Raw genomic sequence first — 72089 nt, 5'->3', positions numbered from 1 at the left:
TTTTTTGTTCACGAGTGTATTTTTTAAATTTCTTAATTTAAAATGGTTGCCGGTAAATTGCAAAATAATCCATTAAAATTATCTTTTACGGTAAGATCGTTTTTGGCTAGTATTTCAAAAAAGTGTTCTTGAATGTGTGGTAAAAAAATCAAGTGAAAGTTACGAAAAAATGTTGTTTTATTGGATTATCGGATTAATACTCTAACTATATGGATAATTTTCCTCGATCACCAAATTATTCTATCAGCTCTCATTTAAAGTACGAATTATAACTTTTGCGATCGCTAAAATATCATTACCGGAATGAAACTAGTTGTTCTTTAGACCTGGATTAGGTTAGGATGAGCAGCTTATCAACGTGTTTACATCATTGAAGACCCAATATCATCTTATAATTTTCCTCGATCACCAAATTATTCTATCAGCTCTCATTTAAAGTACGAATTATAACTTTTGCGATCGCTAAAATATCATTACCGGAATGAAACTAGTTGTTCTTTAGACCTGGATTAGGTTAGGATGAGCAGCTTATCAACGTGTTTACATCATTGAAGACCCAATATCATCTTATAATTTTCCTCGATCACCAAATTATTCTATCAGCTCTCATTTAAAGTACGAATTATAACTTTTGCGATCGCTAAAATATCATTACCGGAATGAAACTAGTTGTTCTTTAGACCTGGATTAGGTTAGGATGAGCAGCTTATCAACGTGTTTACATCATTGAAGACCCAATATCATGTTGATCCCTTTTTGATACCTGTAAAAAGAGAGAGTTAGTATATTAATACATTTTGACCTAATTCCTATGGATCCCATCCAAACCAGTCAGGCTCGCGAATGAAGGAATTTATATTTCGGTTGTTCATATCAGAAGAATTCGTTAAATCTCGCAAGGAGTGGCATCATAACAGCTTCAGCAGGGATCATTTCTAAGGAGATTCAATCGAGTGGGCCATTCTACGCAAATTGAATGATGATGAATTCGATGAATTCGTTAAATCGTATAGGGAGTGGCTACTTAGAGAGCTAATCCTGTGTTCTGTCAGGTCCGGTCAGTGACAGGGACTATAGATGATGTTCTCTTCTTCCTTTTCATCATGACAGCTTCAGCAGAGATCGTTTCTAAGGAGAATCAATTGAGTGTGATCGAGTGGGCTTTGGTCCGTAAAAAATTGATCAATAACCAAAAGAAATTCAAGCAAAAATGTAATCAGACAGGTCCGTTCTTCATCTCGGATGAATTCGTTAAATCATACAGGGAGTGACTACTTAGAGAGCTAAACCTGTGTATTGTGCCAGAGCCGGTCAGTTACAGGGACTATGGATGATGTTCTCTTCTTTCTTTTCGTCATGACAGTTTCAGCAGAGATCGTTTCAAACGAGTGTGATCGAGTGGGCTTTGGTCCGTAAAAGATTGATCAATTACCAAAAGAAATTCAAGCAAAAATTTAATCAGACATGTCCGTTCTTCACCTCGGATGAAATCGTTAAATCGTACAGGGAGTGGCTACTTAGAGAGCTAAACCTGTATTGTGCCAGAGCCGGTCAGTTACAGGGACTATGGATGATGTTCTCTTCTTTCTTTTCGTCATGACAGTTTCAACAGAGATCGTTTCTAGAGACATTCAAACGAGTGTGATCGAGTGGGCTTTTGTCCGTAAAAGATTGATCAATTACCAAAAGAAATTCAAGCAAAAATGTAATCAGACAGGTCCATTCTTCACCTCAGATGAATTCGTACAGGGAGTGGCTACTTAAAGAGCTAAACCTGTGTTCTGCCAGAGCCGGTCAGTGGCAGGGACTATAGATGATGTTCTCTTCTTCCTTTTCGTAATGAAGCCTTATATCTTCTCTCTTACTAATTAGGTTTCAGGCTATTCTGTGGAATTGGTCAGTTAAGGACTAATGCATTGTTGAAAGGATTATGTATGATACACTATCGGTCCTGTAGTGCTTTTCTTTAGCACAGTCTCTAGTGGGAATCGAACCCACGACCTCCGGACTAATATACTAGAACACTATCAACAAGCTTATGGAGACATCTAACTATTTTCAATAGGATTTGCATTAAAAAAGTGGATACTATCTTTGGTGGAGTTATTTTAAAAAGTGCGATCTTATTTCTTTCTTAAAATGGCACTTGGACTTTGTGAAATCGACAGATTGGTTGGTAGGCCTTAATTTTTGGTTTTGATCTGGTCCATGAGAGATTTGTTTTGATTGCAACAGTTACATTGTTGTTGCAATCTCTTCCCAGAGGAGAAAGTTTGTCTTAAAAATCTTAAGTATTGGTAAAAACATAAGCAGGTTGTTTGAAGGAGGGACTGTGGTTAGACAATTTCAATCAAATCATTTGAAAAACATAATTTAATTGTCAAATTATCTCAAAAATTGCCCTCTTTAGGAAATTTTTATGCAAAATTGTTTATAAAACCACAAACTTTTGCAAAAATTTTTTAAAATTTATAATTTTCACTTTAAAACATTAGATATTTTAAGTAAATTAACATGAAAATGCTTGATTTTAAACAAAATCCATTTAAAATGAAAATAAATCATCCCATGACGGGTGACACAAGATCTGGAAGAAGTTGCTTTCGGGCTCGTCTAGTATTTCGTTGGAAAACATGGGTATAATTTGCAACAAAAATATTCTAACTTTTTCAACTTATGTCAATAACTATATTAAACATATATCCCTTTTTTCAATCTTCTCTTAAACCAGGCCGAGCTTGCTGATGTCTTACGTAAACGGCGAAATCGTCCAGATGCCTCAGATGAAGATTTGGGTTTACCACGCAGTCCAGCTTCACCACAAAGACGTGCGGTCAACTCACAGCAACACGCCAATGCCGGAGCTTCAGCTTCAGCCAGCAACAAATCGATTATGGGTGAAAAACATAGTGAAGTATCCTCCCTGAGTTTATTGAGCATGAATAGTAATGAGGGTGAGGATTTGTTGCTTAATAGCACAACAATAACAAATAACACTTCGTCAACAACAACAACAGAGGTTGTTCAAGAACGTAGCACAGCAAGCAGATACTCACGATCATCGACTATGTCGAGCATATCAATGTCATCGGATATTTTAAGGCATCGTGATTCGTCATTTAACGATACTAAAGATGAGGTAGATTTGTTTTCATCCGATTGGCAACGACTATCACATTCAGCGGCCAAACATAAAATGGCCATAAGGCCGACCAAGAAAAAGGGTGGACCTAGTCGGCAACATAGAAGGACATTGGAGGTAGGGTTCTATCTTAATAAAAATACTAATAAAATGCTAATTATATAAATTTTTGAAACATTATTTAACAGACTTCCATACCCGAGGCCAATGAAGATTTGAATAAGTTTGTTAATAAACAAATATTGGATGTTAAAGGTAAAGTAGACTTGGACAGTTACCAGGAGAAATATATTAACGTTTCTCCTTATTTTACAACAGATTTGGATACCAAAGCTAAAACTCGTTCTCTCCCACCGGGCGTCAATGCTGCTAAACTTATGGAAGAAACAACAACAACACCACACACTGCCAACAAGGAGTCCATAATGAAAACCACGAAAATCACCAACTCGAGTAGCACTCAATCAACGAACTCTACGAATAATTCGACAACAACAACTACTAGCACTACTAATATATTTGGCTTGCGTAATTTAACCGCCAAAGCCAGCGCCATGTTTGAATCCAAAGATTCTCTACAAACCGAGGAGATCATTAAGAAAACCGAAGTCTCTAAGAAAACTGAAGTCGTGGATAAAACTTCCCAACCCATGGAGACCACCGAAACTGGTTTTCTACGGCGTTTAATGCATCGCAATTCAAAACGTTCTATAGCCAAGGCTAATGCAGAAGAGGGCGATCAAGATGAACTTGATAAGAAACAAAATGAACCAAAGAAAATACAAATGTCTGTAACGAATAATACGGTCACTAGCTCTAATTTTGTGGAGAAGAGCACAAGTGAATTTGTAACTTACGAAAGTACAGTAGAAGAGAAACGCAAAGAGATTAAAAGAGAAATTTATCAAGAAGGTAAAATCATGGGTCTATCAGCAGTTACAAATAACTTTGCTTTACCAGCTAAGGATGAACGCAGAGTAGAGGATAAGTCACCCTCTAAACCCAAATCAGGACCAGCTGCTCGTCAACGTTATTTGCCGCAGAATATCAGCAATGAGGATTTGGTAAAGATAAGCGAAGAAAAATCGGTTGCTAAGGAATCTATACTCTCTAAATCCTTAAACAATGAAACTTTCCAATCCACCTCTTTAATACGAGAGATTACCAAGCAGCAATCCAGCATGAATACTTCTCCGACTAAGAATGATCATCATTACGAAAAGAAACCCAAAATTGTGGGTCTCTCAGCTTTCCAGCAAAAAGTTTCACGCTCTAATGATTCATTTGCCCGTTCTTCTTCCAACACTTCTATGGTATCCTTGGATAAGTCAGATGATGAAATAACCTCCAACAAACGCTTGCAGACTTACGAACAGAAACAACGCAAATCGGTGGAAAAGTCCCGGAGTTTTAGGGCCTATGGTGAGCAAAAGGAGGATATCTGCTCTAGCACGGTACACAATAATATGCCCAGTTTACCCGACTTAAGTCTAAACTTAAGAGTTCCCTATTATAAGGATTTTATAGTAAACGAAAAGGAATATTCCTCTCCCTCACCACCAGAGTTATTGGATGAAAAACACACTTCTTTGGGTTTTGAAATTAACGATAATAAATTAGTGAAACCGGAAAGAGAAAGCCGAAAGTCTTTCAGTAACTATGATAAAAATATAATCATGACTACCAGTTCTACTGGTTTAGGAGCCAGCAAAACTACACCCACCAAGCTATTGACCCCAGCGGCTGTAGTAGCACCCTTTAACAACTCCACAACAAACTCATGCAATAAAAATATTTCGGAAATAGAGAATAATATTGATTTGATTGTCAAGTCTCCCTTTGTAAGTGTTATAAGAAAATCCATTAATTTAACCGAGGAACAGGCGGATGAGGTGACAAAAGTAACAGCTCCAGCAACTTTCAGCACTGAAAAGGTTAGACCTACGGTGTTGTCTTTGAAAAAAGAAAAATCCCTGAGCGAGGACAATGTTTTAAGTTCTCCCAGCACAGCTTCGGTAACACTGAGAGATAAAGCAGCAGTGAAAACAAATACTCAATACTCCAGCAGCAGTATAGAAACTTCAACAAGAGAAATTGAACGTAAATCAGCACCAGCTGTTAATAATAAAACCACCAATGGTTTTAGATGTAACTCCACCCGAAGATCTTCTAGTGTAATGGAATCGTCAGAGATTAAGCAGCGTTCTACAGTACCCGAATTTATGAAAATACAATTGAATCGTGTAGATCCTACTAGAACTTCCAAGACACATGTAGTTTTAGCTAAAAATATTAAGGAAACCCCCATGGCTGTCTCACGGGAAACATCACCCGAAAAGAATGTTAACAGTAGCAGTATGGATGATTTAAGCTTTAGACGTTTAAGCAGTGAGAGTGTAGATATTAATGAAAGATCTTCTCCGGAAACGGAGAAAAGATTTTCGGGTCTTTATCATGAAGCTATTAATAAACAAGCTAAAATATGTACAGGACTACCGCCTAAAAGTCCCATTAAGAAATTACCCACCACACCAACAACACCACCCACTCCCACCATCAATGAGAGAGAACATTTTAAGATGCCGGCAGAAACATTGGAAAATAACAATAACACAACAGGCTCTAACACTAACTCTTTATCTTTGCAAGAGCGTAGACGTCTCTTTATGAGTGAAGAGAGGAATAAAGTGGAAAAGAAAATGGAGGAAATTAGATTTGAACGCAAAAAATCTCTTAGTGAAGAGGTAAGCAAAAAAGCTGCTTCCTTGAAAAGTGATAGTGAACAAAAGGAAGTGATTAATAAGGATCTGTCGCCGGTAGATAGTTCAGTTATTTTACGCAAAAAATCCTTTGCTTCCTCACAACATTCTCTCAATGGCAATTCGTTAAATGGTGGTGGTAGCAGCAGTACTAGTAGCAATTGCTCTAACAAAGATGATGCTACACCCGAACTAATGAAAGTATTTGCCCGCAGATCTTTGAAAATAAAAGATGAAGATCTAGACAAAATGCTTAATACGAATAATGTTAATAGTAATTTATCGGCACCTCAAACTTTAAAGAAATTCAATACACCCTGCTCGAATCCTAGTGTAGACAGTGATAAAGAAAATCAATCGGCCAGTGATGAGAAATTAGATAAATTACCCAAACTGGAGGCGAAAACACACAGTACACAAACTAACTTAAATGGCACGGTGGTCAGCAATAATAACAACAATAATCGCAATTCTTTGGCAGATTTTCGTTTAGGAGGCGTTAAGTTAACACACTCGGCCTTGTCCATGAATAACAATAATAGCAGTAATAATAATGCCAACAGCAATGGCGATTCAGCAACTTTAGCTAATAACAAAAGCTTTTTGCCACCCATTAAAATAGTGGGCGGCTTTAGAGCCATATCCATAGAGCGTAATAACAATCATAATAATGTTTTATCACCTACCAAAGCGGCCTCCACCTTGGAAAGAGCCACCATTAAGCTGGGTGATCTAAGTTCGTCCTCTAGCACAGATGGCCCTTTAAATATAAATAAAACCATTGAAAGATCAGCCACCATGGGCGAATTTAAAGGCATACACCAGAGAAGAGCCGAATGGGAGCAAAGAGCCAAGGAAGCTTTGAAATAAGAAACAAAGCTTTAAAGCTTTTAAAACCGCTTTGCAAAATAGAGGCTTTAAAATTGATCTTGCTAATAAAAAAGAGAGAAAAACACAAAAGAGAGATAGTTTTTAGTAAAAAAAAGCTTAAACAAAAACTTTTATATGCCTTCCTTAAAACCTACAAAGAGCTTCTCTTCTCTTGACAAGAAAAAGAGCATTTATTTAAAAAATTTTCTTCTAAGCGAAAATGTTTATTATAATTCTGAGACTATTTTAAATAGATTTAAAATATTTTTGAGATTTTTGTTTAACATTTTTCGTGAATCTTTTGTAATTTTTTATTCTTTTTTTGCGAAAAACAAAACAAAAAACCTTTACCTTAAGCTATAAGACTTTAATGTTAAATTATAAAAATGTTTATTAAAACAACAATAACAAAAATATTTAAAAAAGATACTAAAACTTGTGTAAATATTAAAACCACAAAAACAAATCAATCAATAATAAATTTAAGAGTGTAAGATCAGTAAACTAAGAGATTCAAAAGAGAAATAATAGCTAAGAGTATGTATGGCAATATAAAAAGCTTTTTTTAGAAAAGCTTTTAGAATGTTTAACAAAAAAGTTTCTTTTAAAAGCTTCTTTAAGGGGAACATTTTTGGCAAGAGTTTTGTTTAAGAAAACATTTAAGAGAATTTAAAAGAGTAAAAGCTTTTAGAACTTTTAAGTTTTAAATAAAAACAATTAGAAATTTTTTAAATATTAATTTTTAATTAATTTTATTTAAATTTCCTTTAAAGAAAAAAACTAAAAACGAATTTTATTTAAACAAATTAAACATTTTCGAAAATATTTTATTTAGATTTCTTTAAAATTAAACAAAATTAATTTAAATGAAATTTTATTCATTCATTTCATGACAAAACAGAAAAAAAATTAAAACTTTAAAAAGTTTTCTTTAAAGCTCTCAGTTAAAGTTTAATTTCAAAATTTTGCCTCTAGTTACAGCATAAACGCCTATTTTTTTCCAAAAAGAAGTTTGAAATTAATATTTTCAAATCCATAACATTAAAAAAAAAAAAACAGTGACTAACTTTAGAAAAAAATCCCTTAAATTTTTAAAATTTATATTTTTCACTCAATTACAAAACGATAAATCCCAAAAATCCCTTAACATTTAAAAAAAATAAATTAAATAATTTTAACATTAAGTAAAACTATTAAAAAAAGCTTTAAGCATGTTCTAAATAAATAATTAAAATTAAAAAAAAAATTTAATAAAATTTATTCTTTGATAATAAAATTATTGTAATTTTTATATTTTAATTTAAAAATATAAATATTTTAATAAAAATTCATATAAAAATTCAAATAAAATTTATAAATTTTTAACCACTCGAAAACAAAGTGTGTTTAATTATTGTTTTAAATTGTTTTTAATTAAATATTTTTTTTTTATTAGTTTTATATTAACTTAATTTAACAAATAATTAATAAATATTATTAATGAAAACCATGATATTTTTTTTGTGTATGTTTAATTGTTAAGTTATAATTGTTTAAAAATTATACATATATAATAAAGTGAAATTAATTATATACAAAAATTATATATATTAAAGTTATATGTATTATTCTATATCATAATTCTATATAAAAAGTGAAAAAAAAAACTAATTCAAAGATTATATTATTAGACGAGAAGTGAAAGAAAATTTATTAAAATATATATATAAAATGTGTATTCTATATGTACAACAAAAATTATTTGAAAAATTCAGTAATAAAAAAAACAACTAAAAAATATCAACTATTCGATTTTTTATTTTGGGTCTAACTATTTGGAAACGATTTAAAATAGCTCACATGGCCGGAGAAGACCCATTTTGTTAAACAAAAATTATATGCGCGAGTTGTTGAACGTTATATCCGCCCATTAGGACAAATCATTAGATTACCTATATTTACAACCCTGTAACCGATATCAACTTTCAAAGTTCAGAAGTCCATTTTAAACTATTTGAGTGTATACATCTGCTGTAAGAACTTTATTTATGTTCGAGTTCATTTAGGTTCTGTTAATCCCTGCATGGATATCACAAATTGATATACGTAATTGATCGAAGTGTGCTCCTAGTGATGGCATCTGCTAACGTAACCTTATCCCTGGATAAAAGGAGAGAAGACGACAGAATCTCTCTCCCTATTTTTTTCTCTCTACGGGGTCTATTAAAAAGACTTCATCTTTGATATAAATTTATTGTATCAACTACGGACTGAACTCTACAAAGTCTGTATGATTACAAGATTTACATGGGCAGACTGATGATTCTAAGCAGATTGACACACAACTTATTATAAGTTATAAACTTCAGCACAAACGAATAGGTTAGATTACATTGGTAGGAGGATGTAAATTATATCAAATCCGAAGAAATACCCCTAGTTTCTTCCATTTCCTTTACATAAAAATATGATTAGATTAACCTTATAAAGTATATGTAATCTATATTGGTAATTCCTATGAATTTCCCAATCAGTGACCGTGAAATATCTTATATCCCGAAAGAAAATGTTCCTCAGAAATTTGAATTTTATTTCGTAGAAAGAGCTCAAGAGTTTCACCAATTTTAAATTGGAATATGTATAAGAATAATACCCTCGGGCTGGCTCATTATCGTCCTGCTCTAATTAGGCGGTTGTATCCAGTGCTTCCTTATTCCTGTGGCCTTATGGGCCACAAATTTTAATTCAGCCCTCGTTGCATCGAAAGGGTTTGCATTCGCCAGTTTAACTTCCTAAAGTTCATTCTTTAGTTTGTGATACTCGAGTGGCCTGGTACTATCGCGGGCTATAGTATAGTCTATAGTCTTGTTTACAGTTTAGTCCAGTCTATAATCTAGTCTATAGTCTAGTCTATAATCCAGTCTATATTCTAGTCTATAATATAGTCTAAAGTCTATCGTCTAGTTAAAGTATAGTCTATAGTCTAGTTTATAGTTTATTGCATAGTCTAGTCTATAGTCTGGTCTATAGTATAGGCTATAGTATAGGCTATAATATAGGCTATAATCTGGTCGGTCTAGTCTAGTCTCGTCTAGTCTCGTCTAGTCTCGTCTAGTCTCGTCTAGTCTCGTCTAGTCTAGTCTCGTCTAGTCTCGTCTAGTCTAGTCTAGTCTAGTCTAGTCTAGTCTAGTCTAGTCTAGTCTAGTCTAGTCTCGTCTCGTCTATTCTAGTCTAGTCTAGTCTAGTCTAGTCTACTCTACTCTAGTCTAGTCTAGTCTAGTCTAGTCTAGTCTAGTCTAGTCTAGTCTAGTCTAGTCTAGTCTAGTCTAGTCTAGTCTAGTCTAGTCTCGTCTAGTCTAGTCTAGTCTAGTCTAGTCTCGTCTAGTCTAGTCTAGTCTCGTCTCGTCTAGTCTAGTCTATAGTCTAGTCTATAGTCTAGTCCATAGTCTAGTCTATAGTCTAGTCCATAGTCTAGTCTATAGTCTAGTCTATGGTCTAGTCTATAGTCTAGTCTATGGTCTAGTCTATAGTCTAGTCTATAGTCTAGTCTATAGTCTAGTCTATAGTCTAGTCTATAGTCTAGTCTATAGTCTAGTCTATAGTCTAGTCTATAGTCTAGTCTATAGTCTAGTCTATAGTCTAGTCTATAGTCTAGTCTATAGTCTAGTCTATAGTCTAGTCTATTCTAGTCTAGTCTAGTCTAGTCTAGTCTAGTCTAGTCTAGTCTCGTCTATAGTCTAGTCTATAGTCTAGTCCATAGTCTAGTCTATAGTCTAGTCCATAGTCTAGTCTATAGTCTAGTCTATGGTCTAGTCTATTAGTCTATAGTCTAGTCTATAGTCTAGTCTATAGTCTAGTCTATAGTCTAGTCTATAGTCTAGTCTATAGTTTAGTCTATAGACTAGTCTATAGTCTAGTCTATAGTCTAGTCTATAGTCTAGTCTATAGTCTAGTCTATAGTCTAGTCTATAGTCTAGTCTATAGTCTAGTCTATAGTCTAGTCTATAGTCTAGTCTATAGTCTAGTCTATAGTCTAGTCTATAGTCTAGTCTATAGTCTAGTCTATAGTCTAGTCTATAGTCTAGTCTATAGTCTAGTCTATAGTCTAGTCTATAGTCTAGTCTATAGTCTAGTCTATAGTCTAGTCTATAGTCTAGTCTATAGTCTAGTCTATAGTCTAGTCTATAGTCTAGTCTATAGTCTAGTCTATAGTCTAGTCTATAGTCTAGTCTATAGTCTAGTCTATAGTCTAGTCTAGTCTATAGTCTAGTCTATAGTCTAGTCTATAGTCTAGTCTATAGTCTAGTCTATAGTCTAGTCTACAGTCTAGTCTATAGTATAGTCTAAAGTTGCAGACAACATTCTAAATATACAAACCAAATATGTATATATGTATGTATGTAAATTAAATTCATTTCAAATAAGAAGTAAAAAATTATCCTTCCGACCCTATTTTGATTTGTTTAATACTGCAGCCGTAGTCTTTGTGACAGATGTTATTTAAATGAGATTTTAATTTATAAAGAAAATATTTTGTTGGTCAAAATAAATATTTACTTTAAAAAGACATACAACATTATTGCTTTAGTCTGTCTATACAAATATTTAAATGCATTTAAAATGTCTTTGTTTGACGAAAACCACCTGTTAGGAAGATTTTCTTTTTAAACATATTCGGTGGTCGAAAATAAATATGACTTTGGGGGTAAATATTAGCAAAGTATGTAAATATAAGTGGAAAGCAAAATTTGTTTTAACAAAAGATTTTAAAAGACTTTCTGAAACCTGACTTTAAAAATCGGTACCCTGATTGTATTTCTATGTATAAAGGTCCTTAAGAAAATTATTTAAACTCCTCTCCATATAACCTGTTTCAATAATTGCTTAAACATTTAGAGTTTCGCCAATGAGTAAAACTCGAACTAATATGGATATTGTGAAAAATTCGATGTAAATAAGTTTTAAATCTACAAAGAGAATTCCGTTATAGGACTCAGTCATATCATTGAGAAATTTAATGTTTGAAACGCTTTTAAACATTAAAAAATATAAATATTTGATTTTAATTTTTCGCTATCACATTGGTATTATTCCACGAGATTTTCTTAATTAATGACCGTCTAATTATTTACTCAAAATACCTACCACAATCATGAGATCGGTTTTGATATATGGATATTTAATTTACCTGCATAATAAATTACTGTAATATTATTTTGATAATGTTTCTCAAATACTTATCCTCAATTATTTATTTTGGTAATTTTAATGGTATTTTTTCAACAAACATCAAAATGGTAGGATTAATTTTTCATTTTATTTGAATATATTTACTCATTCACTTTAACCTGGATATGTGTATGTATTTTGATTGCTAATTAATTTCTTGAAATCATGCGTAATACAATAAAATCTTTAAATTATTTGTTGTCTTTTTCCAAGATAATTTGATGAAAAATTCTCTTTATTCGCAATGATTTTTAAATTTTAATACACTGAGGATTTTATTTTTAATGTCTGATTTAAAATTTTAATTAAACATTTTATTAAACAGATTTAAAACACTAGACCGTAGACTAGACCATAGAACATACTATAGGCTAGATTATAAACTGAAATATATACTAGACTATAAACCAGATTATAGAATAGACTATAGACTAGACTATAGACTAAACTATAGACTAGACATTGGACTAGACTATAGACTAGACTATAGACTAGATTATAGACTAGACTATAGGCTAGACTATAGACCAGACCATGGACTAAATTATAGACTAGACTCTAGACTAGACTATAGACTAGACTATAGACTAGACTATAGACTAGACTATAGACTAGACCAGGGGTCTAGTCTGAAGAAGCCAAAATTTACAGTTTACAAAACATGGGTTTTAAAAGAGCCACAAAATGTGTGTTTATTAAAACATTACAAATACTTTATGAATTCACTTCATATTTTTTGTTTAATTATCTACAAGACGATTCTGCAAGGAATCTTTCTTATAAATTTTTAACTACAAATACATTATGGGTCATTCGAATGCGTTTTTTAACACGTTTAAATATATAACAGTTTATTAGAGTGGGGCGACAGTGATATAATTTAAAAGGCATTTGCCATAATTCAGTATAAAGAGTCACAGTTATGTATATTAATTAATCAGCAATCGAGATAAAATTTTGCACAAGTTTTTTTATACAAACAGAAATTATACTGTGATGTATTGCGGACATTGAACAATAATTGACCAACCCCAATATAAGGTTCCATTCAGAAAATTACTCTAACGATCATAATTGACTTAACAGTAGCAGTATAGAGACAAAATTCGACATAAACAAGTTGTATAAGAACAAAAATCTATCTTCCAAATTTTATTTTAACACTCATAACTGGCTTAATAATGGCAATTTTATGACGAAATTCAACACAAATAGGAACAAAAATCTCTTTACCAAATTTGGTGACGATCGGCTCATAATTGATCCTACCCCCCATATTAGATCCCCATTAGAAAATGGTCATGTCGCTCTTAAGTGACTTAATAATAGCAGTAAGCGACGAAATTCGACGCAAACAAGTTTTTTAGGGACAAAATCTCTCGACCAAATTTGAAGACGATCGAAACATAATTGACCAGTCCCCTTATATAAGGTCTACTTCAGAAGATGACTCCAACGCTCATAACTGATTTAATAATATCATTGTTGACCATACACCCATATAAATTCCTCTTCAGGAAATGACTTTAACGCTCAAAACAGGCTTAATAATAACAGCATAGTGGTGAAATTCGTCATATATCTGTACCAAATTTAATAAGGATGGATTCAAAATTGACCCTTCTCCCCATATAGAGTCCACTTTCGAAAGTTCCGACATACAACAGGCTAAAATAAAAGTATAGTGATGAAAATCAACACAAACAAGTTTTATAGGATTCAAAACTTCATTACCAAATTTTGTAAGGATGGGTCCTTAATACGCTTTCTGGTCCCTTATTTATAGCCAAAAATTTTATGTCAAAAATATATCAATCTTTCATAGATCACTGTCATTAAAACGTGCAATATATAAAAATTTATAGAAAGCGTGCAAAAAATATAAAATTCTTTAAAAAAAGATTAAAGTTTTGAAATAGACCAAGTTTTTAGTATTTAACTGTATCCAAATTCTCCACATTATTAATTAATTACTGTATTTTAAATTTCCAAAAAATATGTTTTAATTCGAAAAACACGAAAATTTCGGAATGTATGATCATGATTTACAACTTATCTAATGGCACCTCGTAGGATCACTGATATGATACACCATTCGGGAACTTTTCAATTAACACTTTAAAGAATTAAAAATTTTCTTACAATATTAACTTGTATATGGAACAAATTCAATGGGAGTGATAGGTTTGTATGGCTTTAGAAAGCTTGAATCATAACTTGTTGTTTAAAGTTTCAAAAATGACTCTAAATTTTCATTTGTTAGTTGACTTTTTACCTAAATCTTCAAACTTGCTTTTAAAGTTTGACAATTTTCCATAACACAAAGCTTTATTTTTTAAATTGATCAACTGCATTTCTAGAGATCCAACCAATACCAATTTCAAATGGCTCAGTGATGATTTATTCTCAAATGTACAATTGTAGGGGCAAATAAAAGCAAGGAAATCAGCGAAAAGCTAATTGTGTTGTTTTCTTTATTCCCTGCCAGCAACTCAACTAACTTTAAATGCATTAAAAGCCGACTTTTTCATCAACTAGTTATGGTTGATTCTTGGATTATTCTTAATGGAGCCAACTGACTATTTTAACATGGCGATGTCCTACGCAGTATTCATTGGTCCGACTCTGCATGACTTTTCAACTAGCTTAAAGTTAGTTACTAAAAAATTAGCTTAAAGGTAACTCTTTATTAACTAACTTAAAGTTAGTTTCAGAAAAGTCAAGTAATAATTTTCTTTTGTATTCCCTACTGTATTAATTAATAACATTTTATTTAATATATTTAAAATTTAACTACTAGTTATCTAAATTATATTTCGCTTTAATACAAGTTATGATATTAGTTCGTTAAAATTAATATACATCAGTTTTCTGCAGGGGAACTAATAATAACAATATCCATAAAATTATGAATGATTTGTTCATTATTTCCATGATTCCCATTGACCCAAATCTAAAATAAATTTTAAAATGTTATGTGTAATGTTAACTGTTGATGTATTATATTTACAGTATTAATCAGCAGAATTTAAGGACCGAGTTTTGAAATATTTAACCTTTTATAATTAATTTTTCCAATTTACTGACTCTAATTTCACAACGTATACAAGAAAATGACAAAAATGTAAAACAAAATTCCAAATAATAAAGAAACATGAGAAAACATGTCGAAACAAAATGCTCTCCAGATAATTTTGAGGTACTCCCGCATTATATGATAGTTAGCTTGTAGCTTGTCTTTAAAAGTCGGTTGTTTACGTTAATAAATACCAAATTTTGGAACATTTCTGCATTACATTGTTGTTCGTTTATAGTCAGTCTACTAAAGTTAACAAATAAAATCATAATAATAGAGAAACAAGAGAAAACATGTTAAAATACAATTAATTCTCTCCAGATAATTTTGAGGCACTTCTGCATTACATTATAGTTAGCTTGTAGTCAGTCTGTATCTGTTTTTGTTTTGTTCATGTACATGTACGATTAAGCAAAGTTAAAAAGTTTTGTATATTGTAGAAACGTTTGCGAAGTGTTTTGTTAGTCTTAATACATTGCTCGTTAATCGATTCGGAAAGATTTTTAAATATGCATACAAATATTTTTTTATAAAATATATAAAATGTGTGTATGTAACTAAAGAGCCACAGCTTCACATCCAAAGAGCCGCATTTGGCTCGCGAGCCATAGTTTCATTTAGTTTTTCATCTCTTCTCTAATAAAATATTTAAAACCAACATTCATAATTATTTTTGCTTAAAAAAGTGAATAAGTTGAACGAAAGAAAAGTAAAAGTTTAAAAATAAATGATTACAATTTAAATTTAAAAATATTTATTAAATATAAAATGTTGAAATATTATTTTAGTGCGAATTTGTATGAAAAATCGATTTTGTTTAAAAAAAGTGCTAGTAAATCATGCCAATTTAGTCTAGACTATAGACTAGACTATAGACTAGACTATAGACTAGACTATAGACTAGACTATAGATTAGACTATAGACTAGACTATAGACTAGACTATAGACTAGACTATAGACTAGACTATAGACTAGACTATAGACTAGACTATAGACTACACTATAGACTAGACTCTAGACTAGACTCTAGACTAGACTCTAGACTAGACTACTAGAGACTAGACTATAGACTAGACTACTATAGACTAGACTATAGACTAGACTATAGACTAGACTATAGACTAGACTATAGACTAGACTATAGACTAGACTATAGACTAGACTATAGACTAGACTATAGACTAGACTATAGACTAGACTATAGACTAGACTATAGACTAGACTATAGACTAGACTCTAGAGACTATAGTCTAGTCTATAGTCTAGTCTATAGTCTAGTCTATAGTCTAGTCTAGACTATAGACTATAGACTAGACTATAGACTAGACTATAGACTAGACTATAGACTAGACTATAGACTAGACTATAGACTAGACTATAGACTAGACTATAGACTAGACTATAGACTAGACTATAGACTAGACTATAGACTAGACTATAGACTAGACTATAGACTAGACTATAGACTAGACTATAGACTAGACTATAGACTAGACTATAGACTAGACTATAGACTAGACTATAGACTAGACTATAGACTAGACTATAGACTAGACTAGACTAGACTAGAATAGACTAGACTAGACTAGACTAGACTATAGACTAGACTATAGACTACTAGACTAGACTATAGACTAGACTATAGACTAGACTATAGACTAGACTATAGACTAGCTATAGACTAGACATAGACTAGACATAGACTAGACTATAGACTAGACTATAGACTAGACTATAGACTAGACTATAGAGACTAGACTACTATAGACTAGACTATAGACTAGACTATAGACTAGACTATAGACTAGACTATAGACTAGACTATAGACTAGACTATAGACCTAGACTATAGACTAGACTATAGACTAGACTATAGACTAGATTATAGACTAGACTATAGACTAGACTATAGACTAGACTAGAAAACCTGAAATTTGTCATTTAGGACTAAAATCTATGCTGAATCCGTAAATGGTTCAGAATTGAGCTAGGTTCAAGATTTCATAAAAATTTCGGAACAAAAATTGTAAAATTAAATATTCCACGAATTTCAGTTCATATCATAATTTTCTAAATTTAGATCTTCTGTCCGTCTGTCTGTCTGTCTGTATGTCTATCTATATGTCTGTTAACAACATTTCGCTCAGTGCATACCTGAACATTTTTATTCGAATGATAAACATTAATTTAAGAGGAAAATCTCATACTAATTCTTTTAACGAACTCGGCGAATAAAATAAAAATCTCAGGAAAATTAAAGATAAATACAAATATACAAATATATGTCTGTATGAATATACGCAAAGTCTGTATGTATGAAATCATATATGTATATGTATATTTTACTTGACACATGAATTACGTTCGAATAAAAAAAAAACACGAACTTGTTTTCACACTTTTTCAAGTTTTCCTCATTGTATTTTGGATGTTTTTTTTTTTCTTTCGTTAAATAAACAACCATACACTAGAAGAAACAAATAAAAATAGGGAAAACACAAATAAAATTTTATAGAAATTCAAATCAAAACACACTCATACGCACATAAGCAAATAATTTATGAGTTTTTTCTATTGTTTCATAAATAATCATAATTTAGTATTAATAAATATATTCATTTAGTTTTTCATCTCTTCTCTAATAAAATATTTAAAACCAACATTCATAATTATTTTTGCTTAAAAAAGTGAATAAGTTGAACGAAAGAAAAGTAAAAGTTTAAAAATAAATGATTACAATTTAAATTTAAAAATATTTATTAAATATAAAATGTTGAAATATTATTTTAGTGCGAATTTGTATGAAAAATCGATTTTGTTTAAAAAAAGTGCTAGTAAATCATGCCAATTTAAGTGGAACAATATTTGTTAGATTTCGATTATTTGCACAATTTAAACGCACTCTTATGGGTAATTGAGTTGTATGCAAAAATTAGACTGCAACATACACATTCATACAATGAAAATTTTTAAGAATTACTTACTCCGATTTTTGTACATTTTGATTTTCGTATATTGATTTGTTTAAACATTTATTTTATGACCAATTAAAATACAAAACATAAATGGATTTATTTAAACAATTAGGGCGATTTTAGCTGATATGGTTAAAACAAAGACCGTATTGGACAGTAAGAGAGCCATAACCGAATACAAATACCGAATATCAGCACCAAACCTCTCGTGGACAATCGGTAACGAAAAAATGAATGTACTTGATATAAAGGGAAAGAAGCCTGAGGAAGTTGAATTGGCAAATGAAAAACCCGTTTCGACGCAATGAGGGATGAATTAAAAACTTTGACTAAATAATTCCATATCAACTGGTTGGTAGAACTATCAAGATCCTATGAGTTGATATTTTGAGTAGATATAACCGGATTATAAGCACAAGTATACGAAGAGCATTGGCTATAAAGATCTTAGGAGCAATGTTATTCCAGATATTACATCTCTTAGGAAACCTAATTGGAATCTGAGTTTCTGATTATAGAATCATAGTCTATAGTCTAGTCTATAGTCTAGTCTATAGTCTAGTCTATAGTCTAGTCTATAGTCTAGTCTATAGTCTAGTCTATAGTCTAGTCTATAGTCTAGTCTATTCTAGTCTATAGTCTAGTCTATAGTCTAGTCTATAGTCTAGTCTATAGTCTAGTCTATAGTCTAGTCTATAGTCTAGTCTATAGTCTAGTCTATAGTCTAGTCTATAGTCTAGTCTATAGTCTAGTCTATAGTCTAGTCTATAGTCTAGTCTATAGTCTAGTCTAAAGTCTAGTCTAAAGTCTAGTCTAAAGTCTAGTCTATAGTCTAGTCTATAGTCTAGTCTATAGTCTAGTCTATAGTCTAGTCTATAGTCTAGTCTATAGTCTAGTCTATAGTCTAGTCTATAGTCTAGTCTATAGTCTAGTCTATAGTCTAGTCTATAGTCTAGTCTATAGTCTAGTCTATAGTCTAGTCTATAGTCTAGTCTATAGTCTAGTCTATAGTCTAGTCTATAGTCTAGTCTATAGTCTAGTCTATAGTCTAGTCTATAGTCTAGTCGATAGTCTAGTCTATAGTCTAGTCTAAAGTCTAGTCTAAAGTCTAGTCTATAGTCTAGTCTATAGTCTAGTCTATAGTCTAGTCTAAAGTCTAGTCTATAGTCAAGTCTATAGTCTAGTCTATAGTCTAGTCTATAGTCTAGTCTATAGTCTAGTCTATAGTCTAGTCTATAGTCTAGTCTATAGTCTAGTCTATAGTCTAGTCTATAGTCTAGTCTATAGTCTAGTCTATAGTCTAGTCTATAGTCTAGTCTATAGTCTAGTCTATAGTCTAGTCTATAGTCTAGTCTATAGTCTAGTCTATAGTCTAGTCTATAGTCTAGTCTATAGTCTAGTCTATAGTCTAGTCTATAGTCTAGTCTATAGTCTAGTCTATAGTCTAGTCTATAGTCTAGTCTATAGTCTAGTCTATAGTCTAGTCTATAGTCTAGTCTATAGTCTAGTCTATAGTCTAGTCTATAGTCTAGTCTATAGTCAAGTCTATAGTCTAGTCTATAGTCTAGTCTATAGTCTAGTCTATAGTCTAGTCTATAGTCTAGTCTATAGTCTAGTCTATAGTCTAGTCTATAGTCTAGTCTATAGTCTAGTCTATAGTCTAGTCTATAGTCTAGTCTATAGTCTAGTCTATAGTCTAGTCTATAGTCTAGTCTATAGTCTAGTCTATAGTCTAGTCTATAGTCTAGTCTATAGTCTAGTCTATAGTCTAGTCTATAGTCTAGTCTATAGTCTAGTCTATAGTCTAGTCTATAGTCTAGTCTATAGTCTAGTCTATAGTCTAGTCTATAGTCTAGTCTATAGTCTAGTCTATAGTCTAGTCTATAGTCTAGTCTATAGTCTAGTCTATAGTCTAGTCTATAGTCTAGTCTATAGTCTAGTCTATAGTCTAGTCTATAGTCTAGTCTATAGTCTAGTCTATAGTCTAGTCTATAGTCTAGTCTATAGTCTAGTCTATAGTCTAGTCTATAGTCTAGTCTATAGTCTAGTCTATAGTCTAGTCTATAGTCTAGTCTATAGTCTAGTCTATAGTCTAGTCTATAGTCTAGTCTATAGTCTAGTCTATAGTCTAGTCTATAGTCTAGTCTATAGTCTAGTCTATAGTCTAGTCTATAGTCTAGTCTATAGTCTAGTCTATAGTCTAGTCTATAGTCTAGTCTATAGTCTAGTCTATAGTCTAGTCTATAGTCTAGTCTATAGTCTAGTCTATAGTCTAGTCTATAGTCTAGTCTATAGTCTAGTCTATAGTCTAGTCTATAGTCTAGTCTATAGTCTAGTCTATAGTCTAGTCTATAGTCTAGTCTATAGTCTAGTCTATAGTCTAGTCTATAGTCTAGTCTATAGTCTAGTCTATAGTCTAGTCTATAGTCTAGTCTATAGTCTAGTCTATAGTCTAGTCTATAGTCTAGTCATAGTCTAGTCTATAGTCTAGTCTATAGTCTAGTCTATAGTCTAGTCTATAGTCTAGTCTATAGTCTAGTCTATAGTCTAGTCTATAGTCTAGTCTATAGTCTAGTCTATAGTCTAGTCTATAGTCTAGTCTATAGTCTAGTCTATAGTCTAGTCTATAGTCTAGTCTATAGTCTAGTCTATAGTCTAGTCTATAGTCTAGTCTATAGTCTAGTCTATAGTCTAGTCTATAGTCTAGTCTATAGTCTAGTCTATAGTCTAGTCTATAGTCTAGTCTATAGTCTAGTCTATAGTCTAGTCTATAGTCTAGTCTATAGTCTAGTCTATAGTCTAGTCTATAGTCTAGTCTATAGTCTAGTCTATAGTCTAGTCTATAGTCTAGTCTATAGTCTAGTCTATAGTCTAGTCTATAGTCTAGTCTATAGTCTAGTCTATAGTCTAGTCTATAGTCTAGTCTATAGTCTAGTCTATAGTCTAGTCTATAGTCTAGTCTATAGTCTAGTCTATAGTCTAGTCTATAGTCTAGTCTATAGTCTAGTCTATAGTCTAGTCTATAGTCTAGTCTATAGTCTAGTCTATAGTCTAGTCTATAGTCTAGTCTATAGTCTAGTCTATAGTCTATAGTCTAGTCTATAGTCTAGTCTAGTCTATAGTAGTCTATAGTCTAGTCTATAGTCTAGTCTATAGTCTAGTCTATAGTCTAGTCTATAGTCTAGTCTATAGTCTAGTCTATAGTCTAGTCTATAGTCTAGTCTATAGTCTAGTCTATAGTCTAGTCTATAGTCTAGTCTATAGTCTAGTCTATAGTCTAGTCTATAGTCTAGTCTATAGTCTAGTCTATAGTCTAGTCTATAGTCTAGTCTATAGTCTAGTCTATAGTCTAGTCTATAGTCTAGTCATAGTCTAGTCTATAGTCTAGTCTATAGTCTAGTCTATAGTCTAGTCTATAGTCTAGTCTATAGTCTAGTCTATAGTCTAGTCTATAGTCTAGTCTATAGTCTAGTCTATAGTCTAGTCTATAGTCTAGTCTATAGTCTAGTCTATAGTCTAGTCTATAGTCTAGTCTATAGTCTAGTCTATAGTCTAGTCTATAGTCTAGTCTATAGTCTAGTCTATAGTCTAGTCTATAGTCTAGTCTATAGTCTAGTCTATAGTCTAGTCTATAGTCTAGTCTATAGTCTAGTCTATAGTCTAGTCTATAGTCTAGTCTAGTCTATAGTCTAGTCTATAGTCTAGTCTATAGTCTAGTCTATAGTCTAGTCTATAGTCTAGTCTATAGTCTAGTCTATAGTCTAGTCTATAGTCTAGTCTATAGTCTAGTCTATAGTCTAGTCTATAGTCTAGTCTATAGTCTAGTCTATAGTCTAGTCTATAGTCTAGTCTATAGTCTAGTCTATCTAGTCTATAGTCTAGTCTATAGTCTAGTCTAGTCTAGTCTATAGTCTAGTCTATAGTCTAGTCTATAGTCTAGTCTATAGTCTAGTCTATAGTCTAGTCTATAGTCTAGTCTATAGTCTAGTCTATAGTCTAGTCTATAGTCTAGTCTATAGTCTAGTCTATAGTCTAGTCTATAGTCTAGTCTATAGTCTAGTCTATAGTCTAGTCTATAGTCTAGTCTATAGTCTAGTCTATAGTCTAGTCTATAGTCTAGTCTATAGTCTAGTCTATAGTCTAGTCTATAGTCTAGTCTATAGTCTAGTCTATAGTCTAGTCTATAGTCTAGTCTATAGTCTAGTCTATAGTCTAGTCTATAGTCTAGTCTATAGTCTAGTCTATAGTCTAGTCTATAGTCTAGTCTATAGTCTAGTCTATATCTAGTCTATAGTCTATCTAGTCTAGTCTATAGTCTAGTCTATAGTTAGGTCTATAGTCTAGTCTATAGTCTAGTCTATAGTCTAGTCTATAGTCTAGTCTATAGTCTAGTCTATAGTCTAGTCTATAGTCTAGTCTATAGTCTAGTCTATAGTCTAGTCTATAGTCTAGTTTATAGTCTAGTCTATAGTCTAGTATAGTCTAGTCTATAGTCTAGTCTATAGTCTAGTATAGTCTAGTCTATAGTCTAGTCTATAGTCTAGTCTATAGTCTAGTCTATCTATAGTCTATAGTCTAGTCTATAGTCTAGTCTATAGTCTAGTCTATAGTCTAGTCTATAGTGTAGTCTATAGTATAGTCTATAATCTAGTCTATAGTCTAGTCTATAGTCTAGTCTATAGTCTAGTCTATAGTGTAGTCTATAGTCTAGTTATAGTCTAGTCTATAGTCTAGTCTATAGTCTAGTCTATAGTCTAGTCTATAGTTTAGTTTATAGTCTAGTCTATAGTCTAGTCTATAGTCTAGTCTATAGTCTAGTCTATAGTCTAGTCTATAGTCTAGTCTATAGTCTAGTCTATAGTCTAGTCCATAGTCTAGTCTATAGTATAGTCTATAGTCTAGTCTTAGTCTAGTCTATAGTCTAGTCTATAGTCTAGTCTATAGTCTAGTCTATAGTCTAGTCTATAGTCTAGTCTATAGTCTAGTCTATAGTCTTAGTCTATAGTATATAGCCTAGTCTATAGTAGTCTATAGTATATAGCCTAGTCTATAGTCTAGTCTATAGTCTAGTCTATAGTCTAGTCTATAGTCTAGTCTATAGTCTAGTCTATAGTCTAGTCTATAGTCTAGTCTATAGTCTAGTCTATAGTCTAGTCTATGTCTAGTCTATAGTCTAGTCTATAGTCTAGTCTATAGCCTAGTCTGGTCTATAGTCTAGTCTATAGTCTAGTCTATAGCCTAGTCTAGTCTATAGTCTAGTCGATAGTCTAGTCTATAGTCTAGTCTATAGTCTAGTCTATAGTCTAGTCTATAGTCTAGTATATAGTCTAGTCTATAGTCTAGTCTATAGTCTAGTCTATAGTCTAGTCTATAGTCTAGTCTATAGTCTGGTCTATAGTCTAGTCTATAGTCTAGTCTATAGTCTAGTCTATAGTCTAGTCTATAGTCTAGTCTATAGTCTAGTCTATAGTCTAGTCTATAATCTAGTCTATAGTCTAGTCTATAGTCTAGTCTATAGTCTAGTCTATAGTCTAGTCTATAGTCTAGTCTATAGTCTAGTCTATAATCTAGTCTATAGTCTAGTCTATAGTCTAGTCTATAGTCTAGTCTATAATTTAGTCTATAGTCTAGTCTATAGTCTATTCTATAGTCTAGTCTATAGTCTAGTCTATAGTATAGTCTATAATCTAGTCTATATCTAGTTAGTCTATAGACTATCCAATGTTTTATAGTGCATTCTATAGCATAGTCTATAGTCTAGTTTATAGTCTAGTCTATAGTCTAGTCTATAGTCTATAGTCTAGTCTATAGTCTAGTCTATAGTCTAGTCTATAGTCTAGTCTATAGTCTAGTCTATAGTCTAGTCTATAGGCTAGTCTATAGTCTAGTCTATAGCCTAGTCTAGTCTATAGTCTAGTCGTTATAGTCTAGTCTATGTCTAGTCCTATAGTCTAGTCTATAGTCTAGTCTATAGTCTAGTCTATAGTCTAGTCTATAGTCGAGTCTATAGTCTAGTCTATAGTCTAGTCTATAGTCTAGTCTATAGTCTAGTCTATAGTCTAGTCTATAGTCTAGTCTATAGTCTGTCTATAGTCTAGTCTATAGTCTAGTCTATAGTCTAGTCTATAGTCTAGTCTATAGTCTAGTCTATAGTCTAGGTCTATAGTCTAGTCTATAGTCTAGTCTATAGTCTAGTCTATAGTCTAGTCTATAGTCTAGTCTATAGTCTAGTCTATAGTCTAGTCTATTAGTCTAGTCCTATAGTCTAGTCTACAGTCTAGTCTATAATCTAGTCCTATAGTCTAGCTAGTCTAGTCTATAGGTCTAGTCTATATCTAGTCATAGTCTAGTTAGTCTATAGTTAGTCTTAGCTAGTCTAATAGTCTATAGTCCTATTCTATAGTCTAGTCTATAGTCTAGTCTATAGTATAGTCTATAATCTAGTCTATAGTTTAGTTTATTATCTAGTTAGTCTATAGACTATCCAATGGTTTATAGTGCATTCTATAGCATAGTATATAGTCTAGTCTATAGTCTAGTCTATAGTTTAGTTTATAGTCTAGTCTATAGTCTAGTCTATAGTCTAGTCTATAGTCTAGTCTATAGTCTAGTCTATAGTCTAGTCTATAGTCTAGTTCTCTAGTCTAGTATAGTCTAGTCTATAGTCTAGTCTATAGTCTAGTCTATAGTCTAGTCTATAGTCTAGTCTATAATCTAGTCTATAGTCTAGTCTATAGTCTAGTCTATAGTCTAGTCTATAGTCTAGTCTATAGTCTAGTCTATAGTCTAGTCTATAGTCTAGTCTATAATCTAGTCTATATTCTAGTCTATAGTCTAGTCTATAGTCTAGTCTATAGTCTAGTCTATAATCTAGTCTATATTCTAGTCTATAGTCTAGTCTATAGTCTAGTCTATAGTCTAGTCTATAGTCTAGTCTATAGTCTAGTCTATAGTCTAGTCTATAGTCTATTCTATAGTCTAGTCTATAGTCTAGTCTATAGTCTAGTCTATAGTCTAGTCTATAGTCTAGTCTATAGTCTAGTCTATAGTCTAGTCTATAGTCTAGTCTATAGTCTAGTCTATAGTCTAGTCTATAGTCTAGTCTATAGTCTAGTCTATAGTCTAGTCTATAGTCTAGTCTATAGTCTAGTCTATAGTCTAGTCTATAGTCTAGTCTATAGTCTAGTCTATAGTCTAGTCTATAGTCTAGTCTATAGTAGTCTATAGTCTAGCTATAGTCTAGTCTATAGTCTAGTCTATAGTCTAGTCTATAGTCTAGTCTATAGTCTAGTCTATAGTCTAGTCTATAGTCTAGTCTATAGTCTAGTCTACAGTCTATTCATAGTCTATTCTATAGTTCTAGTCTATTAGTCTAGGTCTATATGTCTGTCTATAGTCTAGTCTATAGTCTAGTCTATAGTCTAGTCAATAGTCTAGTCTATAGTCTAGTCAATGGTCTAGTCTATAGTCTAGTCTAGTCTATAGTCTAGTCTATAGTCTAGTCTATAGTGTAGTCTATAGTGTAGTCTATAGTCTAGGTCTATAGTGTAGTCTATAGTGTAGTCTATAGTGTAGTCCAGAGTGTAGTCTATAGTCTAGTCTATAGTCTAGTCTATAGTCTAGTCTATAGTCTAGTCTATAGTCTAGTCTATAGTCTAGTCTATAGTCTAGTCTATAGTCTAGTCTATAGTCTAGTCTATAGTCTAGTCTATAGTCTAGTCTATAGTCTAGTCTATAGTCTAGTCTATAGTCTAGTCTATAGTCTAGTCTATAGTCTAGTCTATAGTCTAGTCTATAGTCTAGTCTATAGTCTAGTCTATAGTCTAGTCTATAGTCTAGTCTATAGTCTAGTCTATAGTCTAGTCTATAGTCTAGTCTATAGTCTAGTCTATAGTCTAGTCTATAGTCTAGTCTATAGTCTAGTTTATAGTCTAGTCTATAGTCTAGTCTATAGTCTAGTCTATAGTCTAGTCTATAGTCTAGTCTATAGTCTAGTCTATAGTCTAGTCTATAGTCTAGTCTATAGTCTAGTCTAGTCTATAGTCTAGTCTATCTAGTCTAGTCTATAGTCTAGTCTATAGTCTAGTCTATAGTCTAGTCTATAGTCTAGTCTATAGTCTAGTCTATAGTCTAGTCTATAGTCTAGTCTATAGTCTAGTCTATAGTCTAGTCTATAGTCTAGTCTATAGTCTAGTCTATAGTCTAGTCTATAGTCTAGTCTATAGTCTAGTCTATAGTCTAGTCTATAGTCTAGTCTATAGTCTAGTCTATAGTCTAGTCTATAGTCTAGTCTATAGTCTAGTCTATAGTCTAGTCTATAGTCTAGTCTATAGTCTAGTCTATAGTCTAGTCTATAGTCTAGTCTATAGTCTAGTATATAGTCTAGTCTATAGTCTAGTCTATAGTCTAGTCTAGTCTATAGTCTAGTCTAGTCTATAGTCTAGTCTAGTCTATAGTCTAGTCTAGTCTAGTCTAGTCTGTAGTCTAGTCTATAGTCTAGTCTATTATCTAGTTAGTCTATAGACTATCCAGTGGTTGTTGTAGTCTCTATGTGCCGACGACCCATTCTTACATTGTCGTACCAATAGGGATGTGGCAGGGTAGGAATTATCCCATAATAACTCCTATAGAAGTTGTAATGGTGAATTTAAGCATCTTCTCTGTAATTATCCGGTATTACGGAACATTCGTTCTAAGTTCTTAGAACGACGATTCATTGATGCCTTGTGGCAGCATATGGCCACCTCCTCATTTAGCACTGAAATTAGTTGAAAATATTATATTTGTCTGTGGTTCTTTTTATTTTCTAAAAACAAACTACTTACTTAACTGCCTCTTTGTAAATGATCGCGGTATGTACTTGCCTCCAATGTCATAGCCTTGTTAAAATGCCAATGAGCAGTAGTTTTTAAACTCATTACTTTTCACTGTAAAAATTTTCTGAATATCGTTGTGCTTATATAGCTATATAGTACTAAAAACAATACTAGAATTTCGCGACATTATAAGTTTTTTCAATTCAAAACAGTTAACGATTGAGTTTAATATAAACTTCTATAATGCTTGGGTAAACTATTTCTGGATTTATTTTCTTTGTAGATTGATTAAATTAAATATTTTAAATGATTAAAAATTTCTTATAATTATTTAAATGACAGTCTTATTTTATTTCCACTTAATAAAATAATTAAGAATTAAATAATTAAAATTTCACAATTCTGATCTCCCTAATATGTTCCACTTAAATGGCATTTAAACTCAACTGGCAATGGACGAGTCAGTATAAAATAAATCATAAAAAATCATATTTAATCCAAAAATTGCTATAAAAGTGTTAAATGAAATATAGCTGTCGTCGTATTTGTACATATGTATGTTTGTATGTATATCTAAAATTCCGAATAAATGACAATATTTTTGTTTACACATTTATACATTTTTAAATTATTATTTTTTCCAATTCAAGATCAAATTTTACTAAAAAGAAAAAAAAACAAAATCAACGGTAATTAAAATATTTTTACAAAAATGTCTAGAGGTTGTTGATGTCGTCAAACTAATGCAAAAATGATAAAATTAAGAAAATCCAAATTTCGGAAAAATTTGTACACAATTTAAATTATTATTCAATAGTATAATGTAAGCAATTGAAAAAATAAATAAAAATATTTTGAAAAAATTGTGAATGTTTCTCTAAATTGGTCCATATGTGTATACAGTTGTTGTTTATCTATTTTCTATTTATATTCACATAATATTTTTGAACAAATCTGTCAAAATATTTCGATAATTTTTCACTTAAGCAAAAAAGTAACGAAAAAAGTTTTTATTAGAAAAACTACAAAATGATTTAGTTAAGTTTGACTAGACATTCAATTCTTAAGAAAATGACTCAAATTCAAATCTTTTGTAAAAGATTTAGTCACTATGGTTTCAGTAGAATATATATTTATAATGACGACAGCAGTATTTTTTTAAACTGATTTTTATTAGGCTTTATTATCTCGTCCAGTTGTCACTTAATTATTTAAAATTATAATTTTAAACAAAAATCTTAAGTTTATTAGAAAAAAAAATCGGCTTTTTCTATGATTTATAGTATTTGTTATGAGATCTATTAATGTCATTTTTAAATCCTGTTTATGGACAAGAAAAGTCGTCAACAGTTGAAGACATAAATCATAGTATTTAAAACTTATCACATTAATTTCCGATATACTAAGACCATATTTAACTATAAACGAATACTCTCTAAGTTTTGCATCATACGGGTATCAGGGAATAATCGGCAACGAAACCGGGCAGCTTACTCGATTTGAATGTAGACTAGACTATAGACTAGACTATAGACTAGACCATAGACTAGACTATAGACTAGACTATAGACTAGACTATAGACTAGACTATAGACTAGACCATATACTAGACTATAGACTAGACTATAGACTAGACTATAGACTAGACTATAGACTAGACTATAGACTAGACTATAGACTAGACTATAGGCTAGACTATAGACTAGACTATAGACTAGACTATAGACTAGACTATAGACTAGACTATAGACTAGACTATAGACTAGACTATAGACTAGACTATAGGCTAGACTATAGACTAGACTATAGACTAGACTATAGACTAGACTATAGACTAGACTATAGACTAGACTATAGACTAGACTATAGACTAGACTATAGACTAGACTATAGACTAGACTATAGACTAGACTATAGACTAGACTATAGACTAGACTATAGACTAGACTATAGACTAGACTATAGACTAGACTATAGACTAGACTATAGACTAGACTATAGACTAGACTATAGACTAGACTATAGACTAGACTATAGACTAGACTATAGACTAGACTATAGACTAGACTATAGACTAGACTATAGACTAGACTATAGACTAGACTATAGACTAGACTATAGACTAGACTATAGACTAGACTATAGACTAGACTATAGACTAGACTATAGACTAGACTATAGACTAGACTATAGACTAGATTATAGACTAGACTATAGACTAGACTATAGACTAGACTATAGACTAGACTATAGACTAGACTATAGACTAGACTATAGACTAGACTATAGACTAGACTATAGACTAGACTATAGACTAGACTATAGACTAGACAATAGACTAGACATAGACTAGACTATAGACTAGACTATAGACTAGACTATAGACTAGACTATAGACTACACTATAGACTAGACTATAGACTAGACTATAGACTAGACTATAGACTAGACTGTAGCTAGACTATAGACTAGGACTATAGACTAGACTATAGACTAGACTACAGACTTGACTATATACTAGACTATAGACTAGACTATAGACTAGACTATAGAACTAGACTATAGACTAGACCATGACTAGACTATAGACTAGACCATAGGACTAGACTATAGACTAGACTATAGACTAGACTATGGACTAGACTATAGACTAGACTATGACTAGACATAGACTAGACTATAGACTAGATATGACTAGACTATATACTAGACTATAGACTAGACTATAGACTAGACATAGACTAGACTATAGACTAGGACATTATAGACTAGACTAGACTAGACTATAGACTAGACTATAGACTAGACTATAGACTAGACTATAGACTAGACTACTAGACTAGACTAAGATAGACTATAGACTAGACTACTAGACTAGACTATAGACTAGACTAGACTATAGACTAGACTATAGACTAGACTATAGACTAGACTATAGACTAGACTATAGACTAGACTATAGACTAGACTATAGACTAGACTATAGACTAGACTATAGACTAGACTATAGACTAGACTATAGACTAGACTATAGATTTTTGAACAAATCTGTCAAAATATTTCGATAATTTTTCTATATAGACTAGACTATAGACTAGACTATAGAATAGACTATAGACTAGACTATAGACTAGACTATAGACTAGACTATAGACTAGACTATAGAATAGACTATAGACTAGACTATAGACTAGACTATAGACTAGACTATAGACTAGACTTAGACTAGACTATAGACTAGACTATAGACTAGACTATAGACTAGACTATAGACTAGACTATAGACTAGACTATAGACTAGACTATAGACTAGACTATAGACTAGATTATAGACTAGACTATAGACTAGACTATAGACTAGACTATAGACTAGACTATAGACTAGACTATAGACTAGACTATAGACTAGACTATAGAACTATAGACTAGATTATAGACTAGACTATAGACTAGACTATAGACTAGACTATAGACTAGACTATAGACTAGACTATAGACTAGACTATAGACTAGACTATAGACTAGACTATAGACTAGACTATAGACTAGACTATAGACTAGACTATAGACTAGACTATAGACTAGACTAGACTAGACTATAGACTAGACTATAGACTAGACTATAGACTAGACTATAGACTAGACTATAGACTAACTATAGACTAGACTATAGACTAGACTATAGACTAGACTATAGACTAGACTATAGACTAGACTATAGACTAGACTATAGACTAGACTATGACTGACTATAGACTAGACTATAGACTAGACTATAGACTAGACTATAGACTAGACTATAGACTAGACTATAGACTAGACTATAGACTAGACTATAGACTAGACTATAGACTAGACTATAGACTAGACTATAGACTAGACTATAGACTAGACCTATAGACTAGACTGTAGACTAGACTATAGACTAGACTATAGACTAGACTATAGACTAGACTATAGACTAGACTATAGACTAGACTGTAGACTAGACTATATACTAGACTATAGACTAGACTATAGACTAGACTATAGACTAGACTATAGACTAGACTATAGACTAGACTATAGACTAGACTATAGACTAGACTATAGACTAGACTATAGACTAGACTATAGACTAGACTATAGACTAGACTATAGACTAGACTATAGACTAGACTATAGACTAGACTATAGACTAGACTATAGACTAGACTATTGACTAGACTATAGACTATAGACTATACTAGACTATAGACTAGACTATAGACTAGACTAGAGACTAGACTATAGACTAGACTATAGACTAGACTATAGACTAGACTATAGACTAGACTATAGACTAGACTATAGACTAGACTATAGACTAGACTATAGACTAGACTATAGACTAGACTATAGACTAGACTAAGACTAGACTATAGACTAGACTACAGACTAGACTATAGACTAGACTATAGACTAGACTATAGACTAGACTATAGACTAGACTATAGACTAGACTATAGACTAGACTATAGACTAGACTATAGACTAGACTATAGACTAGACTATAGACTAGACTATAGACTAGACTATAGACTAGACTATAGACTAGACTATAGACTAGACTAGACTAGACTAGACTAGACTATAGACTAGACTATAGACTAGACTATAGACTAGACTATAGACTAGACTATAGACTAGACTAATAGACTAGACTATAGACTAGACTATAGACTAGACTATAGACTAGACTATAGACTAGACTATAGACTAGACTATAGACTAGACTATAGACTAGACTATAGACTAGACTATAGACTAGACTATAGACTAGACTATAGACTAGACTATAGACTAGACTATAGACTAGACTATAGACTAGACTATAGACTAGACTATAGACTAGACTATAGACTAGACTATAGACTAGACTGCAGACTATAGACTAGACTATAGAATAGACTATAGACTAGACTATAGAATAGACTATAGAATAGACTATAGACTAGACTATAGACTAGACTATAGACTTGACTATAGACTTGACTATAGACTAGTCTACAGTCTAGTCTATAGTCTAGTCTGCTTGCTTCAGTAATGTCTTTTTAAACTGTATTCCGGGAGTCCACTTATAAGTACTCATTTTAAAAACCAAACAAACCTTATCTTGCTCTAAAGTGCGAATATATTAGCTTTAAAGGGAAGAGAGCTCGAGGAAGTTAACCTAACAAATGTAGATCCATTCTACGTTTATTAAAGGTCTCTTGGAATAATGAAACTGTAGGCAGAACCACTAAGATCCTCTGGGGTGACCCTGATGAGAGTAAGACGAGAAATCTCCTCGAAAAGAGCAAGTCCGAGGTTGGTATGATGGTACGTATTCTGAGTGGACACACATGATTACGAGCACATCTTTACAAAATTGGACATGCGGATTCAGACTAATCTAGAGCATGTGGAGAGGGTAGTGAAACCCTGGAGCGCTTTCTTTGCCACTATCAGGCATTCGTCGAAGTTAGATCCAGGTGTCTTGAATGTTATGAAACTGACATGAACTAACATTCCTGACTAACACTAATTGGAAAATTCGTAGGAATTACGCCCAGGAAACATAGTCTCTAAACATTGAAAAATAATACATTCAGTGAAAAAATGTTTTTTTTTTTTCATGAGCGCACAATAGGCCCTACAGTGGGTTAGGTGTATTTCATCGTATTTGATGTACGTAGTATACATCCTCCTATCAACCTAACCTAACCTTATCAATAGAGGATAACTGTAGCTAACTTTAGCTCCTCCGTGTGGCCTCTATCGTGCTTACAACAGACAGACGCACAGACGGACGGACATGACTAGATCGTCTTAGAATATATATACTTTTGTGGGTCACCGACTTATATTTTGATGTGTTGCAAACGGAATGACAAAATCAATACACCCCATCTTTTTTGATGGTGGGTATAAAAAGTACAGGACTGTACTGAATTTTCCATGCCTGACTACAACGTCTTACAGAGCTGATCATATGCATGTTATGCTATGGAGTGAAGTGAGTCTGTGTACATACTTGAATACCTTATAGTATTTATCTTCTTACAATTATATCTGTATTATAACTTAGGTTCTTGATCTTTCAAAGTTAAACAGTCAATATATATAGGTTTATACATATACATATGTATGTATGTATTTATTTTAAATATATATGGCAAAATTCTTAACTATCTATGTTTTATATTTATCGGTGCTAAATTTTTCCCAATAGTTTTGTTCCTAAGCTCTCAAAAAAAAAACATAATTTTAACATTCGCCTAAACGGTTCATAAAAATTATGATTTATTTCACTGATAACAACAAATGTTTTCTGTTTTGTTTCATTTTACCTATAGAACAAAAATTTAAATTAGAAAAAAACACATTTCTTGGAAACTTTTTGACACTAATTAATGGCCGGTAACTAAGAAGAAATCCCATACACGCAGAGAAAAAACATGGTTCAAAATGGTTACTGCAACTATCCCATGTTTACTGTAACAATATATTGTTTTCAAAAACATATAATTGTTATTTTAATTAGATTTTAACAATATTTAAGTTACTGTAAACATTTTCATGTTCCAGGCAATTATAAATTTGAGTATAATTCACTGAATCATAATTATTTTTACAACAACTAAATACTGATAACAAGGAAAACATATTCTGTTATTAACAACCATTTAAACTTGCAAATAACCATAATATGTTATGTTATATAACCATTGTATGTTATGTTGTTATAAAAAACCATTATATGTTATGTTGTTATATGTCTGCTGATACATCAACAAATTAATACAACAACAAAACAACTTTTGCTCACAGAGATTACTTTTTCGTGTGTGTTTTTTACGCGACAATAAAATGAACAATTCTCATTTGGTTTATAGCATTAAATGTATAAGTATTTCAGTTTGCATAGAATAATGTAGTTATGTTTTTGTGAATCAAATTGAAATTTGCGAAGTGTGCTAAGTATTGTAAGTATGTATCTTTATTTATATATCTTTATTTATATATATATTTTTTTTTTACTTTTTTTAGAAACTGTAATTTTACTGCTTCAGTAAAATTTATTTTGATTTCGATACATAGTTTTGAACGAATTTTTGAACACATTGGATCATAATATGATCATGTATAACAATATTATTATGATAAATAGAAACATATTATGATGAAATAATTTTAACGGTATTTAATCATAATATGATATTTTAAATTTGTTACAATAACGATATTATGTTAAGACTACAATCATAATTTTAACCATAATATGTTGCTCTTGGAACATGGTTACCACAACCATGTTTTTTCTCTGCGTGTAGGGGGTCCATTTCACATGTATTTGTATTCAAAAACGTAATCGCTAAATTGAATCATTTCAAATATTTCAAACAAAAATTTTGCGAATTGATTCAAAAGTTAACGTACGTTAACGTATAAACATTTTAAATTTTAAACAAAATAAAACCGATTTTAAAGATTGTTTTATTTTTTTATACTTTTAAAAATATTTGGTTTTGTTTAAGTTTAAATAAATAAAAAAAACAAATGTAAATATTTATATTTAAAGAGGAAAATGCATTTTAAATGGTTAAAATATATGTTATGGAACAGAATAATAGCGTTATGAACAGGTGGACTTGAATAGACAGAAATTCAGGGAGTGACTTTAGATTCTTTTTGTTGATTTTATATGTATTTTTATTTTTTATGTCATTTTCCCTACAAATCAATTTTTATTTAAGAATTATTTATATTTGTTTGATCATTGTCCACTTTTTCCCCATTTACTTCTTCAAACAGCTGTGCCATTCGTTTAAACATCTGTTGAGTATAAAAAACTGATCTTTTTCCAAAATAAAATATTATCGAAAAACACAAAATTTAAATTATTGCTTTTATTTAATAAAATTCATAAAGAATGCTCTTGAACAGCTGAATTAAAAAGTGAAAAGAACTTTATAAAAAAATTGTGACGAATATCTAATAATTTGTCTGCTTCTTGTGCTATAAATATAAAAAAGTAATTTGTGATCATTAATATTTTCTTTTAAAGTCGATATTTTGGCAAAAATATATTATCATCTCTATATTGATATTAGTTTTTGTTTCAAAATTAGAGAGAAAACATAAATTACGTTATAAGAACTTAGGTTGTTTGTGTATGTGTCTTTTACTGTTATCATTAATCCGGATTAACAAGGCACATCGGTGCTGGTCGCTATGAAGAAGAACCTTAGGCATGAAAAGGGGCCTTAGTCCTACTATGACACACCGGCAGTTCAAAAGTGTTGTTGTTGTTGTTGTTGTAGCAGCGACAGGTGTAAAGTCGGTGTGACTGGGTTGACAATCCTTGGTCGTTGTTCTCGTTGAACTCCGAGTCGTTCTATTGCGAAGAACCGATGGTCGTGTGAACGTTTGGTTTAAAAGTGTAATCAGATCTAGTGGACTTCTTTGAATTAAAAACCAAATCGTCTAAGCTTTATCAAGATAGCTTTGGTTTCAACCATCATGTGTTCTGCTTTACTGAGACTTGGCTAAATAATACCTTTCTAAACTCAGAAATAATACGTGACAATTTTCAAGTTTATCGACGAGATAGATTTACAGTAACAACTGGCGGTGGAGTATTAATAGCTATCTCTAATAAATTTTCAGCCGAAGAAATAAAAATTAATTTACCCTCTAATATTGAGTTTATTGCAGTGATAATAAAACTTAACTCCATAAAAGTCTTCATTACATGTTCATACATACCTCCTCAATCAGACTTATCAATCTATCAACAACACATTGATGCAATAAAAATGGTGTCTCTTAAAACTAATACTAATGATTTAATGTTTGTTCTTGGTGATTTTAACTTACTACAAATAGCATGGCAATTTTCCACTGAATATAATAATTATGTACCCATAAGATCGGATGATATCAGTGATGATATTTTTAATAATTTCTCAAAATTATGTCTTTATCAAATTAACGGAATTTACAATATTTTTGGTAAACTGTTAGATCTGGTATTTGTAAATGAACCCAATGAATGTACAATAAATCGTGTTGAACCACTTACACTACCCGAAGATCGTTACCATCCCACAATTGAAATAAGCTGCAACATCCAGAATACTTATACTCACAATGATAAAAACACTGTCAAAAAAGATACACTATTTTGTTTTAAACGAGCTAACTACGTTGAATTTAACAACCTTCTAAAAAATACAAATTGGCTTAAATTGTTATCTACTCCAAACGGTCTGCCAAATTCTATTGATAAAATTATTGGAAAGTTTTATGAAACCTTGTATCAATATATGAGTGAGTGTATCCCGAAAAGTATACCTAATCCAAAATCTGGCCCACCCTGGTCTTCTAAAGAATTATCTTCCTTAAAAAATATGAAAAACAAACTCTATAAGAAATACAAAAAATCTGGCACGGCTCTTGATTATACTAAATACTCTCTCCTCAGGGCGAAATATAACTTGCTGAATGTTAAATTATACAATAATTATTTATATAAGATGAAACGAAATTTTGAACAGGATCCTCGATCATTTTTCACTTTTGTTAATTCAAAAAGGAAAACATGCGGGACCCCGAAAGTTATGAAGTATTTAAATAATGAGTCTAGTAATGAGTCGGAAATCAGCAATTTATTCGCGGATTATTTTGCCACTACTTACTCTAATTCCCAATACGATGATAGCACTATGCATCCACTTAATATTCAGTCAAATCAACAAATTTTATCATGTTTAATTGATACTACCCACATCGTTAAATGTTTAAAAAGTTTTAAATCATCATTCGCATATGGTCCGGATGGTATACCAAGCTGCATATTAATAAATTGCGCACATTCTCTGGCATTTCCTTTATCCATTTTGTTTAATAAATCGTTAAAATATGGTTATTTTCCTAGAATTTGGAAAAAATCTTTTATAATCCCTCTATTTAAGTCTGGAAACAAATCAAATGTAATGAACTACAGAGGCATAGCTAAACTTAGCGCAATCCCAAAGCTGTTCGAAAAATGTATAACCGATTCACTGGTTCACCAAGTTTCTCCCCTATTGACACCCCTTCAACATGGTTTTCGCAAAGGATTCTCTGCTATGACAAATATTCTACAGCTAACAACTTTAGTTAATGAAGGATTTGTTAATGGTCAACATACCGATGTTATTTACACCGATTTTAGCAAAGCTTTTGACAAAGTAAATCACCTACTCTTGCTAAAAAAAATGGATGCTTTAGGATTTAACGATAGTTATCTAAGCTGGTTTAAATCGTATCTATTATTTAGAAAACAATCCGTAAAATTTAAAACGTCAACCTCCAAAACTTTTTTGGTTACATCTGGTGTTCTTCAAGGAAGTCATCTTGGCCCAATTTTGTTCTTAATCTTCATCAACGATATGCCAAAAGCTATCAAATATTCTAAAATATTAATGTTTGCGGATGATGTAAAAATATTTTCAAGCTTTAAACATCCATCAGATCGTATTTACCTTCAGAACGACTTCGATAATTTCTACGTCTGGTGTAAGCAAAATTTAATGGATTTAAACTTAACAAAGTGCAAACACATACATTTTTCAAGAAAATTTGATACTAGCATTTTTTACACCATTAATGGCTCCAAATTGGATTCTGTTGACATCATTCTGGATCTCGGAATTTTGCTGGATGCAAAATTGACTTTTGTTCAACATATAACAATGATTGTTAATAAAGCCCGTAGCATTTTAGCCTTCATTAAACGATGGTCAAAAGAATTTAATGATCCATTTATAACTAAACGACTATTTGCTTCTCTTGTATGGCCGATATTGGAATATGGATCAGTCGTATGGGACCCGTATTACAATGTGCATATTGATCATATTGAATCTGTGCAAAAACAATTTTTATTATTTTGCTTAAAGAGCATATATGGGAACTATTCTGAACTGCCACCGTATGCAGCAAGACTTGCTTTGATAAATCTACCAACACTGAAAAGTCGCAGGACAATGCTTAATGTGTCATTTATGATAAATCTTCTAAATGGAACTGTATGTTCTGAATTTCTATTAAGTAAAATTTCTTTAAATGTTCCTCAACGTCAATTACGATTTAATAATCCATTATACGTCAAAACGTTTCGAACAAATTTCGCTATGGCAGATCCGTTTAGAAAGTTATGTTGCTGTTTTAACGAAATGTTTAACTTTGTTGATTTTTCTTTAAATGTTGATGTTATAAAAAGAAATATATTATATAATCTAAATAATTAACGTTATTCTATGTTTAAATTTAAATAATTTTATAAATTGTTAAATAGTCTGTAAGGAATATTTCCATAGACTAAAATAAATAAATAAATAAATAAATAAAAAAAAAAAGTGAAGTTCAGTGTAAATGCTGCAACCAAGGCTGAGGAAATAATGCTAGATATTCCACCCATTGAAACATAAATATATAAGATATGAGGCGGCACTTACAGCCGAACGGCTCATAACTTTAGGCGAACTGGCCAAAAAGCGGTTATGGGACACGTCATTAATGTATAGTGAATACATTGTATACCGACAACCAGGTTAGGTTTACATCATATAGATACCAGGCGATTTGGGAGTTGTCGGCTGTGAAAGAGCAAATGTAATATCTTTAAAGGGAAGGAAGCTCGAGGTAGTTAACAGAACGAACGCAAAACTATTTAACGCAACAAGGACAGAATTAAAATTATGGATGAAACCCATAAGTTCTTTTGGAATAATGAAACCACAAAGATCCTATTGGGTGACCCTAAAGAACAAACAAGTCTGAGGTTAGTATGATGGTACGTATTCTGAGTGGAAACATGGGATTACGGGCACGGTTATACAAAACTAGACGTGAGGATTCAGACGAGGAATTAGGTCCAGGAAACTGAGTTTCTGGACATCGGATGATAATACATTTAGTGAATACTATATACGGTTTTTGTTTTTACCAAAAAACATCTTGCCCGAAAAGGAGCGCACAACAGGCCCGATAGTGGCCCAGGTATATTTCTCAGGATGTATATACATTATCCTATAACCTAACCTAATCAAATTGTAATTTACTTCGTAGTAGATACATCTCCCAATAGGTTTTCAGTTTTTTCGAGCATCCTTAATGTCATCTAACTGTTATGTTTCAAATATCAGAAAAGGTCCATTGTAAAGGCCCATTGAAAAGACTACTACCGCTAGCGCTGATAAAAATACCAACAATTTATTGATTAGCCATGATTGAGGCTATCCGAAACATCCACCCGGGCGAAGCGGCAATCAAAGATAAGATACATATAACTTTAATACAGGAACCTTGGAAACAAGCTTTCTTTTCTACTGTGACTCCTCCAAATAACTAAAGTTTTCTTCTCTCATCAGGATTGTCAACGTCGGATGAAACAGTGTTGAAAAAAGCATGGAAATATATGGACAATCCGAAATTTGCAACAAGGTTAGTACTATTGGATAGTAGGCCAGACAGAAATTTTCAGCTCTATCGATCAAGAACTGCCGAACTTTGAGGGGGTAAAATTTGGACATTTTGGTCATACAGGGCAAAAATTGTCTAAAGGATTTCAGATAGATATTTCTTTAATGTGTCCAAACAAATTTTTCTCAAATTTTTTTTTTGCCCATATATCTGTCTATTTCCAATGAAACTGGTTGATGAGGTACAAAAAAAGGTAAAACAAGTAAGAGTTTTATAATCGATCACGCCGAATCTTATATATCCACCATCAAAAATTGTTGACCGATCCTCAGAAAAGTTGGTTCTTACAAAACTTGTGTATGTTGAATTTCATCGTTATACTCGTATGTATTTTTAAGGTAGTAATGAGCGGTAAAGTAATTTTGTGAAGGGCAATTTGTACGGGGGATAGGGCCAAATATAGACCGATCCCCACAAATTGGATTTTGGCCTATGTAAAACTTGTTTATATCGAATTTCATAGCTGTATTTTTATTTCTGAGTCAGTAATAAGCGTTAAAGTAATTTTCTGAATTGGACCTAATATGGGGAGTAGGGTCAATTAGAGAGAATATGGTTCATTCAAAACTTGTTTTTTGCTGAATTTCAACGCTGTACTCTCATTTCTGAGCCAGTAATAATAAGTGTTAAAGTACATTTCTGAAGGGGACATTATATGGGGGGTAGGGTCAATAACGGATCGATTCTCACAAAAGTTGGTAGAGAGATTCTAACTAATACAAAACTTGCTTCTATTGAATTTTATCGTATGTACTCGAATTTCTGAGCCAATTTCCCACAGGACTTGTCCTGGCTTGTCAGTTGGTTGAGGTTTCTTCGGGATCCACGTAGTGGCTGTGGTTTATACCCAAATTCGCGGGGAGTGCATGTTGGTTTAAGGATTGATATATCCAAATGCCAATATGTCTGGATTCTCTCGTAGTAGGGTAGCGTATACTGGCGCCCTAAGTATAGGTTGGGGAATTTTCTGGTTGACACTTGGTAGTTGCCTGTCATCCCGTAGATAGTTCTTTATGGTCTGATAATGGAACTGATGGTGTCTAGCTCCTCCCGTCTAGCTCCTCCCGTGTGATCCCTATCGGAAATCACGATAGGGACAGACAGACAGTAGGAAATGGCTAGATCGTCTAGAGAATCTAATAAGGACCCAGAATATATGTATATACTTTTATGGGTCTTAGGCGAATATTTCGATGTGTTTTTTGATGCTGGGTATAAAAAAAGTAATGTTAATCCTGACACAAAGCACAGCGAACAGACCCTTATGTATTTGATTTTAATGAATTTAGATACAAAAGTCACTTTTGTTTTTGTGAATATATCTCAAAGAAGATCAGTTGACAGAATGGCATACAACATTTTATAAATAAAGTTGTCTGGGCGCTGTTATATCAAAATGAGCCAAAAATCGAGTTTTTCAAACTTCAGAACACGATATCTTAAATCCCTGATAACTTGGTCTCTAGGTTTAGATCATAATTATGTTACATTTTATAAAAAATATTACAAAATTTCCGTAATCTTTTCCCCAAAAGTTAAACCCCTTTCCGTACTTTGACGTTTTTGTTGTTGTAGGGCATCCAATAGCCTTCACTGCCTGTTAAAAAAACAAACAAATTTTATGTTCCTGATTTTTTTATTTGAAAAACAAACAACACAGTGGTCATTTTTATATAAATAAACATAAAAATTCTAAATAAATGTGGTCGTTTTTGTGTTAAGAACACTTTAAGTTCATACGTACTCGCAACCATTAGAATTTTTATTTTATGGATATCAGCTGATGAAGAGGCAGCATCCACAAAATGTTTAACACAAGCAACTAAATCTACCACGACGACTAAACGAAATTGGGGATAAAGCAAGAACAAGATGAACAAAATCAGCAAACAAAAGAAAATCGAAACAAAAACAAAAATCAACTAAAACGTCATTTATATGAGAATTAGGGAAAAAAACTCTTTCTTTCTTTCAAACCTCAAAACATTGTCGTCATCATCATCGGCATCAGCATCATCATCATGTTCCTCATCGTTTCCATCATACAATCAGCATGGATGTCGAGTTAAAGACGCCGCCAGCCAGCATTTTCATTTGGCGAGTGGCGACTTGTTTCAGTATGATTTTTATTTAAGAACGAAACGGTCGGTTTCTATAGTTTATCTCGCCGCCAATAGTAAAATAATTCTTCTAGTCAAAAACGAAAACAAAAAAATACTTAAAATTATAAAATCATTAAAACGGCAAAAAGCGTGAAATATTTTTTTATATATATTTTTTTAAATAAAATTTAGTTTTTTTATCTTAAAAAAAGAAACAAAAAAGTTATGAAATTTTTTTTAACGCTGGCGTTAACAAATTGTGAATGCAAATTAATAAAATAATATTAAAAAAAAAAAATATTTTTTAAAATAAAAATAATCACAAAAAGAATTTAATTAAGTGCAAAAAATTTCTCTCAATCAACCATCCATAAAGTGCAAATTATATATTTTATATTAAAACAGATTAAGGCATTTATATTTAAAACTAATTTAAATTTAGTTCCTTTTTTTATAACAAAAATACTTATAACAACTAAGAGGTAAAAGACCACAAACAACTGCAACAAAATTCATTCAAGTGAAAGTAAAATTGCTAACACGGCAACATGTCACAGTCTACGCCCACACCACCTCCATCGAGATTTACCAATCGACCACCACGCATCAATATAAAAAATCTTTACAATAATAATGGCTCAGCCATGGGCTCAATGCCACCCTCAGCTCAACCACCCATTACCGCTCAGACATCCAATACCTTGGGTCCGGGTTCTGTTGCCGGTCAACCGTATTGGCCACAGTATTCAAATCCCTTTGCTGCCGGCAATTTTATGGCCAGAGGTTTTGATGGCATTGTTGATTTCACCAAGTCTGGCATGAGTTTTGGTGAAAAGTTCACTTATGGTTTATACGATAAGATCAGTAAATGGTCTAAGAAATGGTTTACTCATTTTTTTCTGCTGACGGTAGTGTCACTTTATACTGTCGGTGGTGCTCTTGTATTTCAAGCAATAGAAGGTAGGTGTGCAATAATTATAGAAAGGTTATACCCCGAGTTCCTGCTTTAAAGAAATGATCGTACATTCTATATATTTCGGACGGACAAACAATTTGTAGCAAAATTTATTTCAGTCTCTTAGATTTTGAATATCAACAAGTAATAGTGTTATATTCAGTTATAGCGCATCTTATATACCCTGCAAACATTAAGGTAATCCAAAAACTACTCCCGTATAAACATTATTGGAGTATGTAATAAGTTTAGTAGTCCTATGAATGCAGACATGGACAAGGTCCTTAGCCTGCATTACATGGGACCACGTTAAGGATCCTGAGTTCCTATAATTAAAGCAAGAGAGTAGTAGTTGGGATAACCTACTCCGATGTAAAGCATGGATGGATTAATTGGTCCTCACCTAGGACAACACAAGGATATTGGAATAGTCTCAATTGTTGCAAGGTACCCACCATCAATTAGTATGTCGTAAAAGAAATGTAACCCGAATAAACATCAGGGTGATATTTGTAATAGGGCTTAAGTAAATTATGGATTAGCTTATGGATTATGGATGTAGCTCCTTTCAACTAGTAAAATATTAATCTTTATGAACATAGTATTGTGGACGGTAGGGTTAATTATAGACCGATTGACGTAAAATTTAATGAATACATAGATATTCGAATTTCTTCACTGTACTAGAATTTTTAATAAAGTCTTGAGCGTTTATTTCGAATTTCATCGCTCTCGAATTTTTATACTAGTAATTCAACATTAAAGTAATATTCTGAAGGGGGCTTTATGTGGGTAGTTAGTTAGTTAGTTAAATAGTTAGTTAGTTAGTTAGTTAGTTAGTTAGTTAGTTAGTTAGTTAGTTAGTTAGTTAGTTAGTTAGTTAGTTAGTTAGTTAGTTAGTTAGTTAGTTAGTTAGTTAGTTAGTTAGTTAGTTAGTTAGTTAGTTAGTTAGTTAGTTAGTTAGTTAGTTAGTTAGTTAGTTAGTTAGTTAGTTAGTTAGTTAGTTAGTTAGTTAGTTAGTTAGTTAGTTAGTTAGTTAGTTAGTTAGTTAGTTAGTTAGTTAGTTAGTTAGTTAGTTAGTTAGTTAGTTAGTTAGTTAGTTAGTTAGTTAGTTAGTTAGTTAGTTAGTTAGTTAGTTAGTTAGTTAGTTAGTTAGTTAGTTAGTAAGTTAGTAAGCTAGTTAATTGTTGATCTGTGCAATTCATAGATTTCGATCCATAATTGAAGCAAGGTCCTACATATGGTCTTCTTTCGAAAAACGTCCTAATGTTCATAAGCATAAATCTAAAATTGTGTTAATTGATTCGAAAGGATCGTTCCATAAGGACTTGAGTCAATCTAAAGGTTCAACATCCGAAATTCTCTTCAGTAATTAGTACAACAGGTACCCTTTTGGAACTAATTTTTTATTGTTTTTTTAATTGAGAAAAATAAACAATAAGATCCTCATTTTAAGATTTTCAATTTCCCATTAATACAATTCCAATAATTAATTTAAAGAAAATGTTCTTAATTATCATAAATTAACAACTTATTTTAATAAAACTTATTGATTAACTAATTATTCTAGTTAATACGATTTACTACTAAATAGTTTCGAATAATGATCGATTTCAAGATGAATTACTATTTTAATATAGTGTACATAAAATATAATGATTTAAAAGATTAATTTCAAAATAAACAATTTCTGAATGGAAAAATCTAATGAATGAAAATTTAACTAAAAATTTTTCATTCAACTACAAAAGAAACTCACGTTGTAGTAGTAAATGAAATAAAATAATTGATGATTATGATCATGTTTGCTTATGTTTATGTTGATTATGTCTAATTAAAAAACAATTTCGTATGAAAAATTAAAAATGGAAATAGTGGAAAAACAAATAAACAAACACAAAGAATATAAAATAATAAATATGGAAAACTATAAATCTAAATAGTTTAACATAAAACATGAGGAGTGTGGGAACTAATTTTAATTTTACATACATATATATATTTGGACATATGTTTACTTGTATTTTCAAAATGATCCGCAGACGATTTCATATTTCATACATATGTAAATGCCTCCATAATGCCAAAAGGATTTACCATCAACAAGTACAAGTTTTTAATTCGGCAGTGCTGAAGTTTATATACCCCAATATTGGACTAAATTCGGGTAAATAGTTTGGTACTTTTTGAACATATACATACATAATTGATCATTTGATTGATCACAGATTTGCATAGTTTGAGTTTTATCTTTTATATACAGATTTAACTACGGAGTATTTTAAAAACTTAATCCTCGAAATTAATCCATCAAATGGTACTTTCTATAGTGATTTAATTTGGAATCGAGAAACGTAAATTTTACACGACTGAATTAGAATCAAAAAGAGTTTACTGTTTGGTACTTTAAATGGTACTTTTTGATTTTTTTCTAATAAGTAACCAAATTAATTTTGAACTACATTTTATTAAGTAGGAAATTAAGAAAAATTCTTTAATAAATAAATGAATTAAAAGAGAACTTAAAAGAGGAAGACTAGACTAAAGTCCAGAATATGGACTATACTATAGTCAAAACTGTAGACTATACTATAGTCCAGACTATAGACTATACTATAGTCCAAACTATAGACTATACTATAGTCCAGACTATAGACTATACTATAGTCCAGACTATAGACTATACTATAGTCCAGACTATAGACTATAGTATAGCCCAGACTATAGACTATACTATAGTTCAGACTATAGACTATACTCTAGTCCAGACTATAGACTATACTATAGTCAAGACTATAGACTATACTATGGTCCAGACTATAGACTATACTATAGTCCAGACTATAGACTATACTATAGTCCAGACTATAGACTATACTATAGTCCAGACTATAGATTATAGACTATATTAAAATCCATACTATAGTCCAAACTAAAATCCAGACTATAGTCTATAATACACTAGACTATAGTCCAGACTATAGACTATACCATAGTCCAGACTATGGACTATACTATAGTCCATACTATAGATTATAGTCCAGACTATAGACTATACTATAGTCCAAACTATAGATTATATTATAGTCCAGACTATAGACTAAACTATAGTCCAAACTATAGACTATACTATAGTCCAGACTATAGACTAAACTATAGTCCAGACTATAGACTAAACTAGACTATAGTATATACTATAGACCAGACTATAGACTAAAACATAGGCCAGACTGTAGACCATACTAAAATCCAGACTATAGTCTAAAGTGAAATCCGGACTATAGACTATACTATAGTACAGTCTATAGACTAAACTATAATCCAGACTATAGACTAAACTATAATCCAGACTATAGTCTATACTGTAGTCTAGACTATAGACTAGACTATAGTCCAGACTATAGACTATACTATAGTCCAGACTATAGAATATGCAATAGTCTAGACTATAGACTATAGTCCAGACTATAGACTAAAACATAGGCCAGACTATAGACTATACTATAGTCCAAACTATAGACTATAAAATAGTCCAGACTATACTTTTGTCCAAACTATGGACTTTAGTATAGTCCAGACTATATAGTTCAGTCTATAGACTAAACTATAATCCATACTATAGTCTAGACTATAGACTAGACTAGACTATAGTCCAGACTATGGTCTATACTATAGTCCAGACTATAGAATATGCAATAGTCCAGACTATAGACTATACTATAGTCCAGACTATAGACTATACAATAGTTCAGACTGTAGACTATACTATAGTCCAAACTATAGACTATACAATAGTCCAGACTATACTTTTGTCCAAACTATGGACTTTATTATAGTCCAGACTATATACTATACTATAGTCCATACTATATAAAATGCAATAGTCCAGACTATACCATAGTCCTGACTGTAGACTATACTATAGTCCACACTATAGACTATACTATTGTCTAAACTATGGACTTTAGTATAGTCCAGACTATAGACTATACTATAGTCCAGACTATAGAAAATGCAATAGTCCAGACTATACCATAGACAAGACTATTCAATAGTTCAGACTATAGACTATACAATTTTCCAGACTTTACTAGAGTCCAGACTATAGACTATACAATAGTCAAGGCTATAGACTATGCAATAGTCCAAACTATACTATAGTCCACACTATTGACTATACTATAGTTATAAACTATACTACAGTCCAGACTATAGACTATAAATTCTCCAGACTATATAATGACTTATATGTATGTAAATATTAGCTAGGCGATGAAATTCAGATTAAAGAAGTCTAGTATGACCAGAGAATAGGTCTCTAAACAATATTAATCATATATGTATTGTGATGAGTAATCGACAATACTCTACTATAATTTATTCTTTGCCATTTCTTAGCATTTTTCTGCAAAAATCTTGTTTATCAATACATTAAAAGTTGTTTGACAGCAGATTGTTAAATCAAAGTTCAAAGTTTCTTTTATCTAACAGGATAAAATAAATTTGTTATAGGCAAATATTTATTATAATAAAATAATTTTACTTCCTTTAAGCGAATCCAAAGGAAGTACTTACACACACACCAACAACTCACATGTTTTTACGTCATTGTATTGTAATAATTTAGCTATGGGCATAATATACATACTCAATTACTTGGCAACAGTTTGTCTGGAATCGTGGAGCCAATTGTTTTAACTTTTGGAATTTTTTTTCTATTAAATACTTATTTATAAAATATATATACAAACAAACTTATTAGCAATTAATTGTATTAGTTTAAATACAAGTAGTAGAACATATTTAAGTACATTCTTTTTTCATTTCCTAAATAAATATTTAAAAGATTTTCATTTTGCCAAACAGTATTCCAAAACCAGTGCATTAAATATTAAAATTGCAAAAAACCGATGATGTCATTTGATTTACAACAGATTTGTTGCGTAAAACATTTTGTTTGGATTTAGTTCAATATTAAAAAAAAAATAAACAGTAAAAATAACAACAACAAATAAAGTAACACCAATGTCAAGGTTGTTGTACACAAGTATTTACAAATAAATTATTTAGGGAAATTGTATCTGTTGGATACAATCCATAAACATAGAAAATTAGACCAAGTAACATCATTGTGATGGGAAGGCTGTTTAATGTTCTACAACATTTCAACGATTTGTATACCCTACATCAGGCTAACACACATTGGAGCTCATTTTTACAATGCATAGAAACATACTAGCCTATAGTCCAGATTATAAACTCAACTCAGTGCAACAAACTATATATAGTCTAGTCTATAATCTAGTCTATAGAACTAGACTATAGACTAGACTATAGACTAGACTATAGACTAGACTAGACTAGACTATAGACTAGACTAGACTAGACTAGACTAGAATAGACTATAGACTAGACTAGACTAGAACCTATACTATACTATAGACTAGACTATAGACTAGACTATAGACTAGACTATAGACTAGACTAGACTAGACTATAGACTAGACTATAGACTAGACTATAGACTAGACTATAGACTAGACTATAGACTAGACTATAGACTAGACTATAGACTAGACTATAGACTAGACTATAGACTAGACTATAGACTAGACTATAGACTAGACTAGACTCTAGACTAGACTATAGACTCGACTATAGACTAGACTATAGACTAGACTATAGACTAGACTATAGACTAGACTATAGACTAGACTATAGACTAGACTATAGACTAGACTATAGACTAGACTATAGACTAGACTATAGACTAGACTATAGACTAGACTATAGACTAGACTATAGACTAGACTATAGACTAGACTAGACTAGACTAGACTAGACTAGACTAGACTAGACTAGACTATAGACTAGACTATAGACTAGACTATAGACCAGACTATAGACTAGACTATAGACTAGACTATAGACTAGACTATAGACTAGACTATAGACTAGACTATAGACTAGACTATAGACTAGACTATAGACTAGACTATAGACTAGACTAGACTATAGACTAGACTATAGACTAGACTATAGACTAGACTATAGACTAGACTATAGACTAGACTATAGACTAGACTATAGACTAGACTATAGACTAGACTATAGACTAGACTATAGACTAGACTATACTAGACTATAGACTAGACTATAGACTAGACTATAGACCTAGACTATAGACTAGACTATAGACTAGACTATAGACTAGACTATAGACTAGATAGCTAGACTATAGACTAGACTATAGACTAGACTATAGACTAGACTATAGACTAGACTATAGACTAGACTATAGACTAGACTATAGACTAGACTATAGACTTAGACTATAGACTAGACTATAGACTAGACTATAGACTAGACTATAGACTAGACTATAGACTAGACTATAGACTAGACTATAGACTAGACTATAGACTAGACTATGACTAGACTAGACTATAGACTAGACTATAGACTAGACTATAGACTAGACTATAGACTAGACTATAGACTAGACTATAGACTAGACTATAGACTAGACTATAGACTAGACTATAGACTAGACTATAGACTAGACTATAGACTAGACTATAGACTAGACTATAGACTAGACTATAGACTAGACTATAGACTAGACTATAGACTAGACTATAGACTAGACTATAGACTAGACTATAGACTAGACTATAGACTAGACTATAGACTAGACTATAGACTAGACTATAGACTAGACTATAGACTAGACTATAGACTAGACTATAGACTAGACTATAGACTAGACTATAGACTAGACTATAGACTGGACTATAGACTAGACTATAGACTAGACTATAACTAGACTATAGACTAGACTATAGACTAGACTATATACTAGACTATAGACTAGACTATAGACTAGACTATAGACTAGACTATAGACTAGACTATAGACTAGACTATAGACTAGACTATAGACTAGACTAGACTAGACTATAGACTAGACTATAGACTAGACTATAGACTAGACTATAGACTAGACTATAGACTAGACTATAGACTAGACTATAGACTAGACTATAGACTAGACTATAGACTAGACTATAGACTAGACTATAGACTAGACTATAGACTAGACTATAGACTAGACTATAGACTAGACTATAGACTAGACTATAGACTAGACTATAGACTAGACTATAGACTAGACTATAGACTAGACTATAGACTAGACTATAGACTAGACTATAGACTAGTCTATAGTCTAGACTAGACTATAGACTAGACTATAGACTAGTCTATAGTCTAGACTAGACTATAGACTAGACTATAGACTAGACTATAGACTAGACTATAGACTAGACTATAGACTAGACTATAGACTAGACTATAGACTAGACTATAGACTAGACTATAGACTAGACTATAGACTAGACTATAGACTAGACTATAGACTAGACTATAGACTAGACTATAGACTAGACTATAGACTAGACTATAGACTAGACTATAGACTAGACTATAGACTAGACTATAGACTAGACTATAGACTAGACTATAGACTAGACTATAGACTAGACTATAGACTAGACTATAGACTAGACTATAGACTAGACTATAGACTAGACTATAGACTAGACTATAGACTAGACTATAGACTAGACTATAGACTAGACTATAGACTAGACTATAGACTAGACTATAGACTAGACTATAGACTAGACTATAGACTAGGACTATAGACTAGACTATAGACTAGACTATAGACTAGACTATAGACTAGACTATAGAACTAGACTATAGACTAGACTAGACTAGACTATAGACTATAGACTAGACTATAGACTAGACTATAGACTAGACTATAGCTAGACTATAGACTAGACTATAGGCTAGACTATAGGCTAGACTATAGACTAGACTATAGCTAGACTATAGACTAGACTATAGACTAGACTATAGACTAGACTATAGACTGGACTAGACTGGACTAGACTAGACTATAGACTAGACTATAGACTAGACTGGACTAGACTAGACTAGACTATAGACTTTAGACTACACTATGGACTAGACTATAACCTAGACTAAAGACTATAGACTAGATACAGAATAGACTATAGCCTAGTCTACAAACCATACTATAGAGTAGACTATAGAATAGATTATAGACTAGACTATAGACTAGACTAGAGCTAGACTAGAGACTAGACTAGAGACTAGACTAGAGACTACACTAGAGACTAGACTATAGACTAGAGACTAGTCTGTAGATTAGAATATAGACTATACTATAGACTAGACTTTAGACTAGACTACAGACCAGTCTAGTCTATAGAGTAGATTATAGACTAGTCTACTATGGTCCAGGCTATATATTCTACTACATTCCAGGCTATAGTTTCTACTTTAGTCCAAAATATGGTCTCGTACTACAGACTATACATTATAGTCCAATAATGGGCTACACGATAGTATTGTAATAGAATAAACTCCAGACTTAAGAGTAGACTATAAGCCATACTACAGCTCAGACTATAGTCCAGTCTATTGAGTCGAAGCAGAATATATTATACATACATACTTTGTAATTTTTTTGTAAAATAAATCTCAAATAAAAATTTATTAATTTTTAAAATTATTTACAGGTAGAGAATTTAAGAAAGAACAAATAGATATTCACAATTCACAAAAAGCTTTCTACAGTGCGATAAGAGATCTAGCAAATAATGTGGAGTTATTAAAAGTAAGTTAATTATAAAAAACCTTTTTTATATAAATTAAAAATTATAATTTCTTTTTACATTTTTTAACTTAATAATAGCTCAATCCTGGCTTGTTTGATGGTAAACTAACAGAAGCACTGCGCGATCATCAACCAGCTGTCGAAACACTGCTTAACAATAATAAAACCATGGAGGAGATGGCGAATGAAGCTAATCCATGGTCATTTTGGAATTCCATGTTTTATTGTGGCACCATCTACACCACAATTGGTGAGTAATATGTATTTTTGTTTGTTTCTACATATCTTGCATTATTTATGTTATTTGCTGTCGATTTTTTAAGAAAGAAAAAAAAAATAAAAATGAAAGTAGAAAGTGACACAAATTTCGAGTTCATTGATTTGTATTTTGGCCACTTTTAATGTGATATTCACATTCAAGGGTATTTTATAAGTGCTCGACGACTACTCGTTTCGATTCGTTTCAACGCCCACTTAATTTTACAATTAAAACTGAAAAAGAAAATTATGAAAAATTTATTTTTGAAATGTTTTCATAAAATGTGTGATGAAAATTAAATAAATAAAACAACACTATAAAAATTATAAAAAAAATTGCTGCTAAAATTATATATTTTTACTATAATATTGTTGTTTTTTGTCTAGTGACAAAAATAATTTTTAAGAAAATATTTTTATTCTTTAAACTTGTATGTTGTCTTTGGACTTTTGCAAGTCTACTCTATAAAAAGTCGAAGAAAATATATTTTAATAATAGTTTGTAGTTTCTAGAAGTATATTGGACGACTATGATTTGAATTTTATTACGATTCCCAAATGTTTTGACACTACTGGAAGATTTATAAATCATTAATTTGAAGAAGTTCATAGACCTTTTCTAGATTATTATTCATATGTATGTCTACTTCCCTAAACTCCTAGGTTTCTGTGATTGCGTCATTTCGATATCGTTCAGTGATCGTATGCTTTAGATATGTTTTGAAGATTGCCGTATATGTAGTAATGATAACATTATAGCTCAAGTACTTGATCAAAGTGGACTGGATACAGCTGTTTACAAAATTTGCCTTATACGTGTTCTTTGCAAGCCTCAAAGGGTCAATGATAGGTCACTTTGAGGTTTAAAAAGTACCATCGTGGGATAAGGTACTCACACAAAGCACTCGAACTTCTTCTGTCTTGAGACACCATGCCTCACTTTAATGTTTTTGCAATCCCCGGTTAAAGAGGTGCTACCAGTACTTCTAATCTGTTTCGACTATAAACTGCAAGAGTCCACCGAATCTTCTGGTTCATTTGACTTTACATTTGATTAGAACCTCTTACCTATCTATTACTATTGGAGCAAGTTGATCCCAGCACAATGATACCATGGTGACCCTTGTTGATTTTTCATTTGAATGGAAAATTTCCTTAATGTGGAGGTGGATAAAAACAAGAAAATAAGAGCTCTTGGTGTAAAAAGAATCCTTAAAAAAAACCGGTCTGTGCTATGATCCAACTTTACATTTGATTAGAACCTCTTACCTATCTATTACTATTGGAGCAAGTTGATCCCTGCACAATGATACCATGATGACCCTTGTTGATTTTTCATTTGAATGGAAAATTTCCTTAATGTGGAGGTGGATAAAAACAGGAAAATAAGAGCTCTTGGTGTAAAAAAAAATTCATAAATAAAACCGGTCTGTGCTATGATCCAAAGTCCATCATTATATGATACACTAGGTTGTTTTCTCAGGCTGCCAAAGTCGTACACGTGGATTCTTTTGGCCCCTTTATAATACCTGTAAGTAGTTCAAGAAAGAAAAAACAAATAGGAAAGGAGGAAGTTGTAGTAAGAGAAAAGAGTAGGAGGAAATGAGAGATTAATAGTTAAAAGAGGAAGAATGGAAATTGAGACAGAGAGAGAGAGAGAGAAACTCAAATAGCAGTATCTGGGCTGTTGTTTCATCAAACCAATCGCAATGTCTGGTTAGGTTATCTAGTTTCATGCCAAAAATCGATGTCCAAGCTATCGGAGGCGGATGTTCCATAATGCTGGACGGTGATATACAACATGGTTAATTTATTTCTTTCTTCCTTTTCATCCTCGTCTTGACAGTTTCTGCAGTAGTCATTGTCCGGTGTTCCAAGTGTCATTCCATGATTACCAAATTTATAGTGCACTGTGATGACAGCTATCATTTTGCTGAGTCGTTTTAGTTTCAGAAGATAGTGACCTATCGAGCATTCTCGTTTGAATGCAAGTTGCTTCATTTCTCTATCTTATGTAGGGGAGTTCGTAGCACATATTGACTTGGAAGAGACTAATCTTCCATATTCCTATCGGAGTACCACAGAAATGGTCAATGTCCGAGTGCTCTGTGATGACAGCTATCATTTTGCTGAGTCGCTTTAGTTTCGGAAGATAGTCCGTGCGCTCCTTATCGATCTTCGGCCATATCTTCCTCGTTTATTTCCCCATTTTGTCTGGGAGAGTCCGTAGAACATATTGTCTATACTCCTATCGGGGTCCCACAGGAATGGTCAATGTCTGAGTTGGATTTTAGTGATACTATTTACGCAAGTTCGTCAGTAATACAGTAGACCGTGTCCTCGTAAACATTCGTGCACGTCGTTTAAATGTCTCGACATCCAGGTTAAGGATGTCCGGCATTCTTGGACTAGTCGTAATGTAAAGTATTCACCTATCAAGGAGTTAATTGCAGCTTGACTGTCGGTAAAGATTAGGATATCTTTGTACGATATCCTATGATACCATTTCTGGGGCTGAATTGGACTGCAAGCATTACTGATTTTGAAAGTAATCCTGACCCCAAATTCCGGAATGAAAATGTCTCCCCCTATTTATTCTCCTCCGTGTACACGGTTAGGCTTCGTGGAGAGCGACATTCCTACATTTTCCGAGATGACCAAACTATAGTTTCTCTAGAGGAAGAAGGGCTTGGAGATACAATAATTAATATTATTCGGTAGGTTTTCTATCCTATTGGTAATACTTGCCAATAAGTCCATGTCATCTGTACGACCATACAGTTATTGCATTCAATTTGAGATCTGACCAACAAGTCTGTTCGAATCAAGTTTAGCAACGAAAATAGGAATTTCTTTAAAGCAATTCTAATACATTATCATTTACTCTTGGTGACAGCCCAGATGACAATCTAGATCTCTTTCTGTATCGTTCTGATTTTAGTATACATATTTATAAGTATAAGCGTCCAATCTTCATGTCCTACAAATTAGGCAGAGGTTCATTGTACAAGATTCTTGTGATCTGTCATTGGTACATAAAGAGGATATTTGTCGATTTGTCCAAACTATGCTGGATCTAGATATATATATTTATTAATTATTTACTGTTATATATTATTTAATTACTAATTAAAATAATTGTATTAAAACAATTTTAATTTAATTAACTGAATTATTTACAATAATATTTCTTTGTTTTTAAGTGGACACAACAAATCTTACGTTTTTAGTTGTATAAAATTATTTTTATTACCCACTAAATGTTAGTGTATAAAAGAGGATGTTCCGAAATTCCTGCATGAAATAAAATTGCTGATGAAATTTGCAGTAAGCAGAGGTGGTGGCGTGTCACAATTTCCAGTGACATAATGTCCAGTGTGCTGTATAGCCGGACTTCGGCCGGGCTCTGGAGTTTTATATTCAGAGGTATTTCGAATACCGGCTTCGCTAAATTAAGCCTTTTTTTTGATAAGCGGACTCTTTTAAATCCATGGACTTTATGTCATTTTGTTCGTAGACATTGTGACGTTTTTGAAGGAGTATTAAACTCTGTAGTGTTTCTAAAACCGGCTCTTTAGTGTGTAATAATGTCTATGGACATGTTTAATTTAAAAAAAATATTCTCGTAAATTTGGTAACACCCTTTAAAATGTATATTTTAGTCTCGCAGTCAATTGTACAGGTAGTTTAATATGTATTTTTTCAGAAAATTTTTTTCTAGTATTTTAATTTTAATTTGAAATTTAATTTATTTTTATGTTATTTACGTTTTTTAAGTAGGCGAAGGTGAAATGTTATGGGGGAACGTCTTTCTTTTTGTTTTAAATTTTCTTCATATGGATGCCATTTTTGCTATACTTGACTATTATTTAGTGTTAAATGAACACGTGGCTAATTGGACAAAATGTGGACAATCTGACGGATACAATACTATTTTTAAACCACACCACTCATTTTCTTTGTATGATGATTGGAGGCCTTAAAGAGAAATTATGATCGTGCTTCTGGGAACTATAGACATATCTTGAACAATTTATTGTGACACTCAAGTTGATGACATATTCTTTTGATAATTTGTCGTAATTAATATTGACAAACATACAAACTTTGTTAAAATTTAAAATGTTTTTTTGATCAGAATAGAAATAAACATTTTTATAAGAATTATATTTCCATGTTGAACACTCACGTTGTGGCTATTAGTAATAAGTACTATTTTTGTTCAGACAAATCATACTTGTATTTTGAATGGCAACTTTTCCAGATACATATGTATAATAAATTTGGTTGTCACAACTTAATGTTTGAAATATGTAGTAGATATTTAGTATAAAAATTACTTGTTGTCTAGCAGTAGCTCTCATTTATAATAAACTAGAATATACTAATAGCTTACTGCTATTCACATTGATCAAATATTTGATCACTTGCCGAAAAAGTTTATTTGTTCTTACAAGAGTTTGGTTCAAGCAACCAACATACTAAAGCTCTTTTGCGAATAATTTACTTTAATTTGTTTCAAATCTTCAAAATTTCAAATCAACACTCCCACTAATTACAATTCATATAGAAAAAAATCCTAATTCCAAGAAGTTCAAATTACGTGACAATTTAACATCCAATATACAAATCTATGTCCAATGACAAATTGCGTACAATTTTAAATAAAAACAACAAATATTAATAATAATCACCTACAAAATGTGACAAATAAATTTATGAATTTTGAATGAAAAACAAAATATGCATTTTTTTAAATCTACTCACAAATAATTGCGAGATTTTTCTATTTTTATCAAAAAGAAAAACAAAATATTTTTAAAGCAAAAAAAAAAAAAAAAAACGCCCCAAAGAGCCATTAGGTTTTTCTTTTCACCAAAGAAAAATAAATATATAAATTAATGAAAAAGTAATTAAGTATTTTTTTCTGTGGTCTACTGAATTGTCTGAAAATAAAGTTGAATAAAATGGTGGAATTTGTTGACAATATGAGTCTTTTAATATTTATTGTATTATTATTTTTTATTTTGAAAATTTAACGTTTTATTTTCCTCATAATTTAACTATCTAGTATAATGTGTTTAGAATAGAAAGGTGCTATGTCCAGTTTTTCAAATTCTAAACATAGTGTTATGAATGTCGAAGTGCTTTACGTGAACACCTGCTTTGAGGGCCATATTTCACGGTGGTCTTTTTCATCCACGACTCACCACCACCCCATTGTGCTTCTTACACGCCGTTGTCAATTTACGTATATGGATGTCCGGTCCATTATACGCACACTTTGCTTAAGTACTCGAGCTATCTAATCTCTTGCCATAGTAGACCCGTTTGGGAAGGACAGGTGGCATGAGCAAGCTCAATCTAACCCCGACAAAGGAAAAGGCAATCACTGGTTAGAGTCGATAGAAAAGGCGGACCCAACATCACATGAAAACACCTTATTGATGTTATGAAGAATGCTCGTGTCCCTACAAAACATTCTAATCATCTAAAGATTCACCCTAGTGCATTCCTGGACCTCTTAAAGTCGCTTAACCACACTACACTACACTACAACAGCACCTAGAGACATATTTGGTAGCCCGAAATACCCAAAATAATAAATCAAAATCCCTCTTCATGAACCGATCTGTAACAAACGATGTAAAAATTTCCAAAGTCAATTGAACCCAATAATTGCCCCGATAAATAGTCGCGTAGCATGAATCAATATATCCTGTTGAGATGGCAGCAGCTGCGAGAAACTTCCCCGAAGCGTAAAAAGGCATACTAAATCAGTAGTAATCTCCAATATATGGAGACTTTCCCAATATCTTTCTACGGAATGATAGGCAACTACTGAACGCTAACCTGACAATACCCCAGCATATACCGACTCCCTACTACACGACCGGTAAGAAATACCGATCGGGTTCAGGAATCCAGCATATGCTGCTTTGTACACAGACCTGTGTCATTTGGAAATAGAATTAGAAAAGCATTATATACATATAGGGTATATCAGTCGTTAAACCAACATTCTCTTCCCGCGAATTTGGGTTTAAACCACAGCCACTATGTAGATCACGAAGGAACCTCAACCAACTGACCAGCCAGGACAAGTCAGGTGGGCAACTGGCCACCCGTAGTACCACATTATGTGGTTCTCTGGTTAGACCCCATGTCAAATTATACCAAGGACTAGCCGAGGAGTGAAGTGATGGGATCTATCATCAAGAAAACATTCCCCGGGGGGAACCATAAAAAAATCTGATTGGAACATCTTTTCAGTTTTAAATTTAATTTCACAAAAAAACCTAGTGGTCCTTGTCTTTTAATTTAATTAATTATGGATTGGTCTCTACAGGAAGGATTTTTGAAGCAAACCAATTTAGCTGCAGAGATCTCGACTTTTCTTTATACTGACCTCTTGCGCAAATCTATAATTCTGACGCTTAATAAGAAAAGACTTTCGAAAACGTATCTAACCAATACTTTCACCTTGTAGCTTAATAATCCAGTCCTCTTTCCAAAGTCTAATACTAATACTTTTTCAGGACTAAGCACTCCTATTTATGCAGTGTATCATATTGGACTAGGCAAATGGGTTGTGGGGGAAAGGATAGAGGGAGTAGTGTTTGTGAATATATGATTTTAATCTTTTCACATTGAAAGTAAAGTAGAATTCCTCTGCAGGAAAATTGTTGTATATACAGAATTTTCCCCATAAAGTATTGTGCGATTCACTGGCCAATCGACTACAAATGGGAAAGACGACTATACGGGAATCAGGAACAAGTTCCAAAATATCATAATAACACACATAGAACAATACAACACACACCACGATCCGATGTTAGCATTCCTTACTGTCGTTAATAAGAACCTTAACCCTCTCCTATACCCAGTCGAGTAGCTCCAACTTAGACTTCGAATTCCTGGCGTAAGCATATCAAATGGAGTGAAGTCTTTCTTATAACGTTTAAAAAACCCGAAATACTTGATTGCTTCTATGTGTTAAGACATTCATTCATGTTATACCTGATTTATACAATCTCCAAAGGGTTTGACCTATAATTGCATGAATAAGAATGGCAGATGTTTCTGTCTTAACCGAAAGAGTAGACAGGGTTGGAAGTTGGATACAGAAGGTTCTTTATGAAAATAGGAAACAGAGTAGTAGAAACCAAGAACATTCGGACTGACAGAACCAGATTATTTGTACACATCCCGAAGACTCGAAGTGACTATCCGCAGCAGCAAATGTTTGAACTCTATATATGATTTCCATGACTTTAGAAAGTGTTAAGCATAAGGTTGTTAGCCTCTGTTTTTTTAAAGAATTGGCGTTACAGTTTAGCAACATTCCAACATCTTGTTTTCGAGCTATTAAGAGTTACTTGCAAATAACTCAGCAACAAGCATATCATTATCAATCAAGTCAGTCAATGTATGGTCGTGTTTGAGAAGTGTCGGAATTGAAGAACTACCGTTATCCTTTACACTTTTAACAAACGACAAATAGGTTTTACTGCTCCTTGCTGTTGGAAAATGAATTTCTTCAGCAAATTCTCAGCTACAGTATTTAGGAAAGCCTAAGGTCTCCTCGCTGCTTAATCAAATAATATTGATACGCTTTAACCAATTGTACGTTGCAATTATACCCTCACGTTTAAGTTCTATGATAGCCACATGTTGCTCCGATGGTTTGAATTGCTTAACATCAAAGATTTTGTTTTATAGCCTTCTTCTGTTGGATGGTGATCGTAATCGAACAAGTGTGTCGTGCACTTGCCTGCTATGCATATGATCAGTCCATGTCTGACTTCCCAAACAGTAGTATTTAATATTTACTCATACTTTGCTCCATTCCCTACCTATTTGTTTCAGTTGCTTTGATGTTACCTAGAGTATGTAGGTCCTTCAAAATAATTTCGTTAAGGTTTATTCCATTCATGTCGCTGAGGTAGTTGGTGTCATTGCCAAAGTGAAAACTAACTTCTTTTATCAGTCCGTGGATCCCGATAGTAACGCCGACTGTTGGTTGACACTGTGGCTTTTATACCACTCAGACTTGTGTATTCAGCCTGAATGTTAGTACCCTTGGTCGAGTACATACATAGCCGTTTTTTTCATTCCACATATCCATAAAATTAATATAGTTTAGAAATTAGAAATCCTGCTTTAGTTCTAAAATAATAACTCTGCAGCTGGAGACAAGATGTCTAAGTGCTTAACGTGACATCTGGATTAAGATTTTTCATCCACTGGGTAGAGTTGAGACGGTCTATCACGCACTCCTGAATCCTTCTATGAAGAACTCAGGTGGTAATTTTGTTACTTGGCTGAGCCAGTCCATGTACAAGCATTTTTGGGATTTTCATTCTTATTTTTGGGAATTGCGGGATGCCCTTTGACCTTTTCAATTTTTTTTGCATATTCTTATTTGAAATGACAAATTTAACAAGCGTTGAAAATTTCATTGAGTTTTGTTCATAAATAAAGATTTTGTCATATATTACATATTTGTTTAATTTCTAAAACTATGATTTATATCAAAATTTTAATAGGATCGCAGATAGCTACAACAATTTAGTCCATATTTATCCCTTAATATCATTTTTTAGTTAGATATGGAAATTCTCGACCCTTTACAAAAAATTTCAAGCCAATATCTCAATTACATTCAAAAATATGTTCATTTAAACCTGTGTCCTTTAATTTCATCTTTTTCATATTTTAGTATTAAGTATGACAGTACATATTTAAATCTTATATTTACCTATTTTCTATTTGTTTGCTTATCCTTATAATTGAAAGGTCCTATTATGCTTAAATTTTCAAAAATTTATAACTATTTTTTACCTAAATTTTTTCGACAGATCATTTCGTTCTGTTTCGTTTAGATCATGTAGGTAAAAATATACAGGTAATGATAATTTCGATTCATTCACTAATAAGAAATATCAATGACTGAATTACAGGTTATAGTAATATAGTCCTAAATGTTAATAGGTAGACAATTCGTAATTTTTTACTTTGGAATACCTGTATCGGAAATGACAATAATTGGTATATAAGTAAACTTCTCAGATTTTAAGTACCATATTTAATAAATCTACAATGAAGATTACATTAAAGTGCGAAGAGTTGTGTTCCGTTTTATGGAGTATTTCTTCAAAAGGGCCAGAAAGAATTGAAGACATTTCAAATTATATAAAAACTACATATAGTAGAAAAGTAGACAAAACAGGCATATCAAAAATTGAAAACTTTTTAAAACTTTTTGATGTAAAAAGTAAGTCTGTGGATGGAAATCAAAAGAAATTTCGATTAAAATTTTGTAGTTGAGGGTCACACAAAAACTTTTTTCAATCTCAAATGATGAAATTGCTGATACATTTAACGAAATGCTGAAAAAGGAAAACCAACATATGGATGTCGTACATATTGCAACTATTCTTCCTAATGCATCACCAAAACGACTTAAGCGAATTGTGGAAAGTATACCAACTCCAACATCATAATCAAATTTTACTGAAGAGGAAGCAATAGCGCTTATGTTGGAACTGGGTCTCAGTCGAAATAAGTACCAAATATTAAGGAAAGCTCTGCATGAAAAAGGACACAATATATTACCATCATACAAGGCGATCCAGGAAAAAAAAAACAAACGATCCTACTAAATCAACAAAAAATAATGAAGAATTGAAAGAACTGAGAGCTGCGGAAAAAAGCAGAATCCAAGAAGGATTTAAAGTTCAGATGGGATTAAACATCGACAAACCACTTTCAAGTTGCGGTAGTACAAATGACGGTAATACGTCGAGAAGGTTTTTTCGTGATTTTGAAATTACTTCAAAAATAACTGGAATCGACAAGGAGTTGCTTCGAAGAGTTAAAACTATTTTAATGGCACTGAATAGTAAACATAAAATTAATGAAAATCGATTTGGGGAATACACATCTGAAATTTCTAAATTACTTGTATCTCTGTATCCATGGAGGGAACTAACACCAACAGTACACAAAGTATTGTGTCATGGTCAAATAATAATTGAATTGAATATTCTTCCACTTGGAGAGTTAACAGAAGAAGCCCAGGAAGCGAGGAATCGAGATTTTAAGCATGTTCAACTATTCAGCTCAAGAAAATGCTCCAGACAATCACAGAATGAAGATATTTTTAATAGTTTACTTCTATCTTCTGATCCTGTTCTTTCAACTATGCGAAAAAGATGGATTTGTTATGAAACTCTATCATCTCAAAACAAGGAAGATTTAAAGGACTTATATTACCTTCTGGATATGTATACCGATATGACAGATTATTTTATAGAAAATAAGTAGTGTTAGGAATTAACTATATAAGTAGGTTGTAAGAATTAATTGTATTATGTTTAAGATAAACAGTTCAAATAAAAAAAGCTATTATACTAACTGATGATATTGTATTAAATTGTGTTTTATATTTCGGTGGACGGGAAAGGTAATTTGTGTGGGGTGATTTAGGTGTTGTTGTGCGTGGCTCATAATAAAATTATAATTTTTTTTATTTTATATACAATATTATAATAAAATAATTAACTAAATAATTTTTAAAAATTGTCCAAATATTTTATTCAACACCAAATGTATGTTCTGTCATACTTAATACTAAAATATGAAAAAGATGAAATTAAAGGACACAGGTTTAAATGAACATATTTTTGAATGTAATTGAGATATTGGCTTGAAATTTTTTGTAAAGGGTCGAGAATTTCCATATCTAATTAAAAAATTATAATAAGGGATAAATATGGACTAAATTGTTGTAGCTATCTGCGACCCTATTAAAATTTTGATATAAATCATAGTTTTAGAAATTAAAGAAATATGTAATATATGACAAAATCTTTATTTATGAACAAAACTCAATGAAATTTTCAACACTTGTTAAACTTGTCGTCTCAAATAAGAAAATGCAAAAAAAAATTGAAAAGGTCAAAGGGCATCCCGCAATTCCCAAAAATAGGAATGAAAATCCCAAAAATGGGATTTTTTACTTTTTTGCCCATAGGGTCCACATTTCTTTCAGGGCTGGGAAAATACTTTTGGAGTAAATAGAAAACATATTGAGGTTTCCAAAACTGCTTTCAGTTTTCTGATCCCAGCTTTGGGATTTTAGAACATGTCGCCCAAAGTTGAAGTTTTGATAAAAAATAGGTCATATTCGGAAGGACGCAGTGGCAACATTTTCAAAAAATAGGACAAGTTTTTTACGCCAAAGTGTTCTGCGTAAAGATACCTTTTAGAAAACTATAAAATTGTTATATGTTCTTAATAAAAATTTTATTTTATTAATAAAAGAGTTAAGACACATTTTTGGCAAAAAAACGCCAAAAATCTAAAATTTTTTGAATTTTTAAATTAAAAAACGTATATTTTTGGATCTGTAAACGATATTGATCTGAAATTTTTTGTATATTATTGGAAATTTTGTTGTCTAACTAACAAGAAAAAATTGAGTCCATTTGGTCCAAAATTACGCCCGGTATTCAAAAAAAGGCGGACCAAGGTATGGTAAATTTTGTATCACTAAATTTTTAAATGCCTATAACTCGGATATTATAAGAGATAAGTAGTATGTCCAAGCATGTTTTTCCAAGATCTCGTCGAGCGCTTTCACAAAATATAAAAATCTTTGTATTTGGGTGAAAAACAAAAAAATGGCACGAGTTTAAAAATTTTACATGTCGTAGGTACCCTACTTTGAGCCGCCACAGCGCCGTCCCTGGGGCATCTGCAGGGTTCATCTTCAAAACTTAAACTCGAATACTCCTTGGCTACGCTCACGCCAAATTTTATCCCGATCGGATCAGCCGTTTAGAAATGCCAGATTTATTTCCAAAAAATTTCCATTCTGCCCCACTGTGAGCACCTATAGACGTATTTGGAAGTCCGAAATACCCAGCCAATAAATCAGGATCCCTCTCTAAGTCAGATAATGCAAATTCCGCAACCTATACTGGCAGCCTACTACGCGAAGAGTAAGAGATACACCCAATAACATCTGTTGAGATGTCAACAGCACCGGAGAGAGAATCCAGACATATATGGCATTTGTATATATCAGTACTTAAACCAACATTCTCTCCCCGCGAATTTGGGTATAAACCACAGCGATTACATGGATCCCGAAGAAACCTCAACCAACTGACCAGCCAGGACAAGTCCTGCGGCCAACTGGCCACCCGTAGTGCCAGATTATATGATACTCTGGTTAGACCGCATGTCAAATCATTTCAAAGAAAGGCCGAGGATACATTTGATCATCTCCAGTTTATAGTCCCGGCAGACTAGAGGTATTGGTAGCATCTTTTTTCCCTGGGATATTGCAATAACAAGGTAACATACCTCCGGAGGGAGCAGCTGGAGACAAACGCCGACCGGGATGTCTCTTAATATAAGTCAGACATTGGTATATACACCACTAAAATTCGCCATCAAGAAACTGGATCCTACGCTGACTGAAATGCATCTTAATAAAAGTCAAACTTATCTTGGATTTGGAATATATACCACTCAAATTCGGAACAAAACCAGACACTCAGCGTAGTCGCAGGTATCTAGTTACACTACAAGGCAGATACTCTCTGTTGCAATATAAGAATCTATAATGGGGTCATATAATATTCAGCCACTCTTAGTGAAGATAACATAGGTACGCTGTGGGGTAAGTGATAGATGGTACTTAACTCATGTCTTTAGGATGTTTATGACCATGCACTTTATCCGAGCATTCAAGGTGACCACCTTTGAAGTGGATAGGAGATAATGAAATTAGTTTTTAAAAGAGGACTTATATGAGGCTTTAGAATCATTACTTAGGAGTAATTATATAAGGGTCATTACATCAGGCCTAGGTTTAAATGCTTCCGTTTTCTAGGTCTAACATTTCAATTGGTTTGCAGGCAACCTTGCCAATAGAGAATATTTGTGGACAATTTCAGCACTCTTTACTCTTTTGGCTGTCGTGACAGACTGACATAGTTGGATATTGTAATCTTTTAAGAGTCCAACCTATTTCGGAGTGTTACTAAGTAAATGAAAAAGAAATCAATATTATATATCAAATTTTCTGTTATAGATACATACATGACATTGAATTAAGAATTAAGACACTGCAATTTTCAAACTGCATACCTTTATAATGGAAAATTTGATTTTTATTTATTTTATGTTAAACATTCTATTTTTATGGAAAATACCTTTATAATCTTATAATCTACATATTACAGCTTGGAAATTGTGTGAGTACATTTTCCAAGCTGTAATATGTAAAATCTGTCTGATCATTTTCTTATGGGACAAAATTTAGTAACACTTTGTATGATTTACGATCTCAACTATATGTTTATATTTAGGGAGGTAATTTGTGGTAAATTTTTACAGAAAACCACAACTTTTAAGTTTATTTTCTTGTAGAACATAAACATTTTAACACGTTTTCCTCTTAGACAAACCGCATAAAAGTAATAAAATGTTAACAATAATCTTGACATAATTTATGAGTAAATTAAACCTCATTAAAAGTAGTCTGTTTTTAATTAAATAAAAATTAGGAAACAAGGAAAATAAACTGTTTCCGATGCTAAAGATTTGATTTTAACGCTCAAGCATTTCATCACTCTAATGTCGATGAATCAAATGATGACGGATTTCATTTGAATTTTGAATAACATTTTAATGATGTTGTTAACTCAAGCAGCAGACATTTTAATATAATAAACTTTGTTTTTTGTAAATTTTATTTGTATTTTTATAAACATTTTCTTCCGTTTTATTTGCTTATTTGTTGTTGTTGTTATTATTCGGAAAAATACACAAAGTTTCTTTGAACCATATTTTGGCACACACTCTCTCGTCTATACAACCGCTATAAGTTTAACTTTTGTTTAATATTTCTTATATGAATGTTTTTTTTTTTTGCTGTTTTTATTTGTTTAATAACAATTATTTGTATAATTTATTTTAGAAATGCTGTAAGCAATATAAAAATATTATTATTTAGAATAATTTTAAACAAATAAAGCAATTCAATGGATTAATTAAAATATGCATATCGATTGAATTGTATCTATTTATATTCATAACATTATGCTACAGTGTGACAAGAAATTATGGACTCAATAGAATTAGAAGAAATTAAATAATTTGGCAATGTTGTTTAATGTTTCTTTGCTCCCGAAGAACTTGTTCCTATATTAAGTGCATTTCTTATAAATCGGCCTTTTATACTTAGAGATTCGGAGGCATGATCGTCCAATGGCTCAATTCGACAAGAATTCGACAGTCGGAATTTGGAACAACTGGCTGGTTATATACCACATTTATCAAGTTTTGATAGGGCTTTCCTAATCAAAATACGCACAAAAGATGACTGATCTACAAAAAGTGCCCTTCGGGACAACGGTTCAATAACGTTCAAATAAGATTTTTGGATCCGTTATGAGTCAAATTAAGGTCTTCAAAAGGGCGCTTAGAGGAACCTAACAATGTGAAGTGTTATACCATATCTTATGGTACATGGTCATTAATGACCTTCTCGTCAGATTATGTTCTATTGGTTCTAATACGATTCCCCATGGAGATGACGTAGCCGTAGCTGGTAATCACCTTGAAATTTTACCGAAAAGGCTTGGTAAAGTTTCTTAGATCATTAAAATTCTATCCCAAAGGTTGATAAAAGTTTCTTACATCATTAGGTCATGGAGCATAGACTTAGGTCTTAGTGTCAATCATGGTAAAATAGAACATGTACTGTTTTCTGGAAAGAAGTCGAAGTTGGTACTTTCTCATCGACAGGGTGAGCAGGCCTTTGTTCTTCATACACGCCGGTGGCAATTATTACTTATACATTGTTCTGCCGGTTCATATACAAGTACTTTGCTGAAGTACTCGAGTATTTTGCTCAAGTATCTCTGACCATTGCTGCCCCATTGCATAACTTTCGAGTTGCAAAAACGTACTTTTTCCGTACTTATCCCGTATTATAGACTTCACCGTGCATCAGTCTTTTAATCGACATTCTCTTCGCTTGAATTTGGGTTTAAACCACAGCCACAACGTGCACCTCGAAGGGACCCCTCCAATAACAGGGACAAGACAAAGTCCGAAACTCTGCCCAGGGAGCTATCAGAATATGTGGTTCTCAGCTTCATGTCATCATCACATGACATCACTCCTTTTCCCCGGAATTGCAATAACACCAAGATCTTTCCAGGGTCTTTCATCAAGGTAACATGCCTCCGGGTATAGGTGTTCTCTGGAAAGTAGATATTCTATCTATCTATGACTGAAGACAATGCCTACAAAAGCCAATACGGTGTGTTGAAACTTTATCTAAATCTTATAATGACATTCATTATTGCATTCCGGAACCTTTCATTAATAGCTTTCGCCCTTTTATCACAACGATGTACGAATCTCTTCCCTTTAATGTGAAATGTTTCTGTACTTATATAGATGAATCCAAAACATTAAGCAGGGTTGGAAGTGCAACCTATATTGAAGATTCTGGGACCAAGATCTCTTTTACAATCAACGATGAACTGTAGAATTCTCCAAGCTGCAATATCAGGGATTAAGAGGGCTGAGAATTGGATAAAGTACTAATGGATATCTAAATAATATCAGAAACAGCCAAGCTGAAATTAAATGTCAGATATTTTTGCACATATTCCAGTTTTGTGCTGTTCCTCCCTTAGCCCCAAGTATATATCATATATCGAAAATATGTTTTACGGAAGCTCAAGATCAAAGATCTCTAGGTCTTTATGGCCTAGAAAGGTTATATTCTGATCATTCTTATCTTCTACATCTTATATATCTTATGATTACTGTAGTAGCAGTCCTAGTGAAGATAAGAAAGAACGATAGCACATCTTCTACGCAATTGTTCTGCGCTGGGAATGAATTATGAATGATAACTGGGCAGTGAACATAACTCTGATCTTTCCGATCAATGTAATGTTAAAATGGGACTGATTATACATTAATTCCTTAATCCTAATTTCTATATTCAGATCTTTCTTCTTATTCAATCTACTACTTGATTGATTCATGCCTTCGTTCATACCTGGTTACTATTACCACTCTTATAGGCATTAAGGGACTTTTAAAGACCTATTTGTAGCTCTGACACCTATGTATGTGTTGTAACATCCTGAAGAGCCTAATCTAATGTCTCAATAATAGAAATGTAATGTATTCTTATTTTCAAGTCGATCCAACTTTTAGTAAGTGCACAAAAGGGATTAAATTTAAACCTTTATATTGGAAATTTGTTCTATTAAGAACCCATTAAAATTATTACACTTGTAATTTTGACCCAATTTAAATTTTTAAAGAAAATACCTTGTAATATCAACAAATTTAAAAATAATTTTCATATTCTAAAAATACTTTCGCAGCCGCATACATAAATAACTGAAAATTTCAAATAAAGGTCATTAAATATCCAAAAATAAGAAATCTATAAAAATCGATTTTATTTGAAAAGTTGTTGAAATAAAAATCTCTTATGATTTACTGAGCATTTGTATTAGTGTTCGGGGGAGGATGTTTCTACTAAATTTATTTTATAGATTTTTATTTTTCAAATAACACTTAAATTGTTCAATATGTTTGTTTATGTTATATGAGCGAATATATAAATTTTTGTTAAAATGCAATGACGTCATAAATTTCTTCGAGAAGCATTGAAAAGTCATGTCATGAAGTCAGGAAGAAAATGATGAGTGTTGAAGTGCGCTACTCTAAATGATTGTTCTTAATTGATTGGAGATCTAACTATAGACTAGACTAGACTAGACTATAGACTAGACTATAGACTAGACTGTAGACTAGACTATAGACTAGACTATAGACTAGACTATAGACTAGACTATAGACTAGACTATAGACTAGACTATAGACTAGACTATTGACTAGACTATTGACTAGACTATAGACTAGACTATTGACTAGACTATTGACTAGACTATAGACTAGACTATAGACTGGACTATAGACTAGACTATTGACTAGACTATAGACTGGACTATTGACTAGACTATTGACTAACTACTAGACTATAGCTAACTATAGACTAGACTAGACTATAGACTAGACTATAGACTAGACTATAGACTAGACTATAGACTAGACTATAGACTAGACTATAGACTAGACTATAGACTAGACTATAGACTAGACTATAGACTAGACTATAGACTAGACTATAGACTAGACTATAGACTAGACTATAGACTAGACTATAGACTAGACTATAGACTAGACTATAGACTAGACTATAGACTAGACTATAGACTAGACTATAGACTAGACTATAGACTAGACTATAGACTAGACTATAGACTAGACTATAGACTAGACTATAGACTAGACTATAGACTAGACTATAGACTAGACTATAGACTAGACTATAGACTAGACTATAGACTAGACTATAGACTAGACTATAGACTAGACTATAGACTAGACTATAGACTAGACTATAGACTAGACTATAGACTAGACTATAGACTAGACTATAGTATAGACTAGACTATAGACTAGACTATAGACTAGACTATAGACTATAGACTAGACTATAGACTAGACTATAGACTAGACTATAGACTAGACTATAGACTAGACTATAGACTAGACTATAGACTAGACTATACTAGACTAGACTACTATAGACTAGACTATAGACTACTATAGACTAGACTATAGACTAGACTATAGACTAGACTATAGACTAGGCTATAGACTAGACTATAGACTAGACTATAGACTAGGCTATAGACTAGACTATAGACTAGGCTATAGACTAGACTATAGACTAGACTATAGACTAGACTATTGACTAAAACGTTTCGCTCTATCAAATCAAACTGACAAGTCCATTAAATTGATTGTAGAGTGTAATAAACAATATTCCTGCAACATTTAGCAAAAAGATCCACAAACCGAAAGATATATAAACCATGAAGACAATTATGAAAATAAACATTGGCCATAAAGAAAACAAGTAAGTGAATATGCTGCATCAAAGATTCAAAAAAATCCGAAACAAAAAATATCGGTGAAAAAAAAATAAATAAAAATGATAAAGAGAATTTCCCGAAACAGAACAAAAGACTGAAAGAAAAAACAATTTTTGCAACAACAAAAAAAATAAAGAAAAAATCCCACAAATTGCACATTTAAAGTTGACTGCTGGCATCACCTTCATGATGAACACAATTTTTGTGTGTGTGAGTGTTTTTTTTTTTTTTTTTTTTTTTTGAACAAAATATTTTGATTTATCCGAACATTCGAAAATAATTAACAAGTGATTAGTGGATGTTTTGTTTTTGCATGTGAAATGGAAATACGTAAGGAGAAGACTTCCCGCAGTTCATTTAATTTAGTGCATTTTTTTCGTTTGTTATACCCTACACCACTTTAGTGGGGAGGGTATATTGGATTTGTGCTGATGTTTGTAACATACAAAAATATTCGTCCTAGACCCACCTTAAAGTATACCAATCGGCTTTTCTGAGTCGATTAAGCTATGTCCGTCCGTCCGTCTGGCTGGCTGGCTGTCCATGTAAACCTTGTGCGCAAGGTACAGGTCGCAATTTTCAAGAAAATTGGATGAAATTTGGCACGCACGTTTAATTTGACCCAAGGACGAAGCCTTTTGAAAATGGTTAAAATCGGTCCATTATTTCACCTAGCCCCCATGGAACAGAACCCCCCGAAAAGGGCTTCTGAGCTCATAATTATGCTAAATATACAGATATATCGATAAAATACGGCACAACTAACTTTTATTGAAGTCTTGATGACCCTGCCAAATTTCATAAAGATTGTTACGATTTTCTTGTCATAAACAATCTTTTTATTTGTTGAATTTTAGTATTTTTTTTTAGAAAAACACAAAATTTCATTAAGGGTTCCTTCCCACACTTCTTTTAAATTAACAAGTAAAACAGCTACATATTTCTTTTATTTACACTCATATTTATGAGTATAAATATACACATGATGTGTTGTGGGTTAATCTCTTTAAATTTTTTCTTCGTTAATAAATGTAATGATCTCTTTATTTCTTACTGTTCACTGATAAAGAGTTAGCATTTTTTACAACCACACTCTTAACATATTAATGGATTTGGTTGTTGTTGTAAATTTTAATTTTTTTTAACAACGAAGAGCACCAGTTTTTTTTACTTTTCTTTGCTGTTGATGCAAAAGTCACTCATTGAGAGTAGATCTTTTGATTTAGTTTTTTTTTTTTGCTTACTTTTTTTTACATATGTATTTATTTCTTTTTTTTTTCTCCTTGTTGTCAACTAACTATGCATTCATGTGTAGTTCTATTTCATTTAGGTTAATGCAAAAATATTTAGGCAATATTTCATTACCATTCATTCCTTTTTTTTTACATATGTATGTTTTTTTTTGCAAAAATTTTAACGGGATATTCTTGAAGATTTGCTTCTAGAATTTGACAATTTTTGTAACCAAGTCATTATTGAAGTGAACGTTGAAAATAAAACATCAAATACGGAAAAGTAAGCTAAATAAAGTAAAATTGGAAAAAGTTGAATTTAAAAGAAAAAAAAAAAAAAATTTCAATAGGGAAAAGGATAGTGAGACAATTTAATAGCCCAGGTGTCCTTGGAGCGAATTATTATTTAAGAATTTTCTTTAAGGAAACTTAATAGTACGAGGTAAGACCTGTTGTTAGGGAACCTTTTGTATTTTGTCCTCTCAATGTGATTTTTTCTATAGGAAAAAATTTCAAGTGTGATTCCTGGGTGTCGGCAGATATTGTGAGGACTATTAACAGTTCCATTGAAGGACTGCGGAAAGAGTCTCCAGTTTTTGGATATATGAGTGCACACGTGGTCCACTCGTCACGTCTACCCAAATTTTAAGGAGGTATTGTTAAACCTCATGGTTATTAGCCCACGTGGTCCTCTTGTCACGCCAACCCACATGGACCTACTGTCACCCATACCCTGGTGTCAAAGAGGTTGTTGGAAGCCTCAGTCGTTTTAGCCCACGTAGTCCTGTCACGCCAACCCACGTGGACCAACCGCCACCCTTACCCGAGTGCCAAATAGGTTGTTTGAAACCTCATTTGTTTTATCACACGTGGTCCTACTTCCAAATTTTGCCACGTGCCAAGAAGATTTGTGAAACCTTGGATTATAAACACACGTGGTGAGAACATAACTATAACCACGTGTCACCAATCATCTAATCGGATAAGTAAAACGAAAATCAAAATTTTTAAGTGACCAAAAAAAAAAAAAAAGAAAAAAACAATAATTCGACGGTTCTAGTAAATTAATTTACATAAGGAAAGATATTTTGATCTAAGTGACTCGATATAATACAAATTAGAATACCTAAAATTAAGTACATAATATTCTCGGAATTGACGATTTTTTTTTAAATCTATTAAAATTAGTTATTCTGAAATAACAGCAAAAGGAAGAAAAAATCTATTGGAAATTATGTTTTAATATTAAATTTGCAGAAATAGAAGAATCGAATATTTTGCTAATATCAATTATAATCAATAGTCTAATCCAAAATAATCGCAATTTTCATAATACTAAATCCATAATCAAATTTCAGAAATTATAAAATTCAAAATTAAAATCCTTTTTTTTTA

The 72089-nt window shown here is 32.1% G+C and overlaps 2 protein-coding genes and 1 long non-coding RNA gene across 4 annotated transcripts in view; all 3 read left to right on the top strand.

Moving 5' to 3' along the window:
* LOC119605737 (putative uncharacterized protein DDB_G0277255) overlaps positions 1 to 7548 on the top strand; it is a 220936-nt gene extending 213388 nt beyond the window's left edge. For both annotated transcript variants that reach the window (XM_037959014.1, XM_037959015.1), the window contains 3 exons: positions 2732 to 3259; positions 3331 to 3397; positions 3461 to 7548. In XM_037959014.1, the coding sequence (XP_037814942.1) occupies positions 2732 to 3259; positions 3331 to 3397; positions 3461 to 6771 (3906 nt within the window). In that variant the 3' untranslated portion in view covers positions 6772 to 7548. The remainder of the gene's footprint in view (positions 1 to 2731; positions 3260 to 3330; positions 3398 to 3460) is intronic.
* Positions 7549 to 41463: 33915 nt separating this feature from the next.
* Positions 41464 to 51406, top strand: LOC119605733. Its single transcript, XM_037959012.1, has 3 exons — positions 41464 to 42440; positions 51048 to 51145; positions 51224 to 51406. Exons 1-3 carry the CDS (start codon positions 42029 to 42031, stop codon positions 51401 to 51403), a joined length of 690 nt encoding a protein of 229 aa, XP_037814940.1. The 5' UTR covers positions 41464 to 42028; the 3' UTR covers positions 51404 to 51406.
* Positions 51407 to 70825: 19419 nt separating this feature from the next.
* On the top strand, positions 70826 to 72041 carry LOC119605735. Its single transcript, XR_005231604.1, has 3 exons — positions 70826 to 70977; positions 71045 to 71136; positions 71198 to 72041. It is a non-coding gene; the product is annotated as an uncharacterized LOC119605735 (long non-coding RNA).
* The last annotated feature ends 48 nt before the right edge of the window (positions 72042 to 72089 follow it).

The sequence above is a fragment of the Lucilia sericata genome, unplaced genomic scaffold, assembly GCF_015586225.1.
Source record: "Lucilia sericata isolate MDLA Ls3-8-SP2 unplaced genomic scaffold, ASM1558622v1 Contig000514F_arrow, whole genome shotgun sequence".
Taxonomy (NCBI): domain Eukaryota; kingdom Metazoa; phylum Arthropoda; class Insecta; order Diptera; family Calliphoridae; genus Lucilia; species Lucilia sericata.
This window is presented reverse-complemented; position numbering and strand designations above follow the sequence as displayed.

What these genes read in the sequence shown, in the direction of transcription:
- LOC119605733 (XM_037959012.1), top strand. Translation starts at nt 42,029, where the DNA reads ATGTCACAGTCTACGCCCACACCACCTCCATCGAGATTTACCAATCGA. An exon ending in TGTATTTCAAGCAATAGAAG is followed by an intron (nt 42,441 to 51,047) that starts GTAGGTGTGCAA and finishes AATTATTTACAG; the next exon opens with GTAGAGAATTTAAGAAAGAA. An exon ending in ATAATGTGGAGTTATTAAAA is followed by an intron (nt 51,146 to 51,223) that starts GTAAGTTAATTA and finishes ACTTAATAATAG; the next exon opens with CTCAATCCTGGCTTGTTTGA.